The 52,070-nt window shown below is 58.8% G+C and overlaps 2 protein-coding genes across 7 annotated transcripts; both read right to left on the minus strand.

Moving 5' to 3' along the window:
- Nucleotides 1–3,627: 3,627 nt before the first annotated feature.
- On the minus strand, nt 3,628–17,329 carry FADS3 (fatty acid desaturase 3). 2 transcript variants are annotated; one of them, XM_030331681.1, is made up of 12 exons: nt 17,094–17,329; nt 9,154–9,264; nt 8,392–8,589; nt 7,925–8,026; nt 7,684–7,806; nt 7,327–7,387; nt 6,705–6,781; nt 6,161–6,258; nt 5,664–5,760; nt 5,488–5,567; nt 5,148–5,273; nt 3,628–3,977 (listed from the first exon to the last, which is right to left on the minus strand). In XM_030331681.1, the coding sequence occupies exons 1-12, from the start codon at nt 17,298–17,300 to the stop codon at nt 3,926–3,928; spliced, it is 1,332 nt and encodes a 443-aa protein (XP_030187541.1). In that variant the 5' UTR covers nt 17,301–17,329; the 3' UTR covers nt 3,628–3,925. The 2 variants fall into 2 exon arrangements, with proteins under 2 accessions (XP_030187541.1, XP_030187540.1); XM_030331680.2 differs by lacking the exon at nt 17,094–17,329 and adding an exon at nt 16,140–16,418.
- A 5,562-nt stretch (nt 17,330–22,891) lies between these two features.
- On the minus strand, nt 22,892–43,428 carry RAB3IL1 (RAB3A interacting protein like 1). 5 transcript variants are annotated; one of them, XM_030330898.1, is made up of 11 exons: nt 43,201–43,428; nt 32,525–32,780; nt 31,974–32,069; nt 31,787–31,864; nt 30,881–31,099; nt 29,802–29,954; nt 29,159–29,287; nt 28,952–29,064; nt 27,343–27,442; nt 24,707–24,773; nt 22,892–23,881 (listed from the first exon to the last, which is right to left on the minus strand). In XM_030330898.1, the coding sequence occupies exons 1-11, from the start codon at nt 43,350–43,352 to the stop codon at nt 23,799–23,801; spliced, it is 1,446 nt and encodes a 481-aa protein (XP_030186758.1). In that variant the 5' UTR covers nt 43,353–43,428; the 3' UTR covers nt 22,892–23,798. The 5 variants fall into 5 exon arrangements, with proteins under 5 accessions (XP_030186758.1, XP_030186759.1, XP_030186760.1 ...); XM_030330899.1 differs by lacking the exon at nt 43,201–43,428 and adding an exon at nt 40,563–40,640; XM_030330900.1 differs by lacking the exon at nt 29,802–29,954 and having other exon boundaries at nt 43,201–43,425.
- Between the last annotated feature and the right edge of the window lie 8,642 nt (nt 43,429–52,070).

A 52,070-nucleotide genomic window follows, 5' to 3' on the forward strand; every position in this document is an offset into this window, starting at 1 on the left:
TGAACCAGGAGGCAGAGACCCACCGAGTGGCCTTGGGGGAGTCCTTTGCCCCTATTCTCTGGGCCACATTTGTCTATTGAAGGCACCGGGCTACAGTGATCTGACCTGCGAGCCCTTGCCCTGGCCCTTCTGGGAGACCCTTTAGAGGCTCTTGAGGCTGAAAGACCTTGAGGAACACACTTCCCATCCCTCTCACCTGGGCCTGTGTTCCACCTCCTGCCTAGGCTGGGTGTGGTCCCCTGTGTCCCAGGTGGCCCTACCACCCCACCGGCTGGAAGCCCAGCGTTCATCACCTGTGACAGCCTGGCTCCTGGGGAAGGGGAGAGTGGTGGTGGGGTGGGAGTGGGGGGCGGCTGATGGGCTAGGTGGACGCTGGGGCTATGAGGGCACCCGCTAAACCTCGGCTCAGGTCAGTGGGCATGTGGATCTTCTCTGTGACTCCTTCCCACCACACCGTCCTTGACCTGAAGCATTACCCTTGGGGCAGGAAGCTGGGGACGCCCATACCTGCTCTCTGCCTAATTGCTTCTGTCCCCGGACCTGGCAGAGAGAATCATGGGGGTCGGATCCCCACCCCCTGCCAAAGTCATGACACCCTCACATTCAAGGCCCTGAGTGATGATAAGACTGGAAGCTTCCATTCACAGGTGAGGCTGGGACGGGAAGGGAAGGGCCTGGCCTGAGGCCACTTGGTGGCAACAGCTGGGTCCCTGCTCCTCGCCCAGCACTCTGCCTGGGCATCTTCTTCGCTTCCTTGAGGGAAAGGCTGTCTCCCAGAACAAGGCACCTCCCCACCCCCCCGACACACACACCATGTCAAATGCCAGTCCACTCCCGAGAGGCCAGGCAGCTGTCTAGGGGGGACAGCAGGCCGAGTCCTTGCGGAGAGGAGAGCACACTCCCAGCAAGGTGGCCACCCTGGTGAAAAGTATCAGTTTGCTGGGTGGCCCGGGCACTTGCAGGGTGCCAGGCCCCGGAGGAAGGGTCAGCAGAGCAGCCGGGCCTGTGCGTGCTCCTCGAGCCCCAGAGGTGGTCAGTGCCCTGACAAGTTCCTTAGGCCTCTGGTGGGACCCTCAGAAACCCTCTTGGCCCACTGGGAGGAGAGAGGAGGCCTTTGGTGACAAGGGGCAGGGCAGAGGTGGCAGCCCTGGGCCCGGATGGCCCTTGGGAGCCATCGGCCACTGCTCATGAGACACGGTGCTTTGGACCAATCAGGACTCCTCAGCTGTCCCAGCCGCACCATCCCCAGAGAGGTGTGCCCCTCTGGACAGGACATAACTTCTCAAAGAATCCTTGCTCTGACAGCTGACATGCGGAAATGATAGGCTGTGGACCCCAGGAGTGTCCACAACCACTTGTGAAGAAACTGAAGCCCCTGGGGCGCCTGGGTGGCTCAGTCAGTTAAGCATCCCAGTTAAGCATCAAGTTCAGGTCATGATCTTGCAGTTCGTGAGTTCAAGCCCCACATCAGGCTCTGTGCTGACAGCTCAGAGCCTGGAGCCTGCTTCGGATTCTGTCTCTCTCTCTCTCTCTCTCTGCCCCTCCCCTGCCTCTCTCAAAAATAAACAAACATTAAACAAAAAAATTTTTTTTTTTTTAGATAAGAAACTGAGGCCTGGAGAGGTCTGGAGATCCGGAGCTCTCTTGGCCGCATTTGACATTTCTAACCAGACTGGCCCAAGCATACACACAAGGGGCCACCTAGCATGTTAGCATTTGAAGGCCACGTCTCTATGGTCCTCTGCCATTATAAATGTGTTTCTTTGTATTTTGAAGGCATTTAGTTCTTTCTTCCAAATTCAAGGGCCAGTACCCAGGAGAATTAGTGACAAGTCCCGAGAGCTTGGAAAGGACCCAGCAGAAGAGGCGGCCAGGTGCTCTAGGACGTGTCAAGGGAAGGGGAGTGTGGGAAAGACCAGTGAAAGACAGTGACCTGTCCTGTCCCAAAGGAGTCCGTTCACAACTGGGACCAGCCATTCCCAACATCACAGGCAGGGCTGGTACTTGTGAATCTCCTTTTCCGCCATCTGCCCGGGCTGTGCAGATGTAGGCAGATGGTAAAGCAGGGATACGGGGTTTCTTGGAGGCTCTGCCAAGGCCCTTCCTTCCTTCCTTCCTTTTACAAACCTAGCCCACGCTCCCTAGGTTTTTGTTCCATGACTGCATAAGACATCTGATAAGGGGGAGCTCAGCCCAGGAGAGGGGTGATGACCTATCCCCAGAGGTTCTAGCATGGGGGACAGAGTGGAACAAGGATAAGGATGAGCCGCCAGTGAAGGATTTCAGGCAATAAGGAGAGATCGGTGGCTACTTGAGGCCAGGTGTCTTCCCAAAGCGTCCTTGGAGGAGGAGGTCCTTAGGCAACCACCCATTTGCAGGCAGAGAGCACTCCCCACGGCCACCACCAGGGGCAGCATGGAGCGTGGCCTGCCCCACAATGGTGCAGATACTCTGGATGCCCCTAGATGGCGTCGCAGGCTCAGCCTTTCCCCCGGTGGGGCCTGCTGCCCTCAGGTCTGTCCCTCCGAGCCACTGCAGGAAAGCCGCGATTGTACAGGAGATGGAGGGAATGCCATCCCGGGGCCCACATGGCACCGCTCAGACAGCCACGGGCTTGTCCCAGGTCAGGGCAGGTGGGGCCCCAGGGTGTAGGGCTTTGTGCATAAAACTTTTTCCATTTCAGAGGCCTGTTGCCAAGCCCTATGCAAAGAGCCTTCCATACAGCATCCCTTTTACCTTCCGTCACCCTCGGGGATCATACTACCGCTCAGAGAGGTTGAATAACTTCCACAAGGTCACGCAGCTCTGAGTCCAGGCAGAGGTGGGACTAGTCCCCTGGTTTACGGGACTCCAGAGGAGAGGAGGGTGAGAACTGCATGGGGTGTGGATCAGGGTGGGGCCGGGCGGTCCTGGGAAAGGACTGGATGAGACCCCCAGCACGTGTGCCCCTTCCACCTCCCGGAAGAGAACCCAGTCCAGGGCCATGGGGGCCTTGACAAAGCGAGGGGCAATCCTGTGGCTGGTGGGGAGAACTCCCCGTTCCCACTCCAGAAAAGGCCTCAGAGAAAACCTAGCTCAGCACTTTGTTTTCTTTAAGCTGCTTCCAGCAGGCGAGCACCGGGTCCCAGGAAGGCATGGGAGAAACCCAGGGTCCCCTCCTGTGGGCCACTGAACACAGTCAAGCTGCACCCCCGCCAGCATGATGCTGGGTGCAAATGCTAAGATGGGCAGGTGGCCCTAGGAAGCTTCTCCCCACAGAAGCTTCGGGAGGCCAGTGCAGGGCAGGGGGACATCCTGGCTTCCCCTTCCTGTGCTGGGTGGGAGGGGGGCGCCTGCAGACGTGGCCCGAGCCCTGGTCTGCCGGACCGGCTCCTGTCCCACCTTGCAGAGGAGCAAAGCGAGTGAACCCAACGTGACGGCCGCAGGTTGCTGGTGAGTGGGTGAAAGGACAGGAAGGGAGGGACCCTCACAGAGACCCGAGCCTGGGCCAGCTGCCAGCTTCCCGACCCAGGGCCACCAGTCTCTCCCCCTGACCCCCTGCCCCCCCAGCACCCTGATGGCCCAAGTGGCCTAAACTCCTCTCAGGAAGTCCAGCTCCAAGATTCTTGCAGATTCAATACTCCACCGTTTTTCTGTGTTTGTTTTTATATAAAAATAACCATTTTTCCTAAATTTTTGCTCTAGGAAAACATGCCATGCTGTGTGGCTTTATGTACTATCCCCCTAGCCCTGGTCCTGTTTGGCCAAGAGCCATGGCCTTAGGGCTGCCAAGCAGACAGGTGAGGGGGGTGGTGAGGTGAGGACAGCAGATCCAGAAGGGTGGGCAGGGCCCCCTAGGCCAGGTGGGGGGTGGGGTGGGGGTGGGGCGGAGTAGTCAAGCCTGCCTGGGCCGGCTTGGTGGTCGCTGGGGCCCTGGGTGCCGCCTTCACTGGTGGAGGTAGGCTTCCAGCCAGATGTCGCCAGACTTCTTCAGGGACCTAGGAGGCAGAGGTGGGGTGGGTGTCTTCTCTCACCCCTCCCCCAAGACAGTCCTCCGCGCGTCCCATTCCCCTGGGCCAGGCAGCTGGGGTGGGGGAGCAGAAGGGGAGACTTGGGGAGGGGGCTACACTCTCATCAACTGGAGTAGAATCTAGACCTCGGGTCAGGGGAGACCAAGGCCGGGCAGCAGCCAGCACGGGCCTGTCCCTCTCTCTTTGGTCTCCTTCTGCGAGGCCCTGCGACCCTGGAGCCCGTGTGTAAGGCACGGAGGCTGCCCACCAGGAGCCCGATGACAGGCAGAGGAGCCAGAAATATCAACCACTCGCCAGGAACCCCTGAGCCAGCTCTTCTAATGGGACCCTGCCCAGTGGCAGGGGCTCGGACGACGGGGCTTGGAAGGGTCATGAAGGGGAAGCAGCAAGAGTTCAAACACCAGCATAGAAGGAAGGGCCTGCAAGCAAAGGGAACAGCATGTGCAGAGCGCAGAGGTGGAAGAGCTCTGGTGGGGGGAATCTGACCTCTGCTCCCCACTGCCAAGGCCACCTCCATTGTCCCTCACCCAGACGGCTACAGGGACCCCTGCATTGCTTCTTGCTTCAAATCGAGCCCCATCGGTGCACTCCCGGTCAGGGCATCCAGGTCCCGCGTGTCCCTCCTCCACTCACACCAGCACACACCTGCCTCACGGCCTTTGCACTGCTGTTCCCGTGCCCCAGATGCTCTTCCCCCCGATGTCACCACTGCCAACCCTCTGCCCCCCTCCCTGTCTCTGCCTACATGTGACCTTCTCGACTCCACCTACCCTGCCACCCTACTAAAACTCACAAGTCCCCTCTCCTGCTCCTACTCTTAGGTTTTCTGGTTCCATTTCGCCAAAGCATACCTTCTCTTCCCACAGTTTCTGTAATTTACTTAGTTTAACTGGTTTCCAGATCTGCTAGGCAGGGATCTCGGCCTGTTTTGCTCACTGGTGTTATCTATAGCCCTCAGGACAGGGTCTGGGCCCATGGCAGAGGCTGCCCTAAACCCCGGCAGTGTGAAAGAGCCCTGGGAAGGGAGGGCAGGCACAGGCTGAGGACCGAAAGGTGGATCAGACAGGCCTTGAATGCCAGCTCTTGGGCTCAGAGAGCCAGGTGCCCAGGAAGGGGCGCCGAGCGGGGGATCCTTACCCAACGATGTCCACCAGGGCGGTGAGAAAGGGCTTCACCTCGTAGTTGAGGCCGTGCTTGGCACACAGCGCCTTGACCAGCGGGGCCACCCTACGGTAGTTGTGCCTTGGCATCGTGGGGAAGAGGCTGGTGGGGAGAGCGTGTGCTGGCACCTGAGGTGACGGGTGACGGAGGGGGCCCCCACCCCACCCATCGCCACCCAGGCCCCACCCCCGTTCACCACCTCTCCCCAGCCTCCAGGGAGTCCAGGGCTTATGTCCTGGCCTCCCTGGGGAAAGACTAGACACAGGGGCCCCTCATCAGCTCCTGGGCTCAGGACTCACTCCCACCCCACACTCACTGGTGCTCGATCTGGAAGTTGAGGTGCCCGCTGAACCAGTCGATGAAGAGCGAGGGCTCCACATTGCAGGTGGCTGCCAGCTGGCGGAAGTGGGCGGGGCACAGGTGAGAGAGGCGGGCATGGGGGCCCCCATCCCCCTCACTGGGTCCCTGCCCGGGCCCACCCCTGCTGCCCACCTGAGAGCTGGCCCAGTCCCGGTGCTTCTCATGGCCGATCTCCTTGGGGATGTGGTTCATCTGCGTGATCCACACGAACCAGTGGCTCTCCAGGACCCTGTGAGGGGAGCTCAGGCACTGCCCATGTCCAGCTCACCCCTTGCACCGGACCCGGGCCTTGGCTTCCTCGTCTGCACCATGGGATCACGGGACCCCTTTCCCAGTGGTGTTTAAAGAGGCTGAGCAAAGCCGGGTCCATTGCCAGGCGGAGCTCAGAGCAGCCCTGCTCATGAGGGCGGACATCCATGGGGCTGCTTATAAGCCAGGCCACTTCCTGCAGACCCACTGTCCCTGGGGTCCTGTCACTCGTGTTTCCCAACAACCCAGGGAGGCTGCACTGCTGTCCCCATCCTGCAGATGGGGAAATGGAGGCTCTGACACTGGAGGGCTGTGGTCAGGGTCCCCTGCTGCCTGTGTGTGGCCTCCCCACCTCCCTGCCATCCCAAATCTGGCCATACCTGACAGCGACGAAGAGGAGCAGCGCCCCAGGAACGCCGTAGAAGGGGATGTAGCACAGGAAGAAGCGGGAGTAGAAGCTGGCAGCCCAGAGCAAGTCCTGCAGAGGAGGGTGGAGGAGGGCAGAGGCCCCCGAGGCAGCCGGGAAAGGGAGCTGGGGTCATCCACCCCTTCTGCCTGATGTGCCTCGGAGCCCCGGACAGGTCACTACCCCTCTCTGGGCCTCTGTCTTCTCAGCTACGTAAAGGGACGGGATCCTTGCCCTGCTGGCCTCATGGAGGAGTGTGCAATGGGGTAACCCCTCCCTGGGGACAAGTGCCTGGCAGAGCCGGCCCAGGGGACCCCCACCCCCAGGGAGGGCACCCCGACCGGGAGAGCACCGCGCGCCTCGCGCACACCCGCACAAGTACACACACATCACAGCGGCACGCGTGCGCACACGCGTGTGCACCCGTCTGCATTCGCGGACGGGGCCGCCCCCTTGTGCCCCACGTCCCGCCACCACAACTGCATCCCCTGGGGGGCCTGCGCAGAGCCCCCACTCACCATCCACCGCATGCACACCAGCATGTACGCCAGATTCTCCACTTCAAAGTTCACCAGGGTGAGCAGCGGCGGGCCGACTGCGAGGGGCACAGGAGGGCTCAGGAGCAGGGCAGGGGTGCCAGGCAGGCCAGGCCGAGGGAGTCAGGGAGCGGGGCGGCGCTGACATCCCGGGAATGCCCGTGGGGCCTGGTGCCGGTCCCATCCAGCCGGCTGACGTTGCGTCACCCACGTGGCCTCGGCCACCCATCTTCCCTTGGCCTCCGAGCCTCCCCGGGCTGGCCCTCGCCCCACCGCCTCCGTGTTCCTCCTGAGGAGGCCAGCCTCCCACGTCCCCTTAAATCTTCATCCTGGCCACCCCGCCAACCCCCCGGGGCCCTAGGGCTCCAGGCCACTCTGGCGTGCGTGCAGGAAGGAATCCTGAAAACCCCGGGGCAGGGCCGGGTAGAGTGGGCCCAGGCTGCAGGCTGGGGCCAGCAGGGCTGGGAGAGGTGTGCCGGTGCCATAATGAGGGGGTTTTAACAGGTCCGCCCCTGGTCCGGGAGGGGGTGGAAGCAGGCAGGGGCAGACAGGTCCTGGCCCCCCGGCTGTGCCCCCACCTCCAGGAGGACCGAGGGACACTCACTCAGGAAAAAGTACAGATGCTGATGGTTGTAGGGCAAGTATCTGCGCTTCTTCCTGCCGTACTGCAGAGGAGACAGCCAGGGCTGGGGTCAGGGGGCAAGGGCAACCCTGGGTTCTAGCAGGTGGGCCCTTCACCCCCGGCAGGCTGGGAGGTGGGGAAGGGGTGCCCTTTGGGTAGGGACTCAGCGTGGAGTGACAGTGGGGGGCTCGGTCACAGTGACTCAGTGGCTACCGCAGATGGGAAAATGGAGGCTCTGACGACGGAGGGCTGTGGCCAGGGTCCCCTGCCGCCTGCCTGTGACCTCTCCGCCTCCCTGCCTAAGGCCCAGACGAGTGAGTCCACATCCTTCCCACACACCTCGACCGACGACTCCCCCAGGAGGAAGACGGGCGCTACGGTCACATCCGGGTCTTTGTGGAAGATGTTGGGCTTGGCGTGGTGCTGGAAATGGCGGAAGTTCCACCAGTGGGCAGAGAAGCCCTGCAGGGGACAAGGGGGGCTCTGAGGGCGGGGGCCAGGTGCCTGACCGCGTGGGTGGACCCGGCGGGGCACCCCCAGCTCAGCCCCACGGCTGCCTACCACCCACCCCCACCCTCACCTTCAGCTGTCCCATCACAAACTGCTGGGCCAGGTGGTTCCACTGGGACTTCCGGAAGACGGAGGTATGGCCCAGGTCATGCTGCAGACACCAACACTGAGCCTGGGGAGGGGAGCAGGGTCAGGAGCCGGTGGGAAGGGGCCCCAGGGTGCCCTCCCCGCTCACAGGACGCGGCCGCCGCTCATGCTACATCTTAAGACCCTGTGGGCCAACTCCCTCTTTTAACAGATGAGGGCAACTGAGTCTCGGGAGGTCAACGGGCTTGCCAGTCTGTCATGGAGACTTCTGGTTCCCCGCCCTGAGCTTCCACGGCTCATTTAAAATGCAGCTTGACCTACAGATACAGCCGTCATGGGGCCTCTGGCCGGTCATTCATTCACTCAGCAGGTATGTCCAGAGTGTCCCCACGGGCCGGGCCCCACGTCTACTGGGCAGTTCGGGTGGCGGCAAAAGAATGCTGGAGTCACCTGGGAGGTGGCCAGGACAAGGGCGGCGAGGGTGCTGGGCACCCAGCCCGGGCCGAGGAGGTAGATGGTGAGCCAGGCGAGCACCTCCATGGCCAGGATGTGGCCCAGCAAGAGAGCGAAGAAGGCGGGCTTGGCCTCAAACAACTTCATGTCCTCAGCTGCCTGGCGCAGGGCTCGGAAGTCCTCAACCAGCTGGGCCTGCCACGGCCGAATGGCTGGTCAGCTATGGAAGCGGCCCTCCCCTCCCCCCCTCCCCCGGGGTTGTCCCCGGGAGCCCCCAACAGCGACCCACGCTGCAGCCACTCCCAGTGTCAGGCCCAAGGGGTACAGCCCAAGAGATGGAGGGGCGAGAGCTCCGGCGTGGGATCTGAGCTGGGGAGCCGGCTGGTGGCCGGGGCTCACCCCGCCAGAGGCGTGGGCACACAAGAAGCAGAGAAAGGCAGGGCTGGGAAAACCCTTAGAGCCCAGTGCTTCAAAACCCTCAGTGTCGATGGGGATGCTGGACCCAGAGCAGGAAGGGGCTAGCCTTCAGCAAGAAGGGAAATGGAACATGGCAAATGCCGGCCCAGCCAGACCTGGGCCTTGGGCTCCTGCGGGCCTCCTACAGCTCTACCTTCGGCTGCTGCCCGGGAAGGGAAGGCAAACCCAGCCCAGGACCCGGGTCCCCCGTGGAGTAATGTGGATGGCGTTGCTACCGGCGATGCTCCCCACCCCTCCAGGCCCCCGCACTGGGGGCTTAGCCTCCACCGGGGCCCCGCTCACATTCTGGGGTCCATCCTGGCTGGGCTCCTCCGGGGCCAGCTCTCCAATCAGCAGGGGCTGCAGGAACTTGCGCACGAAATTGAGGTCCTGGTGGAAGGCGTGGAAGGCATCCTGAAGGAGAGCAGACAGTCAGGTGGACGGAGGGGCAGATAGGGACGGAGGGGCAGATAGGGACGGGGTAGAAGGCAGAGCAGACAGATGGAGAAGCAGCTGGTTGTTCAGGGGTCATAAAAAGAGGGCCAAATGGGTCAGCCTTGCCCATTAGCCCTTCCTGGTCCTCCCTAGGCCCTGGGTGCCTGCCTGGTCCTCCCTAGGCCCTGGATGCCCTGCCGGGTCCTCCCCGGGCCCTGGGTGCCCTGCCAGGTCCTGGCCAGGCCCTGGGTGCCCTTCCCGGTCCTGCCTGGGCCCTGGGTGCCCTGCCGGGTCCTCCCCGGGCCCTGAATGCCCTGCCGGGTTCTCCCCGGGCCCTGAATGCCCTGCTGGGTTCTCCCCAGGCCCTGGATGCCCTGCCAGGTCCTCCTCAGGCCCTGGGTGCCCCAGGCCCCAGCTGCTTCCCCCAGCACAGGGCACCCTTCTCCAAAAATCAGTCCAGGGCCACACAGACTGGGTTCTCAGGTTTGCAAGGAAGATACATGGTTCAACTCATTTGATTTTAAAAGCAGACGTGGAAACGATGGGTTTTACAAAAAAAAAAAAAAAAAAAAATCAAATAAATATGGAACATTCCTGTGATTCTCTGGAACAGCTGGGGGTGGGGATGGGGTGCAATGCAACAGGGGTTGGAAAGTCGAGAAAGACAAAGCGCTGGGGTCAGGGACCAGTTAGGAAGTGGCCCAGGCAGCACTGGAGCGTGAGCCAACCGGGCTCCCTCAGTGTCTCTAATCCGGTCCTGGTGTGCCTGGCTCGTTACTGTTCCCAGCTCTTCAGTGGGTCTTTCTCCCTGGACTCTCTCTGAAGGGACTAGTCATCCAGCTGCCTGAACTGTAGAAACACCACGGGGTGGGTGTCCCCTGGACCTTGGGAAGGTGACTGCGTGTGACCAAAGGACAAAGGCTGACAACAGGGGCCTCCCATCGTTCTCTTGCTAGGGAGCCTACCAGAAGCTGGGCCCCTACACTCACTACCGGGACTTCCCCACAGTCCTGGGAGGAGGAAGCACTTTAGGCCCCTCCGGGCCCCCACCCCCCACCCCCCACGCAGAGGCACCACCTGCAGGATCCACCTGAGCGGTCCCCTTTCCTGTTGTCTGCTCTCTTGCTGGCCCAGGGCAGCCCAGAGAGCTGGGGGCTGGGAGGGTGCTGTTTCTGGAACAACCTAGACTCCCTCCCTGAGCTCCTAAGAGGGGAGGGGGCTGTGTACTACTGATCTCCCCGCCTCTCCGGGATGACCTTGATGGAGGGGCAGGACATTTGGGAATGAGAAAGTGTGGGGGAGGCTGGCCTCCACCCCAGGAAGCTGCTGACGGGGTGAGGGGTACCCCAGGCTCCTGGGGAGCTAGGAGGGAAGGCCGCTCTGGGGCTGGCTGGGCTGTCCCCACTCGCTGCGACCTTGAGCGAGTCGACCCTCCAGCTTGGGACTAGACAAAAGAGGGCAAGACTCCGGGGCCTTTCTGGCTCTGGACTTCAGAGCAGTAACTTTTTTTTTTTTTTTTTTTTTTGCCCCTTAATTCACCGCTTTCACCCTTTTTTTTTTTTTTTTTTTCAACGTTTATTTATTTTTGGGACAGAGAGAGACAGAGCATGAACGGGGGAGGGACAGAGAGAGAGGGAGACACAGAATCGGAAACAGGCTCCAGGCTCTGAGCCATCAGCCCAGAGCCCGACGCGGGGCTCGAACTCACGGACCGTGAGATCGTGACCTGGCTGAAGTCGGACGCTTAACCGACTGCGCCACCCAGGCGCCCCAGCGCTTTCACCCTTTTTAAGTGTGCAGTGCACACACGGCACTGAGTGTGCTCACATTGCTGGCCATCCATCACCACCGTCCACTTCTAGCACTTTCTTACCTTCCCCAACTAAAACTCTTGTCTTCATGAAACACCAACCCCCCACCCCCACCCCAGCCCCTGTTAGCCACCACTCACTCTGCTGTCTCTACGAATTGGACCACTGGAGGGACCCCTGATAAGAGGAATCAAACAGATTTGTCATTTTTTATGCCAGACTAACATGTCACTCAGCATAACGTCTTCGAGCCTCACCCCTATTGTAGCAGGTGTCAGAATTTCCTTCCTTTTTAAGGCTGATGAGCAGGTGCTGGGGAGTTTCCGCTGAAACTCCCTCGTGGCACATGGGGCCCACGCGTGCCTACTGTGGCCACGGCCCCAGGATTTCTTCCTTCCTCTTCCAGTCCTTCTCTCCCAGCCCTTCTTCCCTCTGTGTCTTCTGGGACCACCCTAGCGCCCAGCAGATCCCCGGGGGGGTCCAGGGCCAACTTCCTGGATGCTTCTACCTGGGTCCTGATTCACCCAGGCCAGGCCTGGAGAAGCGCTGATGGACAGGGCCACCCGAGGGCTCTCCGGCCAGGTCTATCTCCTGGTGTGGCAAGGGGAGGTGTGAGCCCCGGAAGGGCTGGCGAGAAAACCCCAGAGCTCGCAGACCAGGCTCCGGCTGATGGGAGGAGATGGGCAGGGCTGTGGCGGGTCCTTGGAAAGCAGGTGGGCTCCCGGGGCTGGTGGGCACCGCTGACCCTATCGCGTTCTCGGCACCAACAAGGTGGGTCGCCGGCCTCAGACCCAAACCTGATGCACCAGCAAATCAGCTCTTGCTGGAATACTTGCTGGGACCAACGGACCAGATCCTCTCTGGGCTACTGCTTAAGGACCCGGGGCCTGGGCAGAAGACTCAGAGAGGTTAAGCCACTTACAAAGAGCACACAGCTCCATTTGATGGCGAGTGGATCCGAACCCAGTCTGACTACAGAACTGGGCTTGTGGCCGCTCCTGGGCCAGAGAGGAGGCAGTGGGTCTCCTGTGTGTGTGTGGGGGGGGGGGGGAAGGTTGTAGTGGGGGGCCTCACCATGAAGCTGGTCGTCATCCCACACAGCCAGGGACCTGGCTGTTTAGCAACTGGACTGTGGGGGACAGGAGGGTGGCCCTGGCATTTCTTGGGGCACTGCAGGAGGCCCCACCCCCACCTACCCCTGGTGCACCTGGAAACATCCTCCCTATGATCCTTCCCCACCTAACAAGTGGAAGGTGGCACTCGGGGTCTCTCACGGGGTCTGGGAAGAGAGCTGGGTGAACCCACTGGTGGCGGTGACAGGCTACGGTCACAGGAGCGTCCTCAGAGCCTGGCAGGGCAGGGGCTGGATAGCAAGTGTGAGCGAGTGGACACGAGCCAACCATCCACAGCCAACAAGGCAAGGATATGAACCAGTTTGCTGGAACAGAGGCTCGAAGTGGCAGGGGCATCTGCCCAGGTCAGAGCTTGTCATGACAGAGTCGGGATGCGAACCCAAACAGCTCTGTGATGTCCACGCCCTGCCAGCCCCACCTCGGTCCCTGGAAAACTCACAGTGGCTCCCACCCTGCCCCCATAGCCCGACACAAGCCCCGACACAAGCCAGTTGAGGGGCAGGAGTGGGGGGCTCAGCGCCAGCCTGCTGAGAACGGAACCTGAACAGCTACTTATGAGCCACAGACAAGATCGCACTCTCCTCCACTCAGTATTTTCGCGTTAGTAAATCAGAAACCGCCCGTGCCCATCTCGTGAGGCTGCGGGGAGGACTGAGTCAGTGGAGGTAAAAGTGCACTTAGAAGGGCCCGGCGTCCAGCTCTGGCCGAGGCCCCGCTGGCCTGATGCGCCCTTGTCCCAAGTCCACTCAGACTTAGTGGCCTTGGAGGGTGGGCCTGTAGGCGTGAGGGAGGAGAGTGGAGTCCACCCTGTCGGTTGGGCCCTGGCCAGCCTGAGGCTGGGGAACAGACACACGGGATGGGGAACATTTCTGGTCACTCCCCCAAAGAATCGGGAATGTTCCAGCTCAAGAAGGGAATGGAGCGGGGCTGTGGGCGGGGGTGGGGGGGTGGGGGGGCGCTCAGGAGGTCTGGGTCTGTCCTTGCTGCCTCCTTAAGCCTTTGTGGAGGAGGGAGTGGTGGGTTGTGAGGATGGGGAGTAGGGGGGTAAGCGTCAAGGGACACCCCAGGAATCCCGCCGCCCCTCCCTCTCGCAGGTGGAAGATGCAGGAGACCCTCGTGCCCAGCACTCATGCTCTTTACCATCCCCTCCCCACATCATTCCTCATCAGAGCCAGTGGAGAAGCACTATCAGTGCATCGTTTTGCAGATGAGGACACTGAGGCACAGCTCTGAACGCGACGCGTCCAACTCGCACCCACGCGGGCGGGGGCAGCTCAAGGACAGACCCTCCTGGGAAGCCACCCCTGGTGTGGCTGGTGACAGGCCAGCACACACAGTAGGGCTCCTCCTCCCAGCACCCTTGACTTCCCGAGTCAGCGACCCCAAAGGGGCCATACCCACTGACACTTTCTCCACTACCACTCTCCAGTTCCCTCAAGCCCTGGTTCTCCCTAGCTGTTTTCTGCTTGGGTGCCCTGGGGAGGAAAAGCAGGACTGCCAGGGTGCCCGGCCCACCTCTGTACCGTGTTCCTGCCCAGCACTCCCCCAGGGGGGGAGCTGGGCACTGTGACTACCCTGGGAAGGGGCCTGAGTGGGTGGGGACATTACAGAAACCACCTACGGAGCCCGGAGAGGTCACACTTCATGGGGAGTGGCCATCAGGCAGCAGGGTTTCCAAGGCAGCCAGCGAGGTGGGAGGAAGCCTGAGCGTGGGCTCTGGGGCCAGGTCATCTGGGTTCATGGCCAGCCCCTCTCTGAGGCCCCACCCTCACTCTGAGGCCTGGGATATGCCTCACTTCCCCCCAGCTGCTACCCAGACACAAGTCCCACCCTCTGAGCCCAAGGACCTGATGCCCTGCCCTTTGAGGGCCCCAAGAAGGTCCCTTTGCATCACCCATATTCAGCCTGTCTCCTCATCTGCAAAATGGGCGAACACTCACACCCGCTTTCTTTCAATCGGTTGTTGTCTGAATGCCACACGATAGCCACTCTTGCCTTCTGCCCTGGCCATGCCTGCGTTTCGGAGCCCAGGTGAATGGCCACCTCTTCTGAGTGACCTTACCTGGGAGAATCATCCCATCATCTCTTCCCTTAGCCTCCTGCCTTTCTCCAGGAAGGCTCTGTCTTCCCTAGGGATCCTTTTAAATGTATATCAGATTCCCCTGGCTTCCCTGCTCTGCCCTCCAAAGATCCCCTTAGAATAAACCAAAGTCCCGCTTCCAAGGACACAGAAGCCCAGCCAACTCCTGCCACCTCTGGACCTCGCTGCCTGCCCCCTCCCAGCCACACCATACCCTCACTGTTCCTTGAGTACCGTCCCACTTCTGAGCTTTTGCTCTAACTTCCTCCTTGAGATGTTTTGTTCGCAGCTGGATCTTCAGAGGTTAGAGCAGAGTTTGGTGGCTAGGACCTGCCCGCTGAATATCTGCTACTGGGTTTACTGATCCAATAATTGCAGAATGAACGAACGGAAAAGCCGGTGAAGTCACAGGGTAGCGTGGGGTTAAGAAGATGGGCTATGGATTCAAATCTCAGACCCACCACTTAATTTCAAGTCACTCTGCTTTTCTGAGCCTCAGTTGTCCCATCCGTAAAGTGGGAAAAACCAGTAACAGTACCTGCCTCCTAGGGGGTATCCTGGGGATTAAAAGAGAGCATCCATAAGTCAAGTGCTAAACTTGGAGTCTGGCACAGAGCAAGTACTCAGTACCCAGCCCTGGTATACTTCTGGTCAGCAACAGCCAGGCCTCGCCCCTCCCTGGCTGCCTCCACTAGTCTCAAGCCGCCTATGACTCTTAGAGAAACCTGGCTCGGGGCCCAGAGCACTCTCCCCAGGGTACCCAGTTTTGTATCCCAGGATGGCCACAGGCTGACTTCATGGCACAGGAACTCTGGGAATTTCCTGGCAGGAAGGCTTCTGTTGCCTGGACATGAGAACAGCTGATGGGCGGCTGGGGCTAGTGAGAGATGGCCTCAGGAACACAGCCCCGGCATGACAGCTGCCCCACCCCTACCTGCGCTCCACGGCCTGGAATGGGCGCCTGGGGGCTGGGCCTGACCACACACAGCAGTGGGCCGGTCTATAATCTGTCCATCTGTTTACAGGACATGCTCACACTTATCAGCCAGCAACGTATACCGACCAGGAAGGACTACTCCATGGGCAGGCCTGGGGCCACAAAGTTGAAAAGGCAGGGTCCTGCCCACAGCTGGCTCACTGTCTGGCCCAGCTCTCCCCTCTTTACAGACGAGGAAACTGAGGCTCAGAGGAGTGACGCCTGGTTCAAGGTCACACAGAGTCTCCACTGGCAGAGCCAGGACCGAGCCCCAGGGAGCACACAGACTGCTTCTCTGGAAATGGGCAACAGACCTTACTGGTGATGAATCAGTGAGAAACCTGCCAGATGGAGGTCTCAGGGTCAAGAGATAAGCGTCTGATGGGGTTTCCCTGTGAGAGGCCCCCCAGCACCGGCCTGGGCACCAGGCAGGAAAGAGCATTGAGAAATGCCCTCCGTCAGCCTTTCCTCTCGCCTGCCTCCATTCTGCCCTTCAGCTCCGAGGTTGAAATAGGCCCGAGCACGCAGCCATAGGATCCCTCAGGGGTGGCGAGGGCACAGCCAGCTGAGGGGGAGGGGCAGCGGCACCCCAACCGTCCCATACCCCGGCAGAAATGCATGCGCGTCCAACCGTGCACACGAATGCGTGCAGCGCTCACGCACATACAGGCCTGTGCGTGGCCACCCACTTGTTGGCCCACAGTCGTCTTCAACTCCATGGCCACCACCCGGCCCGTGGACAAGTCTGTCAGTGTCTAGCCTTTCAGGAGGCTTCTGCCTCTAAACCCTTGGCTTCTTAGGGGGGAAGTGGGGAAGAGGGACCTTTCCCTTAGAGTCTCTGGAGACTGTCCAACCTGGCAGTCCTGGTAAACAGGACCTCCCGGGACAGGACACGCTCTTCTGCTGCCGAAAGTTCTGCCACTTAGGGATTCGTCTCCTGGAATCTTGAAGATTCCTGGTACCCGGCCGGTGTGGCCCATCTCGAATGTTCGACGGTCAAGGCAGAGCATCGTGGTCTCTCCAGACGAGGGACTGCTGGACCACGGGAAGGGGCTGGTGAGGAGGCTCCCCGAACAGGCTGCTCTACCACTGGGCTCCGGCCAGATGCTCCCACTGGACCGGGTCACAACCCTCCTTGGCAAGACATGTCTAGACATGGGCTGGGAAAGGGAAGTCGGGGTTCCCAAGGGTCAGTCTATTCCTGGGGTGACTGTGCTTCCCGAGGAGGCCCACCCAGCCTGGCTGGCAAAGTTCTCCCACGTGCAGCTGCCAGCCCAGGAGAGGTGAGTCACTGCCCCTCAAAGCAGTTTACAGCAGCTCTTGGGAAAGCCACAGACCTCTGGGCACTGCCCAAGCTTTACTGCCCAGCCCCCAGCCTCTGGTGGCACAGCCTTGCCAGTCCCCTGGGGACCCCACCCTACCCCTGGCACTCGGCAGAAGCAACCTGGCCTGGGGGACCCAGAACAGACAGAAGCTCACAGCAGCAGGGAGGGCTCACACTTCGGGCCGGCTAGTCGGCCATGGCACACCCACCTCTGAGAGCCCCTCACTCCCCCTACAGACCCGCTCCAGCCCAGCCCCCACCCCGTCCATGGCCGGGTGTGCAGGTCCTCCGCGCAGGGACGTGGCCTCCTCAGCCCACATCAGGCCCTGGCTTGTCCATCCCAATTCTGGGTCAGCGAAGAGTATCAAGGGTCAGCGAAGAGTAGAAAGGATGCCAGATCGTGCAAGCAGAGCGGATCGCAGTGCCCACGACCAGGCCCCAGCGAGCTCCAGGCTCCAACCCGGCCAGCGGTGGGCTTCCTTACCGTGGCGTCCTCAGCGCCGTGGTGGCCAATGAGGCGGCTGCCCCCCGGGTGCCGTTGTGCCCAGCGGCTGATGTCGTAGACGCGACGCTCGATGACCAGCCACTTGTCGCCCGGGAGGTTGTGCGGGCGGATCTGCTCCCAGCGGAAGGTGGGCAGCGGCGCCCCCGGCTGCGCGGGCCCCCGGCCGGGCTCCCCGACGTCGCCCATGGCCCCGTGCAAAAGCCCTCGGCCCCCCCGCCCCCTGCCGGTACCTTTCCGAGGTCCGACAGAGACCCCGAGGGGAGCGAGTCGCGTCCCCGGGGGCGTCCTCCGCTGCCACCCGCTCCTCCGCGGCCCCGCCCTGCCGCTGCGGCCGCCGTACGAGCGTGCGCCTGCCTGGCTCCCGGCGCAGGGAACTTTTCCCTCCCTTATAACCGCGCTGACAGCGCTCGCCTCGCCTCCTCCCCTCGCTCGGCCCCGCCGGCCCGCCCCGCGCCCGCTCCAATCCCCGCGCAGCGCCTCGGCCCCCATTGGCTGCGCGGCTCTCCGGGCCGGCGAGGGCGGTGTCTGGGGGGCCCCGCCCGCCCCGCCCGCGGGGGCCGCGGCCACCACGCCCGGCGCTGCCGGGGGTGTCGTCCGCTCCCGGCCCCGCGGGTGGGGCGGGGGACACGGGAGAGGGACGGGGACTTTACACCCTCGGCCGGCGCCGCGCGTGCCCTCGGGGCCCAGGTCTGCGCCGGCGGGGCTTGGAACGACAGTCTGCGCACACGGGGTTTCGAGCCACGCGTCCTGGAACGTTAAATCCTGAGCGCACAGAGGTGGGGACGCTACCTCGAGGCGACTGTAAACAGCTTTCCACCAATCGGGGCGCCCCAGCGGCGGGGCGACGAGGCCGCCGTCGGGGCTGAGGATCGTGGCCGGGCCAACCCGCCCCACGCGGGGGCCGTCTGCGGGGTCGTTGGAACTGCAGGGTTGGGATCCCGAAGAGTGGCCGGTGGCATGGAAGGGGAGAAGGGGGCACCGGAGTCGGGGGCGGGGCGCTGGCATTCACGGGTGCTCTGCTGGATGGCTTGCCTGTTACAGTCCCCTTCCCCCACTTTTGGCTTAAATAAATTCAAATCCTTTTGAGGGTGTAGGGGGCTCCCCAAATTACTTCGTAGGGTTTTTTTTTTTTTTTTTTTTTTGAGATAAAGACACCTGTTCCTAAAAGCGAAGCGTTCACACTCAACGTGAAATGAAATCAGGCTGAGGTTATGTGGCAGGGTAGCGGGTATCAAACTTGACCGCATCAGAATCATGGGAGAGCTTGTCATGACAGGCCGGCTGGACTCCCCCGCAGAGTGGGATTCGGCAGGGCAGGTTTGAAGGCAGAGAACTGCATTTGGAACGGGTTCCAAGGGTGGTGATGCTGATGTGCTGGCTCAGAGAATGCACTTTGAGAACACTGAGGGTATTTCTCTTGTAACTTTATTTTTTTAATGTTTATTTATGTTTTGAGAGAGAGAGAGACACACACACACAGTGTGAGTGGGAGAGGGGCAGAGAGAGAGGGAGGCACAGAATTCGAAGCAGGCTCCAGGCTCTGAGCTGTCAGCACAGAGCCTGACTCGGGGCTCGAACCCACGAACCGTGAGATCATGCCCCCAGCTGAAGTCGCACGGCTGAGCCTCCTGGGTGCCCCTGATACACTAACTTTTTATCTTGGCTTCACAGTTTGTAGGATATCATGATAGCTGGAATTTGTGGGGCAGGAGGCCAGGCTGCCAAGAAAGGCTGAAGGGGCTTCTGGGTTCTCCTTGGTACCACCAGACCTCTATTCGGTTGCCAGGACAACCGGTCAGGCCTTGCGGTCACTATGGCCCTGGATGGCCTGAGCACCGACTCCTCCTTGAACCGCCTCCCTGAGCATGCGTGCGTGTTGGGGGCCGGGTGGATAGAGGTGTGTGGCTGGCGGCTGAGGTGGGTGGTGACAGCAGAACCCTACCAGGTTTGTACAGAAGCACCAGGATAGCCGAGGCAGGCTCTTAGGGGACCTGAAGCTCCAGCACCCAAATCCAGCCCCTCCCCCAGGGGCATGCCCCCCCCCACCCCATCTTTAGCAGCCTTCCATGTTCCCCTAATGCTGACCCCTTCCCCCACCCCCCTGGTCTCAGCCATGTGCAAGGCAGCTGGGGGACTGGAGTGGGTCAGAACCTCCCCTTGCCCCAGCTGCCCCCAGAGAGGTGAGGACGATGAAGGCCTGCACAGGGTCCCCAGGAGGTAAAGCAAAGACAGGGCTCAGGGCGGTGCCACCCTTCCAACCACTTTCTCCCAGCAAGGAGAGAAAGGTCGTGGAGCTCCCCTGCCCCCTGTGGCTGTGGTCCCCTAAGGCCTGAACTGGGGGTCTCTCCCTCATAACCCAGCCAACAGCTTCCCACGTGTGATTTCCCTGCAGGCCTCGAGGCTTCCATCGGTGGCTTGACCACTCCAGGCTTCCACCCAGGGGACTGTGCAACGCTCCCAAAATCAGGGGGTCTGGGAGAGCTTGAGACTCCATTATCCCAATCCCCACACCCTCCATGTCAGGGCATCTCGAAGCCTCTCAGACCACTTGGAAAGGGAGAGGCTCCACTTGGCGTTCCTGAGCTGCCATTGGGCCACTGCCAGGCCCTGGGTTTAGGCAGGGGGAGGGGAGAACTAGCTGAAAGACAAGGGAGGGTCTGGCCAGCTGCAGCATTTTCGGGGGAGGGTTTTTGTGCTCGTGCTTGAGGTTGGAGGGGAGCCCCTCGAACCACTGGCTGGCCCCTGTCCCAGCCCCTGCGGGGCCTCTCCTGGCCACGAGCTGGCACACGGGCCTCTCGTGGGACACACTCGCGTCTCCGCCCACTGTGGAACCACCAGCCACTGTCCTAGAGCCCAGTGAGACTCGGGCAGGCCAGCGGGCAAATTTACCCCCAAAAGCTCTGGGCCTACCGGCAAGAGGAGTCACCAGGCCCAGGCACGTGCTCGGCGGCAGACACAGGTCAGAGCTTTGCAACTTGGCTTTGAGTTAAAGTTCACCACACCGTGGGCTTGGGGACCAGGCCCAGGACACAACTCTTCGGCGAAGGGTGCAGTCTGAGGGGGCCAGGGCCACAGAATCACGTACGAGCTGTGGCCCCACCAGCCACGAAAGTCTGTCCCTGACGGCGTCGCTATAGCACAGGCTCCTCCGAAGGTCCCTGAGTAAGAAGGCGGCGCATAGAAGTGGCCGACGAGCGTATGAAAAGATGCTCAACACCACGGATCATCAGAGCGCTAGGAATCACAACCACAGTGAGCTATCACCTCACAGCCATGAGAGTGGCCATTATCCAAAAACACCGACGTAGCAAGCGTTGGCAAGGGTGTGGAGAAATTGGGAACCCCCCCCCCCCACCGCCGCGCTGCCGGCAAGATGGTAAAAAGGCAAAGCTACTGCGGAAGACGGTGTAGAAGACACAAGTCAACAAATTGAAGACAGGACTACCACATATCGCCCAGCAGTCCTGCCTCTCTGTATAAATCGCCAAAGGAATCGAAAGCAAGGTCTCAAAGAGATAAGTGCGCTCTCCTATTCATCGCAGCATTATTCACGGTAGCTAACGGGTGGAAACAACCCAGATGCCCCTCAAGGGATGGATGGGTAAAGAGAATAGTAAATCGTATGTGTTTTTTGCCACCATAAAAGACACAAGAAAGGGGTGGGGGAGCTGCGAAGGTCATTTAGTCCCATCCTCCCAACTCACAGATGAGAAGACTGAGGCCCAGAGAGGAGCCCATCGCCCAGGTACGCGATCCTGGCAGCATTACATAGGGCAGGCTTGGCAGATTGCAGACTGTGACACAGCAGAGCAGTGCGTAAGGCCAGCGTGTGGCTGGGCTCAGGCTCAATGGCTATGGTTGGAGCTAGCTTTTAAGAGGTGGCCACATGTACCAGGAGCACTTAGAGAGGCCCGAGTGAGTTATCTAGAAAATTCACTTAAGAGGCACAACTCCCGTACGGCCGATGTCGGTTAATCCTCTCCCGGCTCCAAGAGCCAAAGCCCTGAGCCCCCTCCGGAGAGCCCCTGCGCACCCCCAGAAGCCTGAAGAGCTGGGGTGGGGGCGGCTGTAAGCAGGGGAAAACGTGGGAAGCCAACTTAGATGGAAATGCGCTTCTGTCACCGCCTGACACTCGGTTTCTCCGTCTCTGGAGAATAGGACTAATCCAGCGCCAGGCACAAGGCAGGTGTCTAGGAAAATGATCCTGGCTCTGGGGCACCCGGGTGGCGCAGTGGGTTGAGCGTCCGACTTCAGCTCGGGTCATGATCTCGCGGTTCGTGAGTTTCAGCCCCATAAACGCTGTCTGCCAGTCAGCGTAGGGCGCGCTTCGGATGCTCCGTCCTCCTCTCTCGGTCCCTCCCCCACTGGCGCGCTCCCAAAAATAAATATTAAAAGAAAAGAAAAAAAAAAAAGGATGCCGGCTCTGGAGCTGGTCTCATCCATTCCTATCTAGGGCCACCGTTTCCTGGGTGAACTCTCAGTGCCTCAGAGGCTTTATCTGCAAAATGGGGAAACGGTACCTCCCAGGACAGCCCTGAGGGTTAAATGTGTTAGTATCAGCTACTGTTGGGAGATACTGAGGCCAGACTGTGTGTCCCTTGGTCCCTCACACATCTCGTTGCCCACCACAACCCTCTAGGCCTGACAGGAAATCCTATCACAGGGCCAGGCAGAGCAAGTCTGGGGTGTGGGACCCACTGCCAGGGCTCTGAAATGTTGTCTGGTGTCTCCTTGGCCCTGGGTGTGGCTTGTCTGGGGCCATGGAAGCTGGGGGCACGGATGGGAGGAAATCTGCGAGGCTGGAGGTCAAGAGGGACCAGGCTGGTGGCTGGACAGGGTGACAGGGTTGGGTGGCCTTGACAGAGTCCCGATCTACTAGCTGAGAGGCCCTGAGGCCTCAGGCTAATCGGGGCCCCTTCAAGGTATCACCAGCCCCAGCACACACGGATTTCCGAGGCTGCTATGCCCCTCCCCCTCCCCCACTGGCCTGGACCCACACCGCTACAGGTGGGGAGGGGATGTGGAATCACAAGACACCTCTCCAGGCCCACCCTGTGACTACTTTTCCTTGCGAAGAAACCATCTAAGAGCGGGAGTGGCTGGCAAGGCCACAGCCGTCACATCCCTGCCTGCCTGCGCTGCCTGCAGACATCACCAATCGATCTCCGCACCACTGTCCTGCACTCACACCCAGCAGCCCTGAGGTTTTGACTGTGAACTCCAACCTTCCATTAGAAAGAGGCAGGGAGGGGGAGCCTGGGTGGCTCAGTGGGTTGAGCATCAGACTTTGGCTCAGGTCATGAGCTCACGGCTCGTGGGTCCGAACCCTGCATCGGGTTCTGTGCTGACAGCTCAGAGCCTGGAGCCTGGAGCCTGCTTCGGACTCTGTCTCCCTCTCTCTCTGCTCCTCCCCCGCTCATGGTCTATCTCTCTCCGTCTCTCAAAACTAAATAAACATTTAAAAAAATAATAAAATAGGCAGGGATACCAGAGGGGGATCTGCCCAAGGTGCCCCTGAGACGGCTCCACTCTCCACACAGGAGGCCACCCCGCAGGGGAGAGGAGGTGGGGAACGGCCCTGCTAACCCACAGCCCCACGGACTGGACCCGCTGGAGAAGACTCGAGTGGTACTCCCTACAGCAATCCCTTCAGGATTTGGGCCTAATCCCAAGCACGAGGGCGGGCTAGGGAAGGATTTGGTTTCATTCCTTCAGATGCCCAAGCCTTGGCCTGAGCCCCAGGGCGGAGGAGTGAAGGCGCGTGGCTGCCCAGCCTCTACCAACAAAGCCTTCCTTTATTAAATAGAGATCGTGTTACATTCCATTCAAAGGAGGAAATCGGCCACGGTGAGGGATGTGTCCAGGTTGGACCCCGGTCCTGAGTGGGCTGTGAGGGGCGAGGAGGGGCCTGCGTCCTGCCCACCCTCCCCCAGTCCTGTGTACAGGGCTTGGCGACCTCAGCCCCCACTGTCTGAACGGCCACCCACAGCTGAACACAGACACGGTGTCCTGAGGCCCTGTCTGTATTTTACTTCGGGAGCAAAGTATCCTAATCCTTCCAGTGGTGGGGGCAGGGCCTCCAGGAGCACAAGGCTCAGATGGAGGAGGGGGGGAAGGTCAAGTGCGAGGGTGGGAGGAGGGGCCCTGATCCATCTTAAGAACAGTTTGGGGTAGTTCTCAAGCAGATGGTGTGCAAGTCCTTGACAGCCCCTTGTGGCTGCACTGCCCCCACGGGAATGGGGGAGGGATGGCCACACGGGGGTGCTGGTGGCCCAGGGCTTGGGAACTGAGGTGGGAGATACCCTGGAGGTCAGGCCACCCAGTGTGAGCCCTTTCTGAGGACATCACAGCAACAAGGTGACTGCAAGCAGCAGCTCCCAGGACTGCAAGGGGGGTGCTGAGCCCCTGAGTGTGGGTCCAAGCTCCTTGGTCTTTGGTGCCTTCTTGAAAGTCTCCTGGTGGCTGTAGGGCCACTGGGGAAGGGCGAAGGGTCAGCTCATGAGGTCCTGTCTTTCCCGGGATGAAGATTTGGTACCGGCTCAGCAAGGCCTCCATGGCCTGGCCATCTGTCCATCTGCTCGGCTTCTGGCTCAGGGCTGGCGCCAGGACCCTGTCTTCCTGTCTGTCTGTGCCGGGGCAGGTGTTGGCTGTGGCTCAGAGCCCCCCACCAGGCTTGGCCATGCCCTAGGCCTCCTGGGGAAAGAAGCCGAGCTTGGCCAGCGACATCTCCTTCCGCAGCCTTGTGATCTCCCAGAACATCGGCTCCGCTGCAGGCAGAGAGAAGGTGGACGGCTCAGTGACAGGGTCACCTCAGGCAGATGGTCCAGCCCCCGTCCCCTAGCTTTGGGCAGGGCAGCTGACAGGTACCCTAGGGCTCCCCGGTTCCCCAGGACAGATAACCTCAGTAAGTGGCTGGACCTCTTACAAGCGCCACGCTGAGGCCTTGCAAACTGCTGAGGGCTGAACCCACTCTGCACCGTACCAGTGGGAGAGGTGACACCACCCCTACGGCCTGACACCCACCCACACAAACACGCTGCCACACATTTGGTGGTGATTTCCAACCCGTATCCTTGGGGTCTCAGAGACCCCGAGCAGTCAGCAGAGCCATGGATTCAGCCCAAGATCCCCTCCAAGGCCTTGACCCCCAAGCTGGGGAGGAGAGGCTCAGACTCCAAACGGATTGGGCAGCAGGGAACCGAGTTTGGAGGAGGAGCGGGAAGCTAGACCTTGCAGAATAGGGCTGAAGGGGATAACAGGTGGATGCAGGACCAGCCCTGGCAAGAGTGAAGTGGGAGGCAGCGTTCAGTGTCAAACGACCGGCCGTGAGGAGGTTACCCCCAGCGGGGAGGAGATTCACAAGGGACACCCCATCGTGCAAGGTTTCTGATGCCAGGCCGGTAACAGGGAGCCCCGGGGCCTGGGAGAGGTTGCTGGGTGGGAGAAGGCAGCCGGACCCGGCAGACCCTGGCAGGGTCCTCCCCTCTGTCAGGGCAAAGCCCAGCCTGTCGACCCCTCAGATGCTGGCCCGCCCTCTCGCTGCCCCCATCCCTCCCAGGCGCCGCCCTCGCCGGCCACCAGGGGGCGCTCACCTTCCTGCCGCACCAGGCCTTGCTGGATGTAGCGGATGTAGGTGAGGAAGTTGCACACTGCGGTGATCTGTGGACACAAGTGAAGAGGCTGTGACCTGCCAGCCCTCACGCTTAGGGTCCCCCCAAGAGCCAGGGCAGGTCGGAGACCCGAGCCACAAATCCCACGTCCCATCAAAGCTAGATAATGAATGCTCCCTGAGTGGCACAGGACCGGGCTCTCAAATTTAATTGCCAACAGTGGTATTAGTCCTGCTCCTGGGAAGAACAATAGCAGCAGCTAACGTTTAACCCGGTACGCGTATCCGAGTGAGGCAGACATGCTTATCATTCCCAGTTGACCCAGGAGGAAAGCAGAGACTCCAAGAATGAAGCCACCAGACAGCAATTACAGAGGCCACGAAACAGTCAGTGGCTGAGCTGGAAGACGAAACCAGGTGGCTCGCCCTAGAAACCACACTCGTCCCCAGGCAGGCCTGCCTGCTCTGGGCGCTGGAGGCCCCGGCCAGCCAGGCTTTGGCCCAGTGCTCCTGGTAATGCCAGGCGGGACAGGGGGATCCGGAGCTGCTCACCGGGGCTGCCCTGGATCCCTAGGCCTGAAGCCCCCAGCTTGGCCTGAGGCCTGCTCCATGCCGGGCCCTGTGCTGGGCACCGCGGACCCCAAGTTGGCCCTTCCACGAAGACTCACATACCGCAGAGAGGGTGCTGCTGGTACCCTGCCCAGGCCCCTTCCCCAGACTGGGGCCCCCTCTCCCCACTACTGAGAGGGTCGTCCACTAATGGCTCCTAGGTGCCCCTCCGTCCCCCCGTCCCCTGCATGCCACAGCCAGTGACTGGCCCGCATGCGGTGTATAAAAGGTCAGCCCCCTTGCCTCAGGGTGGAACCCACTCTGGGCTCCAGGGCCCCCACGGATCAGATTGCAGCCAGACTCCAGCTGAGGCCGGACACTCCTCTGCCCACCCTATCCCACATTCACGCCTCCTAAGAATAGCATAAAATCTTCGTCCGGGGCTCAGCTTCTAGGGAACTCAGCCTAAGAAAGGGCAGAGGGTAGCTGGCAGCTGTGCCCACGGCAGCCTGTACTGAATGTCCGGCGCCCGGGGGCAGGGACGTCAAGCGTGTGGGAACCCACAGGGTCCAGAGTTGCAGGGAGGGGACAACACCCCTGGGCCCTCAACCATGTAGGAATCCTGGCCAGCAGGACGAAGCAGGTGCAGGGGGGTCAGGGCAGAGGTCGGTGCAGGAGAAGCCTGTGGGCCAGGCCGTGGTGTTTCCCAGTGGCCAGCGGGCCCCCACAGGAGGCTGGTGAATGAGGTGTGGCACCGAGCAGGGAGGTTCTCTCCCCAGGGCTGCACTTTGGGGACATAAATCTCTTCCCCCTGTGGATTCCACACTCCTTGGTCTCTTCGGAGTGTGGGGACCACATCCTGAAACTTCACAGCCTTCTCGTCTCCCATCCCAGCTCTGCCCAACGCAGAGACATAGCAGGCCTGGAAGAAACACGGTTCTAGAGGTAGTTTTGCCAGGCACGGAATGTCTGGCGCAGATCCTTCTGGTGAGCCCTGGAGGGGATCAGGAAAATGCCACCGGACAGGGCTCTGGGCACAGATGCGTAGGGCGGAGGCTGCAGCGAAGGGGGACTGGGTTCAGAATGGGGAGCCTCCGGGTCTAGGCTATACCCCCTCCTAAGACATAGACTCCCCATATGCAAATGGGGGCTCAGCTCACTGCCGTGGGGGTGGCCAGGACAACACATTGGACGCCCTGCGGGAGCTGTCGTAACCAGACAAGCTGCCCAGCAGTGGGGCCATCTGTCCACTCTGATCCCTGTGAGGAGCCTCTAGTAGGTTGAGGGCAGGAGATGGTTCCTAAAGGAGGACCCACCCACACTGTGTCACCTTTGTACCAAGCTTCAGAACCTTCTCACACATTCTCTTTGGCTCCTTACAGTCCTGTTCACAGTCTGTGAGGGGACAGAGGAACGAGGACCACCCGACCCCTGCCCCCAGCTCAGTGAGGTCCACTGACGCAGCCTGGGCCACTTGGCATGTGAGGACGGAAGCTAGGATTCCTGGAGCCCTCGTGGCACCTGCCACTGACAGTCAGGCTCGAGTAACAGACGTGCCTCAGAACGTTCTCAAGAGCCTGGGGCCAGAGCCTGAGCTGGGAGTCAGGAGCCTGGAACTTTAACCTGAACTCTAATGTCACTCCCATGGTTAGGTTTCGGCCAGCACCCAGGTCCCTCAGTCCTTCACCCCTAGGAACTGAGTCTTGCCGATGGCCATGGGAGCTCAGAAGAGGACCACTATCCCCAGGAAGGAAGCAGCCAGCCTACCCCTTGACTGGAGCCTCTGACACCCTGAGCAGAAGATCCAGCTAAGCTGGGCTGACTCCTGCCCCAGGGAGACCGTGATGATAAACAGGTGTTGTTTTAAGCCACTAAGTTTATGGTCATTTGTTTTGCGGTAATGACAAACTAATTCACCAGGCTCGGCTGTGTGGCTCCAGTCAGTCTCTGTACCTCTCTGAGCCTGTGCCCTGCTCTGCAGATCAAGGCTGTGCTCCCAGGCCTGGAGCCCGGAGCCCCAGCCCAATGTGCCCCTGAGAAGCCAAGTGACACTCCCATTGGATGACTTACCCTGGCCCGGGAGGACGGTGAGATGTAATAGTGATTCTCTGAGTCCCCAAGCCGGATTCGGTGGCGACAGGCACGAGCCAGCCCGCTCAGGGCACAGGTACTAGAGGAAAGCAGAGGGGGCCTTGGAGGCTGGCTGAGGCTCGCCCACCCAGCTCACGCAGGCAGGACGCAGCAGCCAGAAAGATGCACAGAGGGAGGGAGAGGCAAACAGACACGGGGGGTGGGACCTGGCAGCCCCTCCCTCGACCCCAGCTTCCCAAGGAGCCCAGGGCCAGGCCAAGGAAGGGGCAGCCCTAGAAGTCCCTGGGATAGATCTCGGAACTAAGCTGGATCCCACCCCTAAAGCCCTCACCTCGCCACTGTTGGGCAGGAGAGTTCAGTCAACCTCATGCCGGGTGTACCAAAGCTCCACTCTCTGCAGTCCGCCTACTTTATCGGGGCCCTCAGACTCAGTGATGCCTTCCCCAGCTAAGCAAGAGTCTTCTCTCTCCTCCACTCTGTCACCAAGTCCCCAGGGTAGGCCACGCAAGGGGCCTTTTGCCTGGATCCTCTCAGCTCCATGTTACAGCCAGGGGCTCCTCCAAAAGCCCGTATGTAGCCCATCATCTTTCCCCCGCTGCTTTGCTACTGCCCAGGAAACCGTTATGGAGAATCCAGAGCAGAGGAAGGTTAAGTAGGCTCCTGGGGTGCGGGACTTATCAGTGCCTTTGCTGCCTCCAGATTCTCGGTGACTCTGATTGCACTTGGCAACCCTCTTTTCAGGGTACATCTACTGATGAGCTTGTGAAATGCTGGCCTAGTGGGTCAAAGCCCAAACTTCATTCAAGGCCCTTTACACTCTGGCCCTCCTGTGTGGCCTCAGCCCCATCTCCCTACCCACGCCACCGCTCTGCAAACCCAGTGATGCTTCCATTCATACCGTGGCCTCTCACACCTTCACTCATGTCCCCTCTGCCTGCAAGGCACATCCCTACTTGGCAAACTGCCACTCATCCTTCAAAATGGCTCAAATATTCCCATGAGTGACAAGACTCTCCCCAAGGGGCCTCCTTGGCAGGTCAAATCCTGGGCTGCCAAGGGAAAATGCTCCCTGTCTCTGCCCCTTGCTCTACCAAGGCTATTTTGGTCTGCTGCGAGCCCTGCTCGATGCCAGCTGAGTAGCAGGAAAGCCAAGACATGAGGGCTATTTGGTTATTTATTAGCAGAAGGGGAGCCAACAAATGACTTCACTTACATGTCAGTCGGGGCCCAGAGCCCATTGTGGGAGAGAGAGTTGGGGGTGGGAGAGGCATGTCTGTCAGGCTGGGAAGAGGGAGGCTCCAGCTCCCAGACCCCCCTGGATGGCCTGGGGGTCCGTGACTAAAGGCAGCAACTTCTGCCAAAGATTCCTCCCCGCACAGGGCCGGGGGGAGAGGGGGGTGGTGATGGCAGCCACCGTGCTTTTGCACTCTAGCCCCCCCCCCCGCCGCCCCTGCTCCTCTCGGGTCCCACACCCGGACCCTCCGCAGGCAGGCCTGAGGCTCAATCCCTGGCCACCCCCTCGGCAGAGCTCAAGGCTAGGTGTGGCTCTCTGAAGTGCGCAAGGAAGGGGGAAGGGCGCTGAACGTACTTGGTGCTACCACACTCCACCGCGGCCACCTTCGCCGTGGGCGGCGTCTGCGAAGCCACGGGCTCGATGGTGAGCGTGTTGTCCTCCACGGCGGCCCGTACCAGCGCCGAGAGCTGCAACAAAGCGGGGCAGCAGGTGGAGCAGTGAGGGGCTGACCTCTGGCTGAGGCGCTGGGCCCCGGGTCGGCCGCCCTCTGCCCTGCCTCACCTCCTGCATGGTGAAGTCGAGGCAGGGGCCCACGTCCTCCCGGTACACCCTTTCAAGGAAGGGGCAGGACTTGTCCAGGGTGGGGGATTCCCTCCAGGCCTGGAACTCTGCGAACAGGGTCGTGTCCACCTGTGGGGGAGGGTGAGCGGGGCGCAGCGGTCAAGGCGCTGGGTGGGGGGGAGAGGCAGCATGGTCGGGATGGGCAGAGCCCACAGCGATGGGGAGGCGGGGACGTTGCGGGACGGGCCCCAGCCTGCCGGCGAGTCTGTCCCCAGTGGCCAGGGAGGGAAGCTGAGTCCCGAGGAAGGACGGCCTCCTTCCTTTCGCCCCAAAGACCTCAGAACTCAAACTTGCACATCCAAGTGTGCTTTTAGCTTCCTGCCTCTACTTGGGTCCAGGGCCCCTTCCTGAAGACCCTCACTGCCTCCTGGAGGGGGAGAAGTTGAAAAGTGGCCCCGCGGGACCCCCGCCCCCCTCCCCGTACACACAGGTACCACGGCACACACAGACACAGGCACACAGAGGGAACACACGCGGGCCGCCTGCTCTGGAGAGGCGACCCGCTGGCCGCCCTGGGGCACGTGCAGTGTGAGTGAGGCTGGGGGTGGGGGACGGAGGGGCGGCCCCTCTCTGCGGCCATTACCTGTCGGGAAAAGGAGAGAGAGGTAGCGGAGGTGGAGGTGGGGGCCGTGGGCGGCTCCCCAGGTAGGAGCTGCCAAGCCGGCTCGTAGGTGAGGTGAACAGCCTTGCTGGGGACCACGCAGAGGAGCAGGGAGAGGAGGGGGGCCAGCCCGGGCTGGGTGGGCAGGGCAGACGGACGGACAGACAGACAGGTGCACAGAGACAGACGGGAGGAAGGAGATGTTAGTGTTCCGTCGGAAGCTGAGAGCTCGGAAGTGGGGGGAGGGGGAGAGGCCTGGCCCGCACCTCCCCCCTGGAGGTCCCAGAGACATAGGGCAGGAGCGGGCTGGGGGCTGCCTTGGTGTCAAAGACCACAGGAAACAGAATCCCACGACAGCCCTTGTAGGGCTCGCCGGGTGCAGCCCTGAGCCGAGCTCCTGACATCCAGGTCTCGTCAGCGCCCCATAGCCCCAGGAGGCCCTACTTTTGTGAGGAAACTGAGGCTCTGGCAGGTGACCTCACTCGCCAAAGGACCTGTGGCCGCTGCCCAGCCTGGACCAAGCAGCCCATGCACCCAGCCACCCGGGCGGGGAGGGAGACAGCTCCCAAATGCTATGCTTGTCTAGGCACCGGAGCCAGAAGGTGTCGAGGACCCTCGAGTCCAGGGATGTCCCAAGACGGTCTTGGGCGTCAGGGCTGTGGGCGCCCAGGGTCCAAGCAGCCTGTCCCCAGAGGCCCAGCAGCGGCCTCCTTAGGCCGAGGCCTCCTTGTGTCTCCAAGCAGAACTCCCCCATCCCCCCAGCCAAGGCAGGCCCTCAGGCCAAGGCCAGCCTCAGGCGCACAGAACATCACCTCCTGCTTAGAGGGGCTTGGAGGGCCTATCAGGCCCCCCACGTGGTACACCCAGAGGCCGAGGCCCAAACCTCCTATCACAGAAACCTGCCCAGCCCTCCCAGAGGACACAGAGGCCCAGAGAGGGCAGGCCAGGCTCCAGGTCACACTGTGAGGGGTCAGGCCTCTCCACTGGGCCCCACTGCCTGGGGGACTTTGGGCACTGCCTCCCTGTCCCGCGTCCACCACCGCCCGCCCGCCGCCCCTCACCTCTTTGCCCTCCTTGTCCGGGGTGAGGGTATGTCCGGCAGCGGGGCACACGGCGGGGCAGAGGGTGCTGCTGGTGCTCTTATGGCGCAAGTGGCCCTTGCGGGGCCCGGCCTTGGTGGGGCTCAGCAGCTGTGGGTGGAGCTCGCGGTTGGGAGAGGCCGGTGTGGACGTGAGGACCAGTGTCTTCAAGGCTGTCACCTCTGCCTGCAGCATGTCGATCTGGCCGGGGTGAGGTGGATGTCAACCTTAGTCCAGGGCTAACGCTGCCCAGGCTGCCCCTGCCTGCCGCCCCGGCTCAGGACAGCCTGTCCCGGCAGTGACTAGTACCCGACCCCTGCTGTTACCCTTGGAATGGCCTTTGAAGGGGTGACTGACACACCCATTTCACAGCTAAGGAAACTGAGGCTCAGAGAGGAAATGCGGCCTGCCTGAGGTCACACTGTACGTCAGGGCTCTGTGACAGTGCACCTGTCTGGGAGCTGGCCGGGCTTCCCACTGAGGGGCCCTCAGGAGCCAGGAACCACACAGCCCTCGCATTTTACAGATGTGCAAATAGACTCCAAGAGAGGAAGCTACCGGCCCAGGCTCCCACAGCCAGCCTGGGGTTTCTGCTTTGTAAAGGGCTTATGGAAGGAGGCAGGAGAAATTACACTGCCCACGGGATCCTCCCTGCCCTGGTGAGGCCCCGCAAAGGTCTCTGGTGCAGTGCGAACGCTGCTGGGGTCCCCGGGGAGCTGTGTCGTCTCAGACACCTCTGCCTCGACGTCCTGGGCCGTGGTCTAACCATCCCCGCCACCCACGAGAACACGCCGGGGTCCCACCGGGTGGCGAAAGCCCAGCGCTCTTGGGGGCTGGCGGGGCAGGGCGGGAGCTCTGGGTGTGGCTCGAAGCACGCGGGGCCCTCACCTTGCCCCGCGCCTCCTTCAGCTGCTTTTCCGACGCTGCCTGCTTCATGTTGGCTGCCCGCACCATCTTGTGGGCTTCCTGGGAAGAAGGCAGGCTCCGTGTGAGTGCAGAGGGGCCTGCGGACACCCAGTAGCCGCGTTCCCCAACCTGCAACCACCCCCCGCCCCCGCCAAGCCGGCCACCACACCTCAAACAGGCTGGCTGTCAGCTCCTCCAGCTCCCGTTCCAGCTGCTCCCGCACCCTGGACAGCCGCTCACACTCCTCGTCCTTCAGCTTCAGCTCCTGGGGAGGGGGAGGGGTTCCAGGTGGGTGGCTGTGAGCCCCATGGGGGCCCCAGGCCTGGCATGGATGGGACCGGGCACCCCGCTTCCCCCCACCCGCCCCGATCAGGCTCCATTGCCAGGGTCATCTTACATGGGCCTCTGGGCCCCGACCGCCCTTCCTCTGTTGTCCTACAGTTTATGATGCATTTTCCATTTAGCCTATGGCATGTTGAAGCCCCACCTGCCAGTCTATTAGAGCTTAGGACAGGCTTTCAGAGAAGTCAAGACTTCTAGAAGTCCTTCAAAAGTCACAAGCAGAACTCTCTTCTGTGCTTCCCTCACGCCCAGCACAGGCCTCCGTGCAGCCAGCCCTGGCAGGTGCACGATCTCTCTGGGTGCCCAGGGAGAGCCCACAGCTCCTCCAGACGGGCCCCTTGTCCCCGCAGCCCCTCCCGCTGCCCTCTGAGCCCCCACCTTCTGGGCTTTGTGAAGCTCCTCCTTCAGGAACTCTGAGCCCTTCTCGCGGATCTCCATGGAAGAGCTTCGCAGGCGGAGCATGTCCAGCGGGGCGGCCGCAGGGCCCTCCTCACCTTGGGCCTCCTCCCCTCCAGGGGTCTCTGCCAGGCCTCTTGGGGACTCCGTCCTGTGGCTTTTGCAGGGGCCCACGCTCTTCCAGGGGACGGGGACAGCCTCAAGGGGCGGCGGGTGGCCCTCGTCTGGGTGGGGCTGGCTGCGAGGCAAACAGCAAATACAGGGTGGGGTCCTGAGATCCAGAGCTGAGCCCAGGCACCAACCCTGGACAGCACACCTGCCACTCCCGGCCTACTCTGTAAAATAGGGACTCAACCCGTGAGGCTGTCAAGGGCAGAAGGACCAAACATGAGGTCACCTGGGGGCAAAGCCACGACTCACTCACCTTTGTCAACCACCCTCTCCAGCTCAGGGCCTAGGGCTGAGCTTGGCACACAGTAGGTGCTCAGTTTATCTGTCCAGCAGAAGACTGGAAATGCATCAGTGCTGAGAATCTGAGTTTCCGCTTCTACAAAGTGGGGAGGATCCCAATGGCCCTACCTCCAGGGTCACTGGATGGATGTGACCTGCATAAAACCTTGGCACCCAGGAGGCACTTAAATGGGAACCGCCTTCTTGGCTATCGGTAATGCAAATTTTATGCAAATTATACCCCATTTAGGGTGGCGGGGAGAGGAAGGACCTAGCCAGGGCAGGCATTGCTGAGGTAGGAAAGTTCTGCCAAATAGCCCAGGCCAGGCGGACTGTCTTCCTGCTCCCTGTGGGGAGCAGTCTGGGCTCTCTCCGCTGGTCTGCCTTGTGAGCTCAGGCAAACACCCTTCTCTGGGCCTCAGGATCCTTCTCTCCCTGAAGTTGACGACCCTAGAGGTAGTGAGGGGGCCATCAGCCTCTGTCCCCCACCCCCCACTGTCCATCCACACCCCTCACTTTGCAACAGACCCTGGGGAGGGAGGGAGGCAGGAAGGGAGAGGGCCCGGCCGGCACTGGTTTGTGCCAAGACAGCACCTCTGGACTCGCTCAGTCAGCAAAAGCTGGCAGCTCCTGAGCCAGCAGCTTCTGAGCCTCGGTGGCTGGGCTGAGGGTGAGTGGCTGGCCCAGGCCACTGATAACAGTGGGGAAGTGGAGGGGAGGGGGCTCAGCGGGGCCCACACAGGAGGGAGGAAAGACGAGGCCAAGGGGTCGTGAGACTCAGGATTGCTGAGGGGAAAGTGTGAAAGGCAAGACTGGGGATCAGCTGCTCCTCCCTGTCATCTGGACCCCGGCACGGTCACCAAGCAGCCCCTGAACGTCGGTGCCCCTCCCAGGTAACACAAAGGGGCTGGGGACCCAGGGACCCCCGCAATGAGCCCATTCCCAGCCCTTCACGTGGCCCTGTCCAGGCACCTAGTTTGGCCTGCCCTAGGCTTTGAAACTGGCCCAGAGTGTGGCCTCATGGTTCCTTGGCTGAGTCCTGCCTGGCAGGGACCGGGGACTGATAGATGAAGTGGGAAAACACATCTGTCACTCCATCAACAGCGTTTATGCCAAAGATCTTTCCTAATACCCTTGGGGGTGGGGGAGAGTCTCGTTGGCAAGGGGTCCCTGAGGCTCGAGGAGGGGCTATGGCAGCACTATGGCGGCCCTGGGCTGGGGTCCGCACCCAGGGGACTCCCACCATGCCAGATGCTGGGATACTCTGCCCATGCCCTCTCATTTAGGGCTCTCAGTAGCATTTCTGGGACTGTCCCCATCCCACAGATGAGGGACAGAGTCTACAGAAGTGCAGAACTTGCCCGGGTTCACACAGCTGGTGGGTGGCTGTGCAGGATGGGCAGCCAGGTCTTTGGCCTGAAGCCCCCACCGGGTGGGTGGGGGGGGGGGTGAGTATGAAATCACTGCATCAGCCTCAGGGTCAAGGTCTACAAGGCCCCGGGTGGACTCAGGAGACGACTCCTTGCCGCAGCAGGGAAATCTGACCCAATTCCGGCCTGACCAACTTCTCAGCCTCTGCTCAGGCCCAGACACTGCCTCCCAGGAGGGCAAAGCCAGGGTCCATGCCAGGCTCTGAGCTGGGGTACGCGCCAGCCCCTGCGAATGTCACCAAAGTTCTCTGAAGCTGCTTCCCACCTGTGGGACAGGGGTAACGACCTAGAGTCACTGGAGAAGCACCATGTAAAGACCGTGCCGTCTGTGGCCACATTTGGCAGATACCCCTACTGTGCCTGCCCGGGCTCTGGGTCCCGCGGCTGAAACCGCAGGCCTCAGGGAGGTCCTTCCCGCTGAGAGTCTGGAGGCCCCGGGCCCAGTGCCATTTCTTCAGGTGAGAGAGGATGGCCATAGTCACTCAGGCTTGGGGGTGGGGGGGCGGGTGGCAGACCCCAACTCGAGGACTGCACATTTCAACAGGATGGGCGAGAACTGTGGGCCAAGGGTGGGGGTGACCCAGGCAGGATTCCAGGTTTCAGACAGCCAGCCCCAGTGCCTTTCCCTCTGCAAGGACCACCCCACACATCAGCCATGTCCCCGCCGAGGAGAAAAAGACCTCCAGCCCCTCCCACGAGGGCCACCAGTGGGGTCTGGGCCCCGGGCCCGAGTGAAAGACACTAACTCTCCTGCTGGTCCCAAGGGCATGGGCTGGGGTTATGGCTGGACTGCCCCCCCTTAGTTTCCCAACAGGCTCTCACTTCAGCCCCCTGCCGGGAAGGATGGGGGCCCTCTTTTGCAGCCAGAGGCAACAGTGGCCTCCCCACTACCCATCTCCCATCCTCCCTGCCCCCCGCTTCCCCAGTGAAAAAGCCCAACTCAAAAAATCCTAATGGCTGAAAGCATATGAAGAACACGTCTACCCCGTAGTCACGAACCACCCAATGCCGGGGCCAAGGGTTCAGGAAAGACACCCCCCCCCACCTTGGTACTGGAAGGGATGCTTGAATCTGTAGGCCCTCCCCTCACACTTCTAGGCTGTGAGGCGACTCAGAAATTTCAGGAGGGGCCCTAGGCCCCACAGGTCCAGCCCCAGCTTCACACACTTCAGCATCCCAAACCAAAGGCTGGCAAACCTCAACGGGACCACCTGCACTCCTTGGACAGGCACGGGCTACCACACCGCACCCCCTCCCCGCCCCTCAGCCCTGGTCCACGGCCCTCTGTTGGAACCTTTTCAGTCCCCATTCCCCGCAGAAACAGAGTCCAGCATCCACAATATGCTGCAGGGGACCCTGGGAAGGGGTTAGAGGCAGGAGATAGTAAGAGTCAAGGTCAGAGGAAAGTGGGAGCATCCAACACCCTCCATCCTGAACCGGCTCCACTGCCCGGAGCCCACGACAGTTTATACAGGAAAGGCCCCACTGGGTCACTTCCCCAGGAAACACACAAGGGGGTGGGGGTGCAGTAATGCAATCCTCACCCCCGCCAATCCTGCCCTAGGCCAGCCAGCATGGCTTTGTCTCCATCCACAAAAAAAGGCAAAATGAGAATCAGGTCCCCTGGATTCTATGGTCTTCAGTCACCCGGAAACCCCCACTGGACCAGGAGGGCCTGTGCAGAGGTCACTCCCAGGGGCCAGGAGGGCCCAGCGAGGATCCTGCATACCTCTTCCCATCTCCAGCCCAACCGGCCTGCCATGAGGTCTTTCTGCCCCGCGGTCTCTCCCTGTCCACTGACCAGGGCCCAGGTCACCTCTTTGAATTAAAGATCCCTGTGCTGATGGGCATGACAGGTTCATTAAAGAAGCTGGAAGGAGCTGGTTAGGGAGGCTCTGGAATTGGAGGGAGCAGAGCTGGGACCACCGGGACACAATGGGACCGCTAGCCTCTGCCCGGGGGCCAACAGGGCGGCTTCGGCTGATCCGGTCTACAGGGTGGTGCCACAGCACAGGGGCCCAGTTGAGACTCATGCTCATGCACCCACAGGTGTTCCCGTAAGCCCTGAGGGCACCGAGGCTGACAGCCAGGTGACTCCGGTCTGGGGGCCGCGGGGGGGTCCCAGGAAAGCCTTCCTGCAGAGGCTCCCCGACTGGCCAGCAAGCCCGGCCAGGCTGAGCTGACAGAGAGGGGCTAAGCCTACAGCTCCAAACCGTCAAGCCGTGTTCGAGTCCCAACCTCACGATGCCGCGGCAGGGAGATGCTCTCCCTAGCCCGCTTTGGACGATGAGGCATGTGATGTTCAGAGAGGGGTGGCGACCTGACCGGAACAGACAGCCAAAAAGTGACAGGGTGGGAACTGAACCCAGAGTCCCAGCTCTATCGCATCATGTGACGCGTCAGCCGGAAAAATCCAGACGGGAGGAAAGATGAATGGTGGTTTTGGAGAAGTGGGGCGGGATGCAGATGGGGTTTGAGGAAGTCTGTGGGCCGGGAGGGGGCTGTGCACAGGCCGCACAGACACAAAAGACTCAGGGCTGGGGGGACTATGGCACGACCTGGGGCTGGAGAGAGGGACAGGGGAAAAAAACAAAACAAAACTGCAGTGCCTAAGGCCAGAGAGCCAGCCTGGAGGTCTGAGGAGCAGCCACTGCCAGGGTTGAGAAGGGATGGTTCCAGAAGAATAGGACAAGGGTGTCATATATTTCATACATAGGAACAGGAGGCCAGGCCTGCAAACAGAGTGGGACCCCAGCGTGGGGTGGGGGCGGGGAGAGAAGGTGCAAGGGGGAAACAGAGCGGGAGGGCGGAGGTCACCAACAGCCTCGGGATGGAAAGCAGGGAGGTTGGACACCTGAACCCGGTGGACCAGACCAAGCAAACCGTTCCCCGCCACAGCCCCAGGGCTGCCAACCCGGTCCCAGCCCAGACAGGAAATCCAGCCCCGTGTCTCCACTGGGAGCCAACACAAGGCCTGGGGAGGGTGGGCACCGAGCAAGGGGGCACACAGCACATGCCTCACATCCTCCTGCTTAGTCCTAGAAGAATCTGACGCCCTATGACCTTGAAAGTCCAATAGATATATAGTGAGCGCCCATCGTGTGCTAGGCACCCCACCAGCCCCGATCCACCCAATCTGCATGACTGCACACGGAGCCCCCTTCGGACCACATTCTAACTCATTTTGCTCCCCCTCCTCCACCACCCTATTGGGCACAAATCCTGGGCAGATCTGGGGAGAGTCTAGGACAAGCAGGATTCTCATGAGGGTCTGAGCTCCACACAAGTGCAGCTCCACACAAGGGTCTGAGCTCCACACCGGTTGAGGGGGCAGGGGCTGGTGGGGGCCGGGGTTAGTTAGATCCAGGAGAGCTTCCCCAGAAGAAGCAGCTAGGAAAAGTGAATGACTGCTTCCCAGGAAGGAGGCCCGCCCTCCTGCTCCTGAAGCCCCCAGGCTTCATACTTCGGAGGAAGTCTGAGCCTGTAGACCCCTGTGACCTCGGCCCAACCGGCAGGGGCTCACAGATCCAAGCCCCGTAGGGTAATCAACACCCAGAGCAGTTAAGTGACCTGCTCAAGGCCACACAGCCTATGTGCAGCCCTGGAGCGCCCCCCCACCCAGGGTCCTGTCTGCTAGGACACAGTCCTCCATCCCTGGGAGGTTGGGGGGGCTTGTTTCATTCCTGAGGGGTCAGTCAGAGACTGGCCCTCCCTAGAGAGAAGTATGATTGGCCCCATCTGTCAGATAGGGAAACTGAGACCAGGGGGCTAGACCAATGGCATGTGGCCGCTTAGCGGCAGAAAACTAGCCCAGAACTCAATTCCTGGTCTTTGCTGACCGAGCCCCAAGTGCCCAGCACCATGTCAGCCGCAGATATACCCAAGATGCTGTCCTCACCGCCTCAGAGCAGGCTTGGCCACCAAGACTGTGGACGTGGGAAACTGTGGGAAATGGGGAGGGGAGTATCCCAGTTATGGGGGAGCTGCCTCTGGGTCCAGAGTTCAGGGCTCCTGCTCACGGAGTCCCCAGGAAGAGGGCCTGCCTGAGCTCCTGCAGAGTCCTGCCCCAGCCACCCACCCTAGGAGAGCAGCCCTGGGTCCGGGGCCAAGGGGCGAACTGGCACCAGGACCCAGCCATCAACAGCTGCTATTCCTCACCTACCGATGAGAAAACGAAACCCCAGGGGCATTGACAGCTTAGCCAGGGCCGCTGACTCCTGATCCCCGACTCATACTCTAGAATGAGGACCCAAATATATACCTACCCAGACGGTCATGAGCCACTGGAGGCCACAAGCCCAAGCAGCTCAGTTAGACTTACGTGGGCAAGTGTGACCCCAAGCAGGGTCCCTTCCAGCTCCTGCTGGGGTCTGGGTGAGTTTCCAGGACACCAGACCCCCAGTGGGTGCTGGCAGCTTGGCCCCTGATCCTTCTTCAGTCCCTGCCTCCAATATCCAAGTCGGGGGAGGGGGGTCCATAAAAATGCAGTGCTCAGGGGAACCCCAAAACTCTGCCTCTCATTTCCAGGTCCAGCTCCTCCTTCTGCCCTCTATGCTTTCCATCTGCATTTATAAAGCACCTGCTAGGTGCTCTGTACCTGAGGCCCTAGGGGTCCAAACGTACATGCAAAAGGTGAGCTATATTGAGGATCATGGCATGGGGAGGTCAGCTTGGCAGCCTGGTTCATCCAGAAGGCTCTTGGAAATATGGCAGGGAGGCCGGACTAGGGGTCTTCTCCAAGACTTGGAGTCCTTTTGACTTTGTCTTTAAAGAGAGTGTCTATCTGTTCACGGCTCCCAGCCCTGTCTGTCTGGCCCTGGCCTGGATGCCTCCAGGGAAGGGCACTCTGGGCCTGGACCACGCCTGGATCACCTGCTCATTTCATCCAGAGACCCAGAGAAGTGAGGCCATACGCTCAAGATCACACAGCAACTCAGCGACTGTGTTTTGCCTGGGTGGCCCCAACACGTGGGGTCACAAGCTTCTTCCAGACTAGGCTGCCCCTTAAACACAGTTAACCTCAGGCAAGGATTGCGCTAATCTCACCAGGTTCCACATTAACCACTTTTTCCGGAAACTCACTCTTCTTGGGCGGGGTGGGGGTGGTAGTGGTCATGGTGTGGTGATTACGTTTCCAAAGAACACACAAGCTCCGCTTCAACTTTCGCCCTTTAAGAGTCTCACCCCTCTCCACACCTCACCCCTACCAGGAGCCCTTTCTCTCAGCACCCCCTGCTGGGGACAAAGCCCCACAACTCCCTAGCATCTCAGCTCCAGCTTTACTGGGCGCCTCGAGTAAAGTGGACCCAGCCCACATTAGAAACCTCTCCAACCTGCCAGTCTCCCGAGAGGCTTCCCTCACTCCCCAGCTGTGGCTGGGAAGGGGCCCTGTCCTGGAACCACCCAGTTGGCCCAGTTCTTGACAGGAATACAACCCACCCCACTCTGGCCACATCTCTTCCAGGACCTGCCTTTCCAGGCTATGGGGAAGAGGAAGTGTTTGCCCAAGTTCCTGACAAGACCACAGGCTTTCTGCACGGCCAGGGCAGGGGTCCCACGCCAGGTGGGCCAGAGACTGGGATCACCCCTGACAGCCAATAAACAGTCACGGGGACTGGGGCCACGAAGCCGGGCCCCACGGCTGTGCCGCCCTCCTTCAGCCCACAGGGAGGTCCCACCCCACACCTCCGAGCCAGGCCGGAGCCAGCAGCCCCAGACGGAGCTCCATCAACTTACTAGCGACCTTGGCAGAGACCCGGCCCCCTTTCCCCCACTGCACTGCTTTCCAAAGGTTCATCCAGGCTTGGGGGCCCCCTCCTCCAGGCGCGCCCCCCAGACTTACTCTGGCTTGCACCCCCCGCTGCCTCCCTCCTCACTGGCGCTCCAGAGGAGCTAGGAATTGGCGCCGTCCCGCCGGGGAAGGTCTGCCGCCCACCCTTCACAGTCCCCACCCTCCCGGAGACCCCCGACCGCCCCCCGCCGGGTGTCCTTCCACCTCCGCCCCGAGTTGGCTCGCCCGTCCTCGGGCCACAGGGGGCCCCTCCGCCGCGGGCAGGGGGCACACGCGGCAGGGACCCCCAACCCCCGGGGGGCTGCCGCGGCCCGAGCCGGCGCGGTGCGGCGAGCGCGCGCGGACCTACCCGCTCCACATCCCGGCGCCGCCGCGAGCTCCCTGCGCCGCCCGGCGCCGCGTCCCCGCCCGCCGCCTGTCAGTCCCTCCCGCAGCCCAGCCGGCCGCGCGGCCCCCCGGCCCAGCCCGCCCCTGCCCTCCGCGGGTCACGTGGCCGAGGGGGTGGCCCGAGGACACGTGCCCGGCCCCGCCCCTCCGCCGGCCGCGCGCCCCGGGACGGTGCGCCCGCGGGAGCCGGGGGGGAGGAGCCCGGTGTCGGCGTCCTGCGCCTCGCGCCGCGCTCCGCAGCCCGCGGCCGACTTGTCTCTAGGCCCCCCGCGGCCTCGGCGCAGGGAGGCCCGAGCCCTGGGCCACCGCTGCATCAAGAAGCTTGGCGACCTGTCACCGAGAGCCTGCTGACACCCTCCCACGCCCACACCCCGCCCCCCCTCCCCCGGGGCTCTCCTTCCTTGGGCTCCCCGCTCTGTGCCTGCTCCTGCGTGGTGGGAAAGGGGCCAGGCCCCCAAAACAAGTTTCCTCGGGTTTACTCTGAGTGCCTATCCGCTTTTCCCAAGGGAGGACCCACCTTTGGCCCGAGTCTTCAACCCCGGGCACCCCCCGCCAGCCCCGCAAAGGGGCCTTTCCGTCTTGTTCGGAACAGCGGGTTCACTGCCCGTCGCTTCCCTGCCTTTCCCCAGCATCTGTAGTTAAGGGGAATGCACCCCCACCAAGCACACCCGTCTGGTCTCACGTCCTCTGCAAAACCTTTTTCTGCATCCCAGACCACTGGTCTTCCTGTTCCTGAGTCCCTCCGTCCCTCTGTCACCCGTCCTGATCATTGGCCTCGAGAATATAGCTCTAATCTCCCGCCAGGGACGGTAGCTTCCACCCTCCATGTCTAGGGAGGCCTGGGAGGCCAGGAGGAAGGAGGTGCTTCCCTTCCAGAAGCTACCAGAACTCAGGGCACTACTCTTCCGACCGAGCCCACAGAGCTGAAACCACAGGCTTGAATTTGTCAGGTCTTCATTTGGGGACACACATTTCTTTCATTCATCCATTTGTTCATTCGTTCATGTACCCCTTCAGAACACAAACTGTGGACCATACAAGTGCTAGGGATCCAAAGGGAAATTGCAGACGCATGCTCTATTATCCTGGGGCTCCGATATGGGAGGGAGAAGGGGGGTGGGAGACATACTCACAAGGACTTCCACTTCCAGGGTCACGGCTTGCCCAGGGCACACCTTGCTAAGTGCATGGTGTCCTTGTCAAAAATAGAAAACAGTACTGCTTTTCCAGGTGGGCACAGCCCATGCCAAGGTACAGGACTTGGCGAGTGGAGGGCAGGCTAGATTTCATGCCTTGCTCACTCACTCCCTTGGCTGGCACCTTGGGCAGTGCACAACCTGTGCAGGCCACTGTGACATCCCTTCTGACCTACCAGAATCATTCTACCCAGGCCTCCAACGCCCTTCACTCTGTGGGGCAATTGTTTCCCCGACTGTGGTTTCTCAAGGGCAGGGACCAGGTCCTTCTCGGTGCAGTGTTTCTCCACCTACCCCAGCCCATCCCAGAGTCTGGCCCAAAGCAGATGTCATCATGTTTGTTGACTTGAATTCTATACCAAATAAGCGTTGAGCAACAGTGGTCTTCCCGACACGTGCTCTGTTCGTTATTTAGAGGAAGGAGGAAAAGACACAAATAGAGCTCAGGACAGGGCCTTTACCCTCCAAGACTTCATAAGCCTGGGCAGGAGATAAGACCTGGTCCAAGCCAGGGTAACCCAGACTGGTGGGAGATAAGGCATGGAGAGGGTGTCAGCCCAGAGGAAGAGTCCTTAGCAGGAGGGGGGATGGCTAGTGGGCTGTGGAGGCCCTTAAGCGAAGCCTCCAAGGACAGATGTGGGATCGCCACTCTGGGAGCACGGACACCCAAGTACTACCAAAAAACATCACGTCATCTATACATCCAGTGGTCATCCAGTGGATTCCGGGGTCTCACTAGCTCCTCCCACCACCCATTGAGCTCTGCTCCTCAGCTGCAAAGGATAGGCTCAGAGAAGTTCGGGAACCTATTTGATATCACACAGCCAGGGGTGATGGGGCTGAGACCCCTTACACCAGTTTTCTGGAAGGACAGCCCAGAAGCCAGAGAACTCACTAGAGGCTGCAGCTACGTGCAGTCAGACAACAAACGGGGAGCCTAGGAGAGGCCTGGCCAGCTGGAGGGGAGGGAGAAGTGAAAGGTGTGTCCTCTACCTTTAAGACACTGCCCTTCCCCACCCTCCTCCCTGCCATCCCCATCCCCCCCTGACAGCCCTGACCACAGACCCTTGGCTGGAAACAGATGAGCAGGAAACTGCCGGCCTGGATGACCCAGGCCCTGATTCTGAACTTAGGTCTCTCCTCAGCTCACTGTGTGACCCAGGAGATGTGCCTTGCCCTCTCTGAGCCTCAGATTCTGTGTCTGTACAGCCACCAAGTTAGAGAATCAGGGTCACCCCTTGGCAACTGACCTTGTAGGAGGCTCATGAAATCCCTCATGGTTCCACGCTAGTCCCCCCCCACCCCCGTCAGGAGCCTGGCCTCTCACCCCCTCCTCCCCAGTGCCCCTGCGGAGTGGCAAGAATCCTCCTCCCCTCCCCTCTATGATCAAGGTCACTAGCTCACCTGTCTGGGTCCCAAGGCTCCTCTCCCAAGTTCCCGTCAAGGGCAGGTCCCAGAACCGATGGAGCGTAGCGGACAGCCCCCGAGCTCATTGCCAGGAACACGGGGCATGTCCCTCGGGCAGGACACCTGGTGTGCTCCTTGGGGGCATCCATTGCCAGGGCCAGCCTGAAGGTCCCTCCGGAGACTGCCAAGCAGGCGAGCAGCAGAAGCCCTTCTCCCCCACCCCTGGGCTGAGCCTCACGCTAACCTTTGCTATCTCTGAGAAGCAGTAGCCCAGGAGGGAGGCCCCTCCCAGCAGGCCTGTATCTCCTGAAACCCCGTAATTATTAACTCCCGTGGCTCGGCGGGCAGCAGACGGCTCTGGGGCCCTCCTTCCCGGGCTCTGGGCCAGGAAAGGTAAGACACCCTAAGGGGTCGTGGGAACTTTCCTTTGCATGCCCAAGGCCCCAGGCTTTCACTCGGCCCGAAGACGGAGCTGTCTGTCCCCTCTTGGCCAGGTTGCTGAGTTGGAAAGAGCCCGTCCAGCCCAGGCTCTATCACCAGTTGGTTGTGTGGCTTTGGGCAAGAACCTCCACCTGCCCCACCCCCCATCCCTGGCCTTGATATCCCCTCGATATCAACCACTGGCGTGCATGGACACCTCAGTGTAGCAGTGAGGAACACAGGTCCGGTGTCAGGCTGGATTCACACCCCACTTCTAGACTATAAACCTTTGGGCATGTTACTTTCTGTGCCTCGGTTTCCCCAACTGTAATATGGAATCTCACCCTCTAAGGCACACCAGGCCAGCTGCTACTGCCCCAGACATGCCCTACACCTCCGCTTTCCTCACACAATGTCCCCTACAGCACATCCTACCCCCTGCTGATAAATCTCTTTTGCGAATACCCCCTCCGCCAGCAAGCCTTCCCCTGTGGCATGGGAGGGGGGGAGCCCTCAGACAGATGTCCACCTTGTGTCATGACGATTGGAATGGTCAGACACCCCCACGAGAAATGAGTGACACCGTGGGCAGAGGCTGGCCCGCACTCACCACCAAATCCTCAGGACCCCCTTGTCCGGGACGTGGTCAGCCTCAGTCTACCCAAGATAGTTTGTGTGTTTCACCCTGTCTCATTTGGCTTGAAATCTAATCCTGCTTCTGCGGTTCCTTGGCTCTGTGGCCTTGGGGCAAATCACCTCACCTCTCTGGGACTCAGTTTCCTCATCTGTGAAACGGGCACGATTGTCCCCGGTGAGGTTGTGAACATCACAGAAGGTAACATCTGTGAAGGGTCTGCCACCCCTTGAAATGAGAGTTTCATTTCTCTCTACTCCTTTCTCCCTCACCTTCCCTCTTCTTTCCTGTCAGCCTCTGAGTTCCCTGTGGGGGAGAAGCCGCCAGTTCCTGACTAGCAGTCACACCCCCCACCCCCCAGCCCTGCCCCGCGGATAACAATATCTCCTACTCAGGCTTTGGGCTTCGATGCTCTCAGCCTAATGCAAACCAGATGCTGGCCTTGCCTTTCCTGGCAGTGAATTTTCCATGGCCTGCTCCCACCCCCTTCCTGTTTTTGCTCCTCACGGATCCCCTGCTAAATTCTCTTGTGCCCCCACCTTCCTCTGCAGGGCAACCTCTGGGCCCACCTGGAAACAATTAATGGAAAACAGGAAGTGTGGAAAGGCGGGGGGGGGGGAGGGTCTCTCCATCACCCCAACATGGCAGGAGGGAAAGGAGCTCAGTCCGGCTGGTGACAAAGTGTATAAGAGATAGTCCCTCGCTGCTAAGCACCAGCCAGCCCCTCAGGGAGGAAACGGAGTCAGAGTCGCTTTGGGGGCTGTAGAGAAAAAACTGCTACCTTCTGGACATTTAGGCATAGCTGGGACTTCATGGGGAGCTTTAAGGGCCTTGTCCTTGGCTGTGACTTAGAAAAAAATCGGAGCCAGAAGAGGCCCAGGCCTCGCTGTTGCAGATGAGGAAACTGACTTGGAGGCTCGTCCAGGGTCACTGGTGAGTCAGAGCCAAGAGGCAGCCGGGGACTGCTTGCCAGTAAAAGCTGCTCCCCGAAGTCACTTCCCGGGCTTGCTATCTCATCATCCCCGCTGCCCTTCCCCCGCAAGGAGCCCTGGGCCCCATCACGAGGATGCTCACAAGGCCACCCACAGCACCTGGCCAGGCGGACCTGGATCTTCCCCACCAGGAGCCGGGCACTGGGAAGCGAGGCCTGGGGCAAGCCCTTGAGTGTGCGTGTTGGGAGCTCTACGTTTATCCTCGCCCCGTGAACCCCCTCGGGGCATCCAGGGCTGGCCCTCCTTGGGAGGACTCCACCATTCCCAGGAAAACAACAGCCCGAGGGCTCCCTGAGAGCTCGGCCCTGGCCGCCCCTCCCTCGGCCAGCTGTGCTGAGTGTTTGGACAACTGGATGGAATGTTTTGCAGCTACAGTCCTCCCTGGGTCCCTGAGCTCAGATTTCAAGAGGGGCGGGGAGAGGATGCTGGCTCCAGGGAGAGAGAGAGAGAGGCTCAAGAGGTCAAATATGAGTCTGGAGCGCGCCCCCCCCCAACGCCCTGCCCAGACCCGACCAAGACCACTGGCTGGCCAGCCCCAGTGCGGTGGGGAGATGGAATGAGCCTCAGGCCCCCAAGAGGAGGACAGAGCAGAGGGTGGAGGCAGCCAAATGGTGTCAGAGATTTGGTGGGGCCAACCTGGTGAGGTCAGGCCCTGGAGACAGTCTGGGCTCAGGGAGGGGCCAAGGCCCAGGAGAGCACTTTGAGAACACTAAGATTGCGAAGATTCCACCACAGAGATGGGTCCATCTGCTACTATCCCCATTTTACAGATAGAACAATTGGGGTCCAGAGAGAGTAGACCATCCCAGGTGATGCAGCGTGCTACGTGTAGAGCTAGAACCCAGGGCTCCAGAACCTAAGCTCAGTCTTCTCATTATTTTCATGTTCCCACCCTCATCTCCAGCCCCAGAGACACCCCCCCCCCCCGCCACTGAATCGTCATCCTTCCTCTTCCTTAAAGGACACAAACAAGGGGCATCTGGGTGGCTTAGTCGGTTAAGCGTCTGACTTTGGCTCAGGTCATGGTCTCACCACTCATGAGTTCAAGCCCCGCATCAGGCTCTGTGCTGATGGCTCAGAGCCTGAAGCCTGCTTTGGACTCTGTGTCACCCTCTCTGTCCCTCCCCCACTAGCGTTCTGTCTCTCTCTCTTTCTCAAAAATAAATAAACATTAAAAATAAAAAAGACAGGATAACCTATGCAAGTGGGGTACTGAAGGTTCACAAAGAGAACACACAGACGCTAGGCTCGCTGCCAGCCTCTGAGAGCATTAACCCACTGCAGACAAAGGCTGGAGGCTCTGGTAGCCAGAATTCCTGCACCTTCTCCCACCCTGGGGCCAGAGGTCTCCCAGATTCCCCAACACAGCTGCTCAGGCCTCCCAGAGCCCCTTGAATCAGGCTGACAAGACACACAAGTCCTAGACCCAACTATATGGAAGATAGTTTGAGCCTCAGTTTGCTCACTTTGAAATTGAAAAGGTTACCTTTGCTCTACTTGCCTCGCCATCATATTGTGGGTGCTGATGACAAGGAACAGGACAGGACGTTCCAGTGGACCCCTTTGGAGACTTAAATATTTCCCAGCAATAAAACCTTTGGAGCTCACTTGAAGAAAGGAGGGAGGGGATTCCTTTGAGCCCAGATGGGTGTGGGAGTCCCACCGAGGTGCCTGGAGGCCTGGGTTAGATTCCTGGAGGTGGAACCTGTTTGGCCACTCCCAGCACCTGAGCAGGAAAGTTCTTGGCCACCTAATGGAATTCGAGAACCAGCCAAACTTTCAGAGGCAGATGTGGCTAGAGGGGGTGGGTTGGCCCCACCTCGCTCCCTTCCAAAATGGTGGGATGAGGCAGGGGCTCTTTTTTTTTTTTTTTAAGTTTATTTATTTGTTTAAGTAATCTCTGCACTCAACGTGCGGGCTCAAACTCAAGACCTTGAGATCAACAGTTGCATGCTTCTCCGACTGAGCCAGCCAGGCGCCTTGTGTCAGGATCTTTACATTTGATCGATTGGGTTCATCCTCAGACCACCCGATGTGGTCCTTCATTGCTTTCTGTTCCCATTTTAATGATGGAGGAATGGAGACTAGGCGAAAAGATTGGGCAACAGGAACAAGTGAAGGAATTAGGATTTTAATCCACATTGTCTAACTCCAAAAGCTCATGTTCTCATCCCTCTACCATTTATCCTCTCAAAGGGTAAGGTGAGGCTTTTTTTGAGAAAAGAGGGCTTGAAGAACAAGCAGGATTTAAATATACAAAATGGAGGATGGCATTCTATGCCAAGGAACGCCAGGAACAAAGCCTTGGAGGTGGGACAGAGCAGGGCACACAGAGAGAAGCCAACTCTTCCCTTTGGCTGGAGCTCAAGCTGATTTGGGGGACACTAGAGAAAAGACTGCACAGGCAGTCTCGGAATGAATCACGAAAAGTGTTAGAGGCCAAGTTAAAGAGTTTGGACTTTATTCTAAAGGCTCCAAGGAGACAGTTAAACATTTTTGAGCAGGGGAGTGACGTGATCAGAGCCCTGCTATGGGAAGATTAAATTAACAGCAGTGTGCATAGAAAATAGAAATGAACTTATCAAATATCCTGAGAGGTAAAGGCTTTCTAAACTTAGATGCATTTGAAGAGACCTCAAAAGGAAAAAATCAATAGATCTGTTTACATTAAAATTTAAAACTTCTCCATCTTCCTCTTTTCACCAAAAAATAACCAAAATTAAAAGGCAAAAGGCCTAGGGAAAATATTCCCAGCAAGTGGCAAAGTGTTGACATCTTTAATATATAAAGAATTCACAAAAATCAATAAGAAAAAAAAAAGAAAAGAAATAGGAGTCCAGTAAACATGTTCATTCATTCATTCATGCATTCATTCAAGCAACATGCAATGAGCATCTGTGTTGGGTGCTGAGAAGATATTAGTGGACAAAACAATTTATTTTAAAAAGTATTTGGAAACCTGGGAATGAGAGGGAAGTTTATTAAATTGATGAAGAGTATCTACCAAAACCCCACAGCCAATATCATTCTTTCTTTTTTTCTTTTTTTTGGCAAATATTCTTAATGCTGAAATTCTAGAAACAATCTTTTAAAATCAGGAGTGAGACAGGCATGGCTGCTATCATTGCTTCTATTCTATACTATATTGGTGATTGTATGCAATAAGACTAGAAAAAGAAATTTAAGACACAAATATTGGAAAAGAAAAATCAGAACTCTTCTTTTTCCTAAATGATTGTCTACATGTCAAATTCAAAGGTTTAACTATAGAGAACAAGCTGGAGGGGAGGTTGGGGGGAGATGGGGTAAATGGATGATAGGCTTTATTTTTAAAAATTTTTTTTTCAATGTTTATTTATTTTTGGGACAGAGAGAGACAGAGCATGAACGGGGGAGGGGCAGAGAGAGGGAGACACAGAATGGGAAACAGGCTCCAGGCTCTGAGCCATCAGCCCAGAGCCTGACACGGGGCTCGAACTCACGGACCGCGAGATCATGACCTGGCTGAAGTCGGACGCTTAACCGACTGCGCCACCCAGGCGCCCCTGATGATAGGCTTTAAAGAGGGCACTTGCGGGGTGCCTGGGTGGCTCAGTCAGTTAAGCATCCGACTTTGGCTCAGGTCATGATCTCACAGTTTGTGAGTTCAAGCCCTGCATTGGGATCTGTGCTGACATCTCAGAGCCTAGAGCCTGCTTTGTGGATTCTGTCTCCTGCTCTCTCTGCCTCTCCCCAACTCGTATTCTGTCTCTATCTCAAAAATAAATAAAACATTAAAAAAAATTTTTTTAAATAAAGAGGGCACTTGTGATGAGCACTGGGTGTTATACATAAGTGATGAATCACTAAATTCTACTCCTGAAACCAATACTACACTATCTGCTAACTAACTTGAATTTTTTTTTTTTACAGTCGATTAATCTTTTTTTTATTTTTATTTTTTAACGTTTATTTATTTTTGAGACAGAGAGAGACAGAGCATGAACAGGGGAGGGTCAGAGAGAGGGAGACACAGAATCTGAAACAGGCTCCAGGCTCTGAGCTGTCAGCACAGAGCCCGACGCGGGGCTTGAACTCACAGACCGCGAGATCATGACCTGAGCTGAAGTCGGCCGCTTAACCGACTGAGCCACCCAGGTGCCCCAACTAACTTGAATTTAAATAAAATCTTGGAAAAAAAAAAAAACAAAACCCAAGGGACTCCGTAGAGTCCTATTATTATTATCTATTATCTATATCTATTATTATAAAAAGAGAGCTTGGCAAAAAGGTTGGCTATAATATCAATATAAAAATTATTCACATTTCTGTACACTGGTAGAAGTTGGAAAAATAGAATTTTAAAAATACATTATTTATTATAGCAATAAACGATAAGAACCTATCATAAATCTAACAAAACACTTGCAAGACTTATTATAGAGGAAATTTTAATTTTGGATACAAATTATAAAATTATGATAATTACAGTATTATTATATAATCTAAATTATTCCAATAATAAGAATATCAAAATGATACAAATCCTAAAACTAGGTATTTCGCCAAAATGCCAATTTTCTCGAACTCGATCTACGTATTCGATGCAATTGTAATAAAAGTTCCAACAGCGTTTTTCTTAAATATGCCATGCTGATTTTAAAATTTATATAGAAGAGTAAAAATATCTAAGACATCCCTGAAGAATGAGGCACTTCCTTACTCCCCAGCTATCAGGACTTATAAAACTCTAGTACTAAAAACAGTATGATATTAGCTCAAGAATGAACATATATAGACTGATGAAATCGAAACCAGAAAAAGACCAACACATATCTGGAGCTCTGATGTTCAGATACAGCCTTGCTGATCAGTGGGGAAAGGAAGGGACCATCAAATACATCATGTAGGAACAACTGATCGAGTCTATGTGGATAAGATAATTGGAACCCTATCTCACACTATGCGGAAAAATTAATTCCAGCTTGATTACATATGGAAAGAAAAACTCTTAGAAAAAATTGTAGGAGAATATCTTTTTTACTTCAGAGAAAGGAAAGATTTTTAAGTAATTTCTACACCCAACATGTGAGGTTCGAATCCACAACCCCAAAATCAAGAGTCATATACTCTACTGATAGAGCCAGCCAGGTGCCCCATGAAAGGAAGGATTCTAAAAAAAAATAGGGGCGCTTGGGTGGCTCAGTCAGTTGAACGTCCAACTTCGGCTCAGGTCATGATCTTGCAGTTCGTGGGTTCAAGCCCCATATCAGGCTCTGTGCTGATAGCTCAGAGCCTGGAGCCTGCTTCGGATTCTGTCTCTCCCACTCTCTCTGCCCCTTCCCTGCTCATGCTCTGTCTCTTTCTCTCTCAAAAATAAATAAACAGGGGCGCCTGGGTGGCGCAGTCGGTTAAGCGTCCGACTTCAGCCAGGTCACGATCTCGGGGTCCGTGAGTTCGAGCCCCGCGTCAGGCTCTGGGCTGATGGCTCAGAGCCTGGAGCCTGCTTCCGATTCTGTGTCTCCCTCTCTCTCTGCCCCTCTCCCGTTCATGCTCTGTCTCTCTCTGTCCCAAAAATAAATAAACGTTGAAAAAAAAAATTTAAAAATAAATAAACATTAAAAAAATTTTTTAATTAAAAAAAAAAACATAAAAAGCGCTAACCATGAAGGAAGACTGATAAATCCAACTACATTAAAACTGAGAACTTCTTTTCATCAACTGACACCATAAAGTAAATAAAAAGATGAGCCATGGGGCACCTGGGAGGCTCCGTCGGTTGAGTGTCCAACTTCAGCTCAGGTCAGGATCTCGCAGTTTGTGAGTTCGAGCCCTGTGTCGGGCTCCGTGCTGACAGTTCAGAGCCTGGAGCCAGCTTCAGATTCTGTGTCTCCCTCTCTCTCTGCTCCGCCCCTGTTTGCACTCTCTCTCTCAAAAATAAAAACATTAAAAATAGTGATAATAAAAAATAAAAAGAGGAGCCATAACCAACAAAGTTGTAGTATCTAGAATATAAAAGGAACAGGAACTCTCAAGTCAATTAAAAAATATATATAAAATAATTAGAAAAATGGGCAAAAGATATGAACGAGCATTTAAGAGAAGAAACATTACAAATGGCCAATAAGGGTTTGAAAAGATACTCAAACCTAATCACGTTGGTTATCAGGGAAATTAAAATAAAACCACAGGGAGAGAGCATCTTACGTTCACTAGGATTGGCAAAAATTAAGAAATTGGATAATACCAAGTGATGAACAAAACGCACATCCATCCACAACAACTATAGCATTGGTATGAGTGTAAATTGATAACTGTTTCGGTGAGCAATTTGACATTATCTTCTAGAATTGAACATTTGTGTGTGCCGTGACCAAGCAATTCCACTCCCAGGTATATGTGCTACAACAATTCTAGCCCATTCGCACCAGGAAACGCGTGCAAGACTGTTCATAATAGCAATCCAAGTGTCCAATGAGCAGGGGCTAGATAAATGCATCGTGTTATTCGTTCACAGTTCCTATAGCAACTGTATCCAGTTACCACAAACCAGGAGGCTTAAAACAACAGAAATTTATTTTTCCACCATTCTGGAGGCCAGAAGTCCAAAACCAGGATCACCGGGCCTCAGTGAAGATGTCAGTTGGTCTCTACTCCCTCTGGAGGCTCTAGGGGAGAGTTTGTTCCTTGCCTCTTCCGGGGTCTGGAGGTAGCTAGTATTCCTTGGCTTGTAGCCACACCACTTCTCCATTATCTTCACATTGCCTTCTCCTCTTTCATTTGTGACAAATGTCACTCTGGCTCCCCCTCATAAGGACACTCGTGGTTGCATTTAGAGCCCC

The sequence above is a fragment of the Lynx canadensis genome, chromosome D1 (assembly GCF_007474595.2).
Source record: "Lynx canadensis isolate LIC74 chromosome D1, mLynCan4.pri.v2, whole genome shotgun sequence".
NCBI lineage: Eukaryota > Metazoa > Chordata > Mammalia > Carnivora > Felidae > Lynx > Lynx canadensis.

Coding starts and splice junctions, on each gene's coding strand:
- FADS3 (XM_030331681.1), bottom strand. CDS start 17,300: ATGGGCGACGTCGGGGAGCCCGGCCGGGGGCCCGCGCAGCCGGGGGCG. Junction 6,782..7,326: donor GCATCTGTACTTTTTCCTGA/GTGAGTGTCCCT, acceptor TGCCCCTCGCAG/TCGGCCCGCCGCTGCTCACC. Junction 5,568..5,663: donor GGGACTGGGCCAGCTCTCAG/GTGGGCAGCAGG, acceptor CACTTCCGCCAG/CTGGCAGCCACCTGCAATGT.
- RAB3IL1 (XM_030330898.1), bottom strand. CDS start 43,352: ATGGATGCCCCCAAGGAGCACACCAGGTGTCCTGCCCGAGGGACATGC. Junction 31,100..31,786: donor TGAAGGAGGCGCGGGGCAAG/GTGAGGGCCCCG, acceptor CACCCCGGCCAG/ATCGACATGCTGCAGGCAGA. Junction 23,882..24,706: donor AGGCCTGGTGCGGCAGGAAG/GTGAGCGCCCCC, acceptor CTCTGCCTGCAG/CGGAGCCGATGTTCTGGGAG.